We start from the raw sequence: 72,089 nt of genomic DNA on the forward strand, positions 1-72,089 counted from the left end.
ACCAGAGATACTCTCTCCACTGGATTTCCAGGGGACAGGAGCTACACAGCCACCGCTGGACTTTCTGAGGAAGAGCAGACCCCTTCTACTACAGGATCACCACTTCAGAGGACTGCAGCCACCATTCCACCAGACTGCTACCACTACCCTGCCTAATAGGGACTCAGGTTGTATCTTGACTCTGTCAGTGTTTTCTTTTACTTTCTTTTCCTTTTCTTTAATTTCCATTAAATTGTTATTCTGACTTGGTGCCTCCCACTGGTTTGTTTTCAAACTAGTACACCCATCCATGGAAACATCCAAGGTCAGATTGGACAAGGCTCTGAGGAAAATTATCCTGTAGAAGGTTTTGGGAGGCTTGGACTTAGAAGACCTTTAAAGGTTCCTTTCTCAAACTATTCTGTGATCCTATGATACATCTGACAGGTTTTTCTCATCATCCATGGTACCAGACACCTTCTCATTTCAACTATCATCTGTTAAACCTTATAGTAACCCATAAATCTCATGTATTTAGCAGTGCATCTCACCATGTGGATACCAGGACCCCCAACATTCACTTAGCAAGGATGAATTCTTGCCTTTTCCATGAATTTTTTCATCAGTGAGGAAAATTCTTGCTTGCTTCATTAACGTCATTTGGTGTGATCTGGAAGGGGCCAAAAGAGAAGAAATAAAAAGTTTATGACTGCAAAATGACTTTTTTTGCCACAAACACACAGCAAGGTTAATGTTGGTCAATACAATTTTATTATGATCTAGAAGAGAAAATGATCAAAGGAAAAAGATGACATTATTTCGTTAAATTGAACAGGGCTTTTTTTTTGTTTGGTTGTTTGTTTCGGTTTTGTTTTGTTTTTGGTTTTGTTTTTTGTTGTTTTGTTTTTGTTTGCTTTGTTTGGTTTTGTTTGGTTTGGTTCTGTTTGTGCTGGTTTTTCCCCCCTGAGACTTGATTTGGAATTGTATTTTAACTTCTGATGACCTTTTTTAAAAAAACCATCATGCTAAATAAAATACATGGTGACCAAGCAACAGGCCTGTAAACAAAAGTGGAAAATGGGGCTGCTTTGTCGTAGTGGGTGGATGAATCACAGGAAAAGGAAACTTTGTGTGTTTGTGAGGAGCAAAACTGGCCTGAAATATTGGCTACAAATATCTCTGCAGAACATTTTTCCATATAACTCCCAGTCCAAGAGTTCCTGTCCCTCCCAGTGAGGCACTGGGCAGAAGCTGAGGTTGATACTGGGTTCAATCCAGCACTGGATCCTCTGGGTCCTTATATCCAGAACAGTTATTTCACATTCCAGAAATGGTAATGACTATTGAAACAAATCTATTGACTTTTAATCAAGGCACAACCTGATGACAGTCCTGAATAATAATGCTTTAATTTTTTAAAAATGTGACTCAGAACCCAATGAGTGATTTCTCAACTCGAAGTGAAGCACTTATTCAATACGCTTCATTTAAAATTGGTCATGCAGGTTTTTGTTCTCCCCCAGCTGGATTTTGCCCTTTGACTGGGAGTACGAGCTGTGCTTTCTGCTTAAAAGTTGGTACATTTTGGCTGAGTGGGAGAGATTCTGCAATTCTGATAAACATTATGAGTCCCAAAGTGGCTCTGACAAGGTGCTCTTAATGCAGGGATCCAAGCTAATCTAAACTGAGCCTTTGACATTAACTCCAGTGGAGACTAACAGCTAGAAAAATAGTTTCTGCAAAATTAAATTTTAATTGGAAAATGCAGCAAATTAGATCAATCTGAGTGTTTCTATTCAAGGCAGACCAATGAATATGGGTAGTTTTGATGGTTCTCTCAGCCTTGACAACCCAGTATGGCAGTGTCGAGGTCTGAGGACCAGAAAGTGAAACTGGACACAAAACAAACCCAAAACTAACTAGATTGTGTCTTGTTTAAAACTCCAATATGGAAATGAGAAACTGGAGTAGGTGAAAAAGAATTAGAATTATCAAATTATTTGTTTTCCAACAGCTTCGGTATTTTAGTGCACTGCCTTGTTGGCCATGAAAACATACAGCTGTACATGTTGATGCAGAGCAGAGAGAAAAAACCTGTTCCAACCATTGAGTGAAGCCTGCTGGGTTTTGCTTCTCTGCTTATAGCAGCTCTCACCCTTCACAATTACAGACACATTTGTCTCCATCTTCCTCCCATCAGCTCAGGTTGTCAAAACTGCGTTTCAGGCTGTGGTGCTTGGCATTTCCTGTGCAAGCACACACATTCCACTGCTTTGTGCTTCCCTTCCTCTACCCCCTTCCACATTTATGTCAAGAACTCAAAAATCTGTCGCTGGAGTTGTCAGTCATTATGCTGAAAAAAACCCCAGCTTGTTTCTATATTTGTAGTGAGTTGCTGGGTAGAAAGGGCAAAAAGTTGTCACAGGAGCCCCTGCAGCAACAGCAACACTTCACCAGAAACTCTGTGCACTGTCAGAGCTCTGCAAAGAGTGCCCAAGCTGTGCTGAGCCCTGTCTTCCTGTGAGGGAGGCATCTGGTGACCTGGGAAATGCCTGTGAGTTCCTCTGACTGAGAAAAGACTCTCCTAAGATAATGTTTGCTGCCCAAGAGGTCTGACAAGATGCAGTGGCAGGTCTGTGCAGTTTGTCAGATAGCATTTCTGTGTCTTGCTTGCCTTTTACAAGGAATATTCTTATTCTTACAGCACAGACGTTCCCCCAGAATCCTCTTTGAGCTTCTGGGCTCTTTGCTGATAAGTGCAGCACAAAGGAGCAAAAAAAAAGAAAAAAAAAAGAAAAAAAAAGAAAAGATTGTCCCCAAAGCTGGTTCAATGCAAACAGACAGGCACAGATGGTGGATGAGACAAGGCTGACACCGTGGCTCAGCCCAGCTCACACAACTGAGCAGCAGCACAGCTGAAAACAGACCTGTGTTCAAAGCACCACTTCACCGTCCCACCCTGGGCACACCAGGGCATCTCCTTCACCTCCAGCCAGCCCCATCCCCTGATATCTCAGCCCTCCTGGTGGCCTCAGCCCAACTCCTGACACACCAGTTCTTCACTGGGTAGCAATAACTGATATTTTATTCATGTGAGGGTCAGTGGGGACTGTGCTGTCCTGCTGCATCTCAGCAGATGTCCCAAGGTGGTGTGAGCAGATGTCCCAAGTCATCAAGGGGCAGTTGTGCAATGTGTCATGCAAATAAATCATGGGCAAATAAAGACTCCTCCCTCTGCAGTTGCTTTGGTTTTAGTGCTTTTTTTGGGGGGGGGAAAAAAAAGAGTAAAGGAGGACACAGTAAATACCTGAGAGATTTGCTGCATTTCCAGCATCAGCACTGATATTCAGACAAGGTTTGCTAAAGCAGTCCTTGGTCAATATCCACAGGCACAAATGAACATTTATTTTCTAAGAGAAACCATAGATTTGGTGACTGACCGAATTTGTTTCATTTATTTTGGGTTTAGCAAGCAGCAGCAAGAAGAATGACACAGTGAAGTGAGTGGAGACTGCTCAGTTTTCTAATTCCCTCCTGGCTGAATGAGGGGAAGGGAAGGGAAGGGAAGGGAAGGGAAGGGAAGGGAAGGGAAGGGAAGGGAAGGGAAGGGAAGGGAAGGGAAGGGAAGGGAAGGGAAGGGAAGGGAAGGGAAGGGAAGGGAAGGGAAGGGAAGGGAAGGGAAGGGAAGGGAAGGGGAGAAAACCAATTCTTTCCCCAGACAGCTGGTTTCATTTTTAATAATATTCTTCCAGGCTGCCATTACCATCAGACTTTGGATAGGACTCTTCCTGAATTATTCAGGGCAATTTGTACTGTAATCATATGCTTGTTAATACAGCTGCTTGTGACTTTTATTCAAAAGAGTTTTTTTCTGTGCCCTGGAGCTGCTGCCATCAAGGTTAGAGATAGTCTCTGTTTAACAATCTGCTTCTCAGTGCTGTGCAGAAAACTTCAAGATGCTCTGGAACTTGCTATTCAGAAAAAGATCAATAAAACACCTAACAAGATATTGGCAAATGTCAAGAAGTTCCTTTCCCATGTTCAGGAAAGTTGGGGCGTTTGTCATATTGGATCACTATGAATTTCAGTTTTAATGGAAGACCCTTGGTTTGTAATCCAACAGAGGTAGAGTACAGCTTGATTTAATATGTCCCACACTGGCAAGGATGAAGTCTTGCTCAGTCACTGGAAATGTGACCCCTCTGTTATACCCTCACAAATTATTCTACACCTTTCCCCCTCTGTAGAGTCAAGCAGAAGTTGACCCAAGGCTGCCCAACACTTCATTCTGTCCTTGTCCCAATTGCTTGTCCATCTTCAGGGCAGGAACTGAGGGGAAACAGTTCCTAACTCAAAAGATTGATAATAAGCATTCCATTATTTAGGATTTGTTTACCAGTTACTTGAGAAGTCCTTTCTCTCCGTGGCAATAGATCTACATCCTCATCCTCACAAAACCCACAGGATATGTGAAGGAAACATCACAAAGATTTTCAGTGTTGGAAGAAAGGGTAATCTTTTTTTTTTTTCCTGATCAGAGGCATAAATTATAATTTAATTGTATTCACTTGAAGACTGATAAAATACAGAGCCCTACAGCAACCTTTAGCCATTCACTTTACCCCATATTTTCTGCTGCTGTAATCCACCAGTAGTTGACACAGCCAAGCTTATAAAGCCCTGCATGATATTTTGCAAATCTAAATTGTTGAGCCACACAGGGAGCAAAGCTCCCATTGAAATGTCAGCACACTGAAATTACAATTTAATGAGTAGCTTTCCAGCAGCAGCTCTCACATATCACTTGTGCCTCACAGCAATAACAGAGAGTGGGGGGAAAAAATATATTAAAAAATCTGTGTCTGTTTGAGATAAAGGTCAACTGCCAGGTGACACTGAGTGATGCCTCCTAATCAGGTTTGGTTCCCAGGCACTGTCGCTATTATTGTTCCTCTCACTATTTTACTGTTTCTGTTCCAGATGTAGTTAAAGATTCTGCTTGAGATTAGGGACCCATTTCTTCACGGGTTGGTACAAATTCTTAAAAAAATCAGCTCTGATCCCAAGAATTTACAATCTAAGGGCATTAACAAGCAGAAGCAGAGAAGGTGAAGCGTTATGTCCTAAAACTCTGCACAATTCCAAGATAAGAATTGTGTAACTAATGGAATATCTGGCTTGGTGGACAAAATGGAGAAAAACTCACCCAAACCCACCAACCCTCCATATTGTCCCAGTGCACACAAACCAAAATAAGTAATTTGGGGTCCAATTTTTTATGCTTGACACATATATTTCTTGATGAAACCAACTAACACAATGAAAAAAATTTTAAAATGTTTAAAAAAACCCAAAGAAGTCCATCACATTGGTTAGGCTATTTATTTATTTTTTAAAAAACTTAGTTTGTGCTCACTTTGAGAAGAAGAATCATTTCATAATGAAATGTTTTAAGTTTTTTACTGAAAAAACCCTCTTATTTTATTTCTCACTGTTTTTTTTCAAACACTCTTCCTTGTGTGACCCCCATAATTTCCACATTTTACAAACCACATATCTTGCGCCCTCTCAAATACAATTTTAGTACTCTATGATATCTTTGGAACTCTTATTACCTCTGATGAAAATGGTGATAGAAAACACTTTTAAGGTTTGACATATTTACTTCATGCCTAAGAAATCCCAAAGAGAGCCTTGCCTTTGCAAAACTTTCACAACAAGAATAGCAGATAAAGAAATTTGATGTTGTTTCAGGAGAGCAAAATCCTGTCCTGTGTTTGAATTTTATGTGATCATAAGTGTACAAGTAGATAAAAGAGGATTGAGCTGGGTCAGACTTACAGTCTCTAAATGCATTAGAAATATTGTAAGGGACTGTTCCATGTTTGAAGACACTCTGAGTTATCAAATTAACTGGTTTGTTGTCCCAACATCAGCAGATACTGCCGGATTATATTAAATATTGAAAGCTTCCTCATGGGTGATTACACTTTTTCTGGTTTTAAGGTGATTTATCAGCATGGGCAGAGTACAGAGGCCTGCTAAAATGTTTTTTTTTTTTTTTTTTTTTTTTTTTTTCTGTCTTTTGGTGTATATTTTGGTATAAATAGAATGGTTTGGGTTAAAGTGGCCTCAAAAATCATCTGTTCCATCCTCTGCCATGGACAGGGACACTTTCCACTATCCCAGGTTGCTCCAAGACCCATTCAACCTGACCTTGGACACTTCCAGGGATGGGGCAGCCACAGCTTCTCTGGGCAACCTGTGCCAGAGCCTCACCACCCTCACAGTAAAGAATTTCTTCCTAATTTTCTTCTTTCAATCTAAATCTACCCTCCTTCAGTTTAAATCCATATACATGGTATGTATTTTTCCTCTCCCTGTATCTTTCTCATGCTGCAGATTACATGCCCTGTTTTGTCCATGGCAGTCAAAAGACACAATAAATTACTGAATAAATGAACCAGTTTTCTTCCTTCTTGTGTATAATTTATACATAAGAGGGGGTCAAACCTCAAACTAGTGTAATAATGGATAAAGATATGTTTATTCTAGTTGATAAAATGAGGGGAGGGTGTATTTATATTTTCCTTGTGAAAAAGAAACAGGCAAATGAGCAAACCTAAAATTATCCCCTAGCTTCCCCCTCAGAAAGCAAGCAAACAAAAAAAAACCCAACCAAACAAAAAATAAAACCAAACTGAAAAAACACCTATGAAAGATCTGCAGATTTTTCCAGGAAAAAAAGCAAGCCAAACCAAAACAGGAAAGAAGGAACAAGAATCTGCTGCATTGTTCTTGGCAGGGGAAGAGCCTCTCTCTGTGTGCAGCAGTCACTTACAGGCTGAGACACTGGAGGAGACAGTGAGAGTCTGTTTAAAATGCCTGGTACGTAGGAGCTCCCACATCTGCACACACCTTTTGAATTTCCTGGGTCTGTTTCCTGAGAGAGGAGTAGCCAAGGTATTAAAACCTGCAGAGGCAGCAGCCATGGAGCACCAAGCATCTCTTGAAATTTTAGGGGACTTTAGCCCTCCCTTCAGTAACTGATCAAATAGCCAAAACAAATGCCACATCAGTCTGCTGAGGATGAACCAGGGTTTAGGATGTTCCAACTTCCTCCACAGTTCTAGGGTGAGCCATCCATCACTTTCTGGTCTTTACACTACCACAGAAAAGTCTCTGTGTTGCTTTAATTTTGTTGCTTGACACCCGTCCCCGGGTGCCTGGGTGCCATCCAGGGTACGAAGCAGAAGAGATGAGACTGGGGAAATTTCTGCTCTTTCTCTGCAAGTTCCTTGACTTTTCTTCTGTGCCATGAGAAGTCAAAACAGATGTTTGAAAAGCGTTCTGAAATCTTACGGCATCCTGTAAGAAGAAAAGCAGGATGTAGGAAAAATCCAACACTTGCATACAAGAAATTAAAGTTATAACTAAAGGAATAAGTTATATTGAAAGTAAGAAGCTGCTTTTCTGGAAGTGTTCAAGACCAGGCTGGGTGGGATTTTGAACAATTTGGTCTGAGGGAAGATTCCCTGCCCATGACAGGGGGATGGAATTAGAAGATGGGAATCCACAACTTCTCCAGACAATCTGTTCCCGGGCCTCACCAGCCTCACAGTAAAGAATTTCCTCCTAATATTTAATCTAAACCTACCCTTCTTCAGCTTAAGAAACCCACTCTCCAAATTTCCAACCCTTTTATTTTTCATTTATTTTTTTTCTTCCATTGAAATAATGTGACCAGAAATTAAATGAACAGGCTTTTGGGGGTGGTCAACATAGAAGGATCTTCAAAGGTGCAGAACCATACAAATGTTCAGTAAGTAATTTATAAATCTGATTGCTATTAAGTACCATTAATTTTAATGGCTTGTTCATTCATATAGGAATTGTCAGCTTAAATGTGCTTGAACGTCTCTGCTTTTGAACTTTGGCCCATGGGTCTTGTCTTACTTTAGGGAAGGATTGTCTGCTCCTGCCCTGGCAGAGCAAAGTCACCCAGGTCCTTTTTTCTGCTCTCCAAATCATGGTGTATAACAGGGATCTTTCACTGAAGGGCAGTGAGGACAAATGCACACAGACAGCAAAACATGTTTTATTCATGGCACTTCCCAACAGATAAGCTCCATTATTTGGCATTTTATCTTCCTCTTAAGGCATTCCTACAGGCAGCAGGGTGAATTGCATTTCCTCCAGCTCAGCCCATCAAAAGTAAAAGAGGAGAGGGAGTACATGGGACTTATCAGCAGGAATTCTTGGCTCAGGTGTCTCTCCTGGTGAGGCTTGTCTGTGTAGGAAGGTCGTGAAGCACCATCTGTGATGGGAGAATCTGATGAGGCTGCAGTGTTAGATCTTGGTGTCTGTTCTTACACATTTACTCTGGTTTAATGTCTGCTTGGCAGTTCATGGCTTTTACAGTTCAGTAGTTTCTTCTCCTCTTTAGCAAATCACAAAATCATCTTGCCCTGTGCTGCCATGTTATTCTTGTCAATCAGAGCTTTCTGAAGGCTGAAGTTTCCTCTTGCTGCCTGAAACTGAGTCTGCATTTAGCATGGGAATTACAGAATGATTTTCCAATTTTAGTGCCAGCCAAAATGTGAACTTAGGAATCAGGGTGTACTGGATACTGGAGCAAATGGTGCTGGAAAGACTTTGTAGCAGCCAAAGGTTGCATCCCACAGGTCATTTATGGCCTGCCAAATTTATCAGATCTGCTTCTGAGTCTTGCCATCGTAGTCTGTGACTGAAAGCACATTTTTTCCAAAGATATTGACTCCAAGTGAAGTGTTAACTTTGACAGAATGAGATGTTTTGGGCATCCTGTCTTGTTAGGGTTGTCTCAGGTCAGGTTACTGGAGCTCTGGAGGAACTACAAGCCCTTAGATTCAATGTCCCACTTGACTTTGTAAGATGAAGCAATTTCTACTCCAAGAAAAAGACTGGGGACTTGAACTTATTGCACCAATCAGGATTTATTTTTTTCCCCCAGGTGCAGCTGTGGTTTTGTTTTTCAGTGAAAAAAAACAGGAAAAGATTACGTTGGAAAGTGAGACCACTGCCCTTTGCCAGAAATGTGCCCACCCTCAGTGGCAGTTCAAATGACACAGTTTGGAGAGGTAGATGCTCAAAAACCCTCTCTGAATTCTCTGCATCATTCCTATGCTGATCTCCGTGTTCTTTGCAACCATTGGATGCAAGCTACAACTTTCGTTGGAAAACCTGTCACTAGCAATTAGGCATAAACATGTCTGATTGATTTATCAATTTACCTGATATTCTTAGTTGATTCTTCTTTCTCTTGCTCAGCCAAAGAGGCATCATAAGAAAATTTTAAATCCCAGGTCACTACTCAGTTATATCCTCAAATCTTTTATTTTGTGTTGATCTGCAATCTCTGTGTACATAAAAGCTCCATAAATTTCAAATTTCGAGGTCAACGTCCATGTATCCAAAGTGCTGAACATTTCAGTCAGGCTTATTGATGGATAGTTTTTCTTTTGTTCTGGACATGTACATCTATACTTACATCTGATACTCAGATAGGTGATCTTTTCTTCCACAAATAAATATACTGCCCTAGGCTCCCATTTGCAGTACTCTGGAGGGAGAAGAAAATTTTCCTGGGACACTGAACTGACAATGCTGCATGGTGTTATTTGAAATTGAGACATACTTGTCTGGAACCTAGCACTAAAGTACATCATAATATTTGCTTTTTGATTATACATTTTCTTCTCCCATGTCATGGTTTAGTCACTGTGGGAAGCTGAGCCACACACTCCCATCTTCCTGGGATGGGGCAGTGGAGAAAATGGGAAGGTAAAAAGCAATAAAACTTGTGGGTTGAGATGAAGACAGTTTAGTAGGGAAAAGAAAACCTGTGGACATGAACAAAGGAAAACAAGGAATTCATTCCCCACTTCCCAAGGGCAGGCAGGTGTTCAGCCACCCCCAGGGAAGCAGAGCTCCATGGTGTGTGACAGTGACTCGGTGAGACAAATGCCATCCCTGAGAACATCCCTCCCTTCCTTCCTCTTCCACCAGCTTTATATTCCAAGCATGTCATGGCATGCCTGGAATATCCCTTTGGTCAGTTGGGGTCAGCTGTTCTGGATGTGCCCAGTCAGATTTTTTTTGTGCCTTTCCAGTGAGAGGCAGAAGAGGCTTTGATGCTCTGAAAGCACCAACACAGCTTTCACCACAAATCCAAATTACAGCCCCATACCAGCTATTGTGAAGAAATTTAACTGTATCCCAGCAAAACCCAATGTATTCCATCATCATGCTTGATTAATGCCCAGATTAATCCAATAATTACTTCCTAATAAACACAGCAGAGAGGCCTATTTGCCTGCATAAAACATTGATGGTAAAAGCAGATGAGTTTCCCAGGATGGTGATTGATTTCCCAGGAAAAGCAGACTGCATTTTAAGAATTGGGTGTAATTAGTGCCGCCAAATACTCATCTGATTGGAGCAGAAGGGGTATTTGGGGACTGCAATGTGTGAAAAGCAAGGGTTTGAGTACTTGGAGATAGTTTTGTGCACGTCATCAACTTGCCACACAAAGAAGGCCAAGAGATTGCAGAGACAGAGGGGGAGAAAAGAGTCAAACATTGACACTTCCAGTGACAATAATTGATGTGGTTCTCTTCCAATTCATGGCACTTGAACTCCTGAAGGTTGAGCCTTTTTCCTGTGGAAGAAAGGCACAAGATTAGAAAGACAACAGCAGCGGTGGCAAATTAAAACCAGAAGACCCAAGGGTCAGAGAACAGGTTCTCTGCAAATAACTCAAGCCAAGGAAATGCCAAATGTAATTTAGGTGGATTTTATTGCTTTTTCCAGCACAATTCTTATCGCTGAGGTTTGTTTCCAGGCACTTTGGGCCTCTGTCTCCTCTCTCTGCTTTGGGTGTTACTTTTCAAAGATTCAAAAAAACCCCATTTCTCTCCACATGCTCACACATTTCTTAACAGAGATACAATGACAATGACAAACCACTTTTCTATGCTGAACAATTGCTGGAGATAAGTCAAAGCAGTTTGAGAGGCTGCTCAGTGGGACAGTCTTACCCAGGAATTTCTCCTGACTTGGCTTCTCTGCTGCTAAAGGACACAGAGTCCCTTTCTGAGGGCTGAGCCTGGTGTGACTGCACTGTCAGCTCCTGGTAAATTCATATATATTTAAGTGCATTAAACATCTGCTGAATTAGTTCTGGGAGGGCTGCTCTGTTAGAGGAGCCCTCCTGCCCTTGAGAAGCAAATCACGAGGCAGCACGCGCTGAGCGCTGACGTTGCGTGCGACCAGAGGCAGCATCGCCCTCCCGAGAAAGGATGGAGGAGACTCCATCCTCGGGTACAAATTGCTGACATTCCCTGTCCCAGGCAATATAATGAAGCCTTAACCTTGCAAAGCTTCTTCCCTTGTGATCAGAAATATATCCAATCCGACCCAGCTATGCACTCCCTTCTGGAAAAAATACTTCGGAGCTAAGCATTTCTCTTTCCCTAAATTCTAGGTGGAAGTGAGCTACAGAGGATAATGTTGGCAAGGTGTTTCACTGCCTGGGAGCACTTGAATGGCCCTGGAGATGCATTCAGTGCTCTAGGTTTGTTTAAACCTACAAGGCTGATATGTGAATTGCCAGGACACAGCCTGCTTGCGACTGGCTGAGAGAGTTGGGGCTGCTCAGCCTGGAGAAGGCTCCAGGGAGATCTTAGAGCCCCTTCCAGTTCCTAAAGGGGTTCCAAGAGAGCTGGAGAGAGACTTTGGACAAGGGCATGGAGGGACAGGATGAGGGGGAATGGCTTCAAACTGAAAAAGAGTAGATTTAGATTAAATATTAGAAAAAAATCTTCCCAGTGAGGGTGGTGAAGGCCCGACATAGAGAAGCTGTGGCTGCCCCATCTCAGAAAGTGTTCCAGGTCAGGTTGGATGCATCTTGGAGCAACCTGGGATAGTGAAAGGTGTCTCTGCCTATGGCAGGGGGATGGAACTGGATAATCCTTATGGTCCCTTCCAACCCAAACCATTCTGTGAATCTATGATTCCATGACACTGTTCTTGATTTCTGATTTGATAGTCCTCAAGAGTGATGCTGGATAGATATTTTCAGGATTTTCCATGTTTATTTCTGTGGTTCATGAGACACAAATGTTCTCCTGGAAGTGTCTATAGATGCACTGGAGCTGCAGCTGGCAGAGAAGTGGCACCAGTTAGAGACAGACCATGCAGGACAGGGGAGGGAAAATAGGTTGCACTGTCTTGTGAGTGGAACATGAAAATCCTAAAGAGTTATTTTGCATCTGTATCCTATCACAGCAAAAGTATGAGTTGTGCAGGATAAAAAAATTAACAGCTGGTTGAGATTTCTGTAAGCATGAGGGCTGTGGCTTGCCAGCTGTTTCCAACATCTGCACATTCTTTAACAGCTGCCAATTCAAAGCCTTTTTTTAAAACTTAGTATTTCCAAAAATAAATGGTAGAATTAGTGTTCTTTTTTCTTTTTTTTTTTTTTCCCTGTAGAAAAGCTAATTTTGGGCTCTATTCAGGACAGTCCATAAGTGTGTATGAATATTCCATTGGCAACTCCTTGCAAAATTCATCTTCACACCCAAAGAAGATGCGCAGAGGAGCAAATGAGGGTAAGTGACCCAAAAAGCCCCTGCCCTGGCTGCTCCCAGGTTTATTACAGGAAAATCTCAGAAGACAGAGGAGCCAAGAGGAAAATGGGCAGTGGGGGAGCCCTCAGTGATGGATCAGAGCCAGCCCCAGCCCCATGAGTGTGGGGGCACCTCCTCAGTGGTTCAGGGGGGAGGGTCCACTCACACACTGGGAGGGGCCACTTCCTTGGGGGAATGGGAAATGTCATGGGATGCAGGAAAAGAGTATTTTGTGATTCAACAAGGATTATTATTGGATGTGGAAGGGAAAAAGCAGTAGCAGGGAAAGGAATAGCTCTAAGTGATTCGAGAAGGAACATGAATTGTAAAGCAGAGGGATGGGGTGTTAGAAAGATGTGTCTGTGTTACCACACAGACACTCTGGGCGTGTTTTTGTTGTGTGAGACTGTGGCCTCAAGGGTTCATCTCTCCAGGTGCCAGAAACTGGGAAGGCCATGACCCAGGGGAATTGGATTTGCACTCTACATTTATATATGTACTTTATTTATATATATATATATATACATGTATAGGTGCATACACATTTATCTAATTAAATGAATAAATAAATATCCCTCCTATTAACAGACCCTCATCCTGAGCTGCCAAACAAGGGCAGCAGCACAAGGCTATGAGTGAGAATGTGTCTCTGTCTGGATCAGTGTGGCCACCATGTATATATGGATTTATGAGATGTCTGTGTGCCTGCTGGGAATATCTGCTCAGTTTCACTGCTGGCTGGGCATTTTTTGGACTACTGTATTTGCAAACCTCCTAAAAAGTACTTAGGCGGGCTCCCAAATTTCTCTGTGAATGGTTACATAATCCACACTAATGATCTGTCTCAAATTATTCAGTGCATTTTCCTTTCTTCATATCTTCTGTTTATTATTATCTGTCTGAAAAGAGAAAGCCCAGACTGGTTCAGTATTTAAGATAAATTTCAACAGTGCTTAACAAACCAGCAAGTCATTTTCAAGTTCTGGTCATTTTCACATATATCAATAATATGCTTGCCTTTTTTATTTTTTATGGCCAGAATGGGAAATATTTGTCTTGTATTTGGCCTGAGATCTACTATAATCCCTAGATCCTTTGCAGAAAAACTCCCATTTTTCCAAGTGTTCCTCAGCTTTCATTTTGGCAAGTAGTTTTACCAAAATTGAGGGTTTGTGCCAATCTAGAAAAATACGCAGCCACAATTTTCAGCCTATCTCTCACATTTGCCAACACTTACCACTGTGTTCCACAAAATATCAATAGAGCTCAAAAACTGGATATTAATAAACCTAATCCCATTTCTACCACTGCGGATATAAACTGAACTCTCCCCAGCAGAGATGTCTCAAAAACCTTATTTGCTACAACCCTTCACTTGTCAGCACAACTTTGTTATGTTCTCTGGACAGAAGTTATTGTCAGGTTTGCCTTCCCTCAGTAATTTTGTTTCGCTAATGTTTATCTTACTGATGGGATTGTCATGTCCTACAGTGACAGAGCTTCACTGCAGACAAGGATTGAAGGCTTTTCCCCCTTCACAATGCTCCACAATGTTTATTATCTTACCATACAAGGAAACCACATTGGGTTGTTCTTGACAAATCCACCCCCTTGGCATCCTGTTTGTTTAGACATTGTCTGCTCAGTGTTGTTCACTTAGACTTTTGCTAGAGACTGAATTTTTATGCTATTTTTTTTTTTTCTTTTCCATTATAAAGACAGCTTTTGTGTTTTTTTTTTCTTTTACAATCTTCTTTTCTTCCACAAGGTCTTGAAAATCTGAGATAACATTAGCCAATTAAATAAATTACCCGCGATGAAGTTAATTGGAAGAAGGTATATTTTAGTTGATGACTATTTAATGTTCATTTCCTATTATAATCTGTGAGTTTGGTTTGTCATATTGGTATTTATTGGACCAGTTATTTCTCATTGTAATCTTTTATGAACACTGGTAGCACATGAGGAGGCTCAGTCTAACTTTTCCAATAATTTTTCTGTGCCATAGAGTGATTTGAGCCCACTGAGTACTTCCCTTGTTCTTATTAATGTTGCACTTACATGGGGTTTCCTTTTTCCCCAGGCTGTTCTTTGGGAAATCAGCTCAATTTATCACTGGTCTTTCACATTTTACTCTCTATATACTCAAGTCACAAGGAGTCAGATTTCCAGAGTGGTGTCAATACTTTTTCTGTAATAGTTTTATTTCATTAATTTTCTCACAAAATTAGATTGTGACTTTACTATTCTTTCTGCTGTGCTTAGTAATATATCCATAAGCTCATCTGGGCCTCCCTCAGTGGCATCCTATCCCTTATAATTATTAGGTTATTCATCCAGGAAACGAACAGCAGAATTATTTGTGGCAATCTTTTACTGACACTTTCTATTTCTATAGTAGAGATAGAATATGATGATGCACAGGGATATAATATTTTGTGGTGATGATACTTTGCCTGAAAAATGGTCAGAGCTCCTTGCAAGGTGGGAAAAATTTAATACAAGAGTATTAAATTTGATCATCAGTGCTGTTGTCCTCATGGACCATGCAAGAGATTTGAGCCCATGGCCAGGGAGGAATATGCAAATATCTCTTTTACCTGTATTTGTGCTGGAATTAATTAAATTTATGGAGTGGCTTGGTAGAAAGGAAAGTCTCTTTGGGGCTGAGCTGATGGGAAGATGGGATATGATTCATCTAATCATGTCCTTGATGAATGAATTTCACTGAGGAGTGAATTCATTATCAAGCATCATCCCCAGAATATTGATGTTTTTATTATTTGAGAGACTTGATGCTCAAAACTCCAATTTTGAATCATGACATGACCCTCCAAGTACTGCCTGTCTCTGCCTTTGAATCCAGTTATAGGGATGGAAAACTGGTACTTGGGGGCTTGTAGTTTGGAAAGATCTTCCCAGGAAAGCACAATACTTGGGATGCCGTTCCTTTCAGTATTTATAATTCCTCCTGTAAAATCCTAGGTCATGGCCAGAGATTTGAGGTGTTATACCAAGAAAATAAAAATAGGGAAGCGAATTTACAATATGTAAGTTGGGTTGAAAACAATGAGACTTAAAAGTGTGAAGAACATAAAAACAGATTGATTGATGATAATAATGATCCAATGTGGATGCTTAGAGGATGCCAAGTATACCATGATATTTCCTCAAATACCTCTCTCAAACTACAGCAATTTGCAGCTCTTGGACTCCCTGAATCAGAGGTCATTTTTCTGTGTTTATTAGTCCTTGGTAAGTTATGATTCTATGAATAATTTGAGATATTAGTATTGCTCTGCATTGCTGTAGAGCAGCAATATTATTTATTAATAATAAATGTTTATTCTTCTTGACTCATCAACAGAGTTCCTGTAAAACTACACAAATTATGTCCATGTAATCATTTCCATCACATTTTGTTTCTTAGCAGGATTTGGACAAAGTCTCTATTCCATAGAGAGTTCAAAAAGAGAGAGCAATATGCTTCCAATGAGTGTTTTTAGCTTTTTCCTGTGGCATTCAGTACAGTAACATCCACTTAATATTTTGTGATACTCTTGTGCTTATAAATCATGGCCCACATCATTTTCCCTCCATCTTGCAAAGACCAATCTCAAAAGTAGATCCAAAAGCCATCTTTATTTCCCTCCACCCTGTAATCATTTGACAAAAGAGAACATTTCATATTGATTCAAAATTGTCCTTAGAAACTCTGTTTTGTCTGAGGAGACTCTGATGCATTTTCACATAAAATTGATTCTCTCCCTAAGAAAAATGAAAACTCAATCACTGTTCTTGCAAAAAGAGTTGACTATTTTCAGCTCTTCCATAAATGCCTCAGTTTATCTGGGAAGGGAAAGGATGTTCATGTCATCCATTTCCTTTTTCTGGCATTGCACAGGGTCTGAAGAACCTAAACCTTCATGTCCTTCCCCGGGACACATTGCAAGGCTGGAAGGGATGAGTCAACCCCAGACATGCAAGACATAACACAGGCTCAATGTGAATAGTGTGTGCAGTGGGCATAGCAAAAGGATTAATTTGGTTTTAGCAGAACTACCCACCATCAAATAGGGCTAAAAGTCCAAGGAAAGCTCTCCTGAACCCCACTAGCAATTAAACATAGAAAATCCCTGGAAGTGTTCCAGGCCAGACTGGATGGGGCTCTGAGCAACCTGGTCTAGTGGAAGGTGTCCCTGCCCATGGCAGGGGGTGGGAACCAGATGATCTCTAAGGTCCCTTCCAATCCAAACCATTCTATAATTCTATGGTTCTATGTAAATTCCGTGGCTGATTTATCTCCAATATTGTCACACAATTCCAGCTCATCCTGCCATATTTAACCTCCCTGGCTAAGACTTTTTTAATTTCACACTCACTGTTTTGTAGGACAGAAGGACTGGGTTTTAGTTTGATGTTTTACTCTAGTTCAGACCTCTGGATGTTCTTTAGTTTTGAAGTATTTCATAGACATCGCACTCTAGTAGCTGATCCCAAAGGAATGTATTCCTGATGCATTTTTGAACAGCTGATGCACTTCACAGCAAGTCAGTGAGAGCATGGCTTTAAAAGTCTCTCAGACTTTTGTTTCTTCTGCTTAATTTTTTCCCCTTTCCCTCAGTTCATATTAAAATGAGTTGTTATTTTCAACAGTGAGCAGACAAGCAAGAGTAAAAGAGGACTGAAAGCAGAAAGCTGAGGATGATCAGAAAGGGAAGGAATTAAATAGGACTTGGTGACAGGCAGTAAGTGAGCATCAGACAGGAGTCACCCAAGAGGAAGAACTCATTTTGGAGTTTGCACCTTGTCTTCTTAGATGAGGGGCTGTCATTCCTCCTTCACAGAAAAGGTTGAAGACACCCACTACACAAAATTCTTTTAAGCCCTAAAATCAGAAGAATAACTAGAAGATTGTGTGTGTGTGCTTCCACCATCCCACCAGCTTAGCACCATTCAGTTTCTTGGGAATGTCCTCTCTCCCATGTGGTGCTTCTGCTTCATTCTGACTTTGTAAGGCTGGGAAAGCAAAACCACTGCATGGTACTATGAGGAGTGAGGAAAAAGTGTGAGGAAGAACACCAAAGCCAGAGGAGGAGGAGGAGCAGGTTTAACCCACCTTAGCCATGGGCAGCTGCCAGCCCTGCACCTCACCGTTCTCTCACTCCCACTCAACAGGTGAGGGGGAAAATGAGATGGGAAAAGGTTGAGATAAAGGCTGAAACCTGGGCCTGACACACGGGAAACCCAGTTTCTTTTCCCTGGTTACCCTGCAGCCCCCACTGCCAACACTTGGCACAGACAGTCAGTGTGAGTCACCAAAACATGGAATTCACAGGTCTTGCAGTGCAAGAAGCCAAAGTGGTCTCTGAGTGACATTTCAGTGGGAGAGCACTGGGCTAGGAAAGGCCAGAACCTGAATTTCCCCTACAACTCCCTACAACTGAATTGATTCTGGTGTCTGCCCAGAAGTAACTACATTAACTTTCAAGGCAAGCCAAAGTCAAAAGGCAGGCTTAATTAAGTAAAATGTGGTAAACACTCAGCTACAGTTATCTGTGCTGAGAATACTGAAAGCAGAAGATACTCTAGTCTAGATATGTCTAGAACAGAGGCTGAGCTGTTGTAAAATGTGTCTGAAGAACAAGTCTGGATTTACATTGCACAGATTTGTCCAGGTACATTCCCTGATCAAGTGTTTTGTGGGGGCAGCATCTTCCAAACTAAAAAAGCCTCACCCGTACTGGTGTTGCAGTCAGATTACCTGAGTAGGGCAGAGGTACTGCACTGGTTCAAAGCACAGTTTGTTTGCACAGCTGCATCCTGCTCTCAGAGCTCTTTGTGAGTCCATCACACTCTTAAATATTCCCTTAAGTGCTGACATTATCACAGAGATGTAGTTTGGGAGAAGGGAGAATTCACTCTTAGTTGGAGTTGCATCTTGGCCTGACCTCCTCTCCTCCCTCCTGAGGCAACTCATACCCTCCCCAGTCTCTGTGCTTCAGGAGAGCACCCAATTAATGATTCATTGAGAGCTGAGGCCTTTAAACTCCATTGATTTCTTGCGTCTGGCTCTTGATTGCATCTGGTAAATTCATTTTTGTTTGATGGTATTAAGTATTTTGAATAATTAATATGGTAATTTGTCCAAGGCTGAGGAGTAAATGTTACCTTCTGCTGGGAGGAGTGCTGGGAGGGGAATACTCTTTAGGGCACTTTTCCCAATCCCTTTAATGTCAACATGGTACTTAATGTAAGTGCCTGCCTGACAGCTATTGCTGCTCTGAGACTCCAGGGCAAGCATGACGAGAACAAACACTCCATGCACAAGCATCCAGTCTTGGAGTTTGCCTTTAATTGTCTGAAAAACAATCAAAATTATTATGTGGCATCAAACAGAAGTGGGGGGGGGAAATCTCTGCTCCATCATGTTCTTCTCAAATCAATGGAATTTTTTGTTGTGAGGTCTTCAGGAGTTGAACTGGACAGCCAGGATCCAAACTATGCTCTTTTACAGAACACTCTTGGAAACTTAACCCATTCTGGAGTTAGCAGATCTAGTAATGACTTCTGGACCTTCCCATCCAATCCACATTAAAGTAATCCCTTCCTTAATGGAAATCAGCATCGGGACATAATTGACTTTTCTCATTATTTCCATTATAATGCATCTAATAATAAGAACCATTCATTACTTATGGGTTTACTTTCTATCCCATTGATTTCTTTTCTAGACTGGTATTTATATCCTTCAGGTACTCATATAATAATTCCCACACCCTGAAGTCATCAGTAAACCAACTGTTACCCAAATCAATCAAATGCTTTAGGTTAAAATAACTCTTCCTTTGATTTGCCTCTGATGTGAAGTCATGCAGTACTAAGCATTCAGACAGTGGAAAAAAAAAATCGTAAAGTCAAACTGCTAAGTCACTTTTCATTAGAAAGATGTTTCAGAATTAGGATTCCCCCTAAACAACAAACTGAAATAGCCAATGGTGGTTATATACAAGACAAGCTTAAGTCCTCAAAATGTTTTCCATTGTTTCATGACTTCCTTTGAGGGTTTGACTTCTGCCAGAGAGTGGTTGGTTTGGGGTTTGTTTCTTTTTTTTTATTTTTTTTTCCGAAGCTTATATTGTCTTCTCACATATTTTTACTGGCACTTGAGTCTATTTCTGATCTGTTTTCTCCAGGACTGGAGAAAACTGTTTACAGTATTTGAGGGCAGAAATAAGAAGTGAAGAGACAATTGATTTTTGCAAAACTATAGAGATGAAGGTAATTTATTTCTCTCTACTTATTGGATATGTTCATCCAGAGAGGATTTCAGCCATATTATTTCTTATATTAGACAGCAGTACCTTATGACCAGCTACAGAACGCTGATATCTGAAACTGCCTAGACAGTAATCTCAGATCAGATTGTGGATTAGAGGTTACAGATCTAATTTGTGTTTCTTTTGTCCTTGTTGGACTGTTAAAACCTTGATATTTTCCTGCTCATGCAAACTGCATTCTGTTCCTACCCTTACCCTCTCCAGGAGCAGAGAGTTTCTACCAGTGACTGAAATATGTAGCACATTTGGGCACATCTGAAGCAATCTGTGCTTCTACATGTCTTTTAGCCCTGTTTCTCCACTACAGAGTGCCCATTTCTTTCCCAGAATGCCCATTTTTAGCTTCAGAGATGGGTTCCGTTGTATGAACAGTTGATCTGCGAGAACATAGTCATTTATTAGCTAAAATGTCCTGGGGCTCCTATTAGAAGAGGAAAAAAATCTGAAAGACATCTATTTGGCTGTTTGCTCCCAATTCAAAGCATTTAATATCTAGTGCTATCTTAAATAATTCATTACTGCTCAATATGCCTAATACCTCTGCTGAGAGTGCCAATAAATGAGGTTAAATGGAATTCCCGGTGATTTCTTCTCCTTCTGTTAGTTTAAACATTGATAAATATATGTTTTACCAGTCTTGATAATAACACCACAGAACAAATGCTTTTCAGTCAGGGAAATGAGTCAGAGGCATTTTCCTCCCTCTGTGACAGCAAAGATAGTATTTCCTCTTTAACCTTACAAGTTTCTTTGAATTACAGCTGGTGAATTTGTATGAGGAACTGGTCCTTAAGGATCAAGCTGTGAGGATCAGCTCAATAGCTTCAAAATTCAGATTAAAAGACTTTCAGTGGTATATGAATCTCTGTGTACATATTTGTCTGTGTGGTGCTAAGCAGCTAAAGAAAACAAACAAATTATAAGAAAAAAAATTAGATAAAACAAATTTCAAAGATATCTGCCTAGTCTCAATATAAGAGCATGTGTCTCACTGGGAACTTAGGATATGCATAAATGAATATCCAAACATTAACCATGAATCTTGCAAATATTTCAACCTGTCATTTGTAGCTGTTCAGGAGCGTAATAACTTTGCCGAAAATGACAGTGTAAAATGTTTCCTCTCTCTTAACCTATGCCCCTCCTCGGTGTTCTTAGAGCTTTTCTAATAGGCAACATGATTCCTGCACAGGAAATTTATTAGCCCAGCCTATTGTTTCTGACTTGCCACCTTTTGCTTGTAATTAAATCCAACTGCAGATGGAAAGACAACAAATCCTTGGCAAGGTTCACTAGGAAGACTGAGAAGCATGACATATGAGATAATAAAGAATAACAGATAGTGGAAAAGACCTCTGATCTGAGGTTTTCTGATCCAAAATCATACTGAAAGCTAAATTACAGTCTGCCCACCTGCTCCTATAGATCCTTCACTTGGCAACTCAATGTTTAAACTGGGGTGCATCTCTCACATGTGAAACCACCACAGCCTCCGATGCCAAATCTCCCTGCAGTGAGACTTGGGAAATTGCATCCTCCATCCAGAACTTTGCCTGAAGCCAGGGAGGAGATTTCTAGGAAGAGGATGATGCCTAAAGATTTTTACCTTTTTATATATTTTCCATATAGTTGTATCTTTGTAGACTGTTAATACACAGTTATAAATTCTAGTACTTTTCCTGCCTTCTCCCATAGTTTACCAGATCCTTACTGTTGGGGTTTTAGTTTTGTCCTAGTTTTTTTCTGTTAGAGGAATTTTCTCCCATATGCATGTTGCTAGGGGACAAATGACTATACTTAAGAAAGACAAAGCAGCCCGTTTTGGGGGGTGGGGTGGGCCTGGCTACTCTTTGTTTCACCTGGGCGTGTTGGGAGTTCGCTCTCAGCGTCTGGAGAGAGAAGCCTCGGAGAGAAGAGCTGCTGGTTCCCGTTTTCGGCGTCTTTCCTTTCTGCTGGAAACAACACCGGGATCCCAAAGCTGCTTTCCCTGCCCTGCTGGAGGCTGGGGCTGGGGCCGCCCTGCGCCGCTGCTGTTTTGAGCCTTCGCTACGCTGTAGCCGTGCTCACCCTGCCTGCCTGGAGCCCCGGGGGGTTCCCCTTTTGGATACATCTCGTCTGCCACCCGGGATTTGTGTTTGTGCCTGCCGCTCCAGCCTGCCATTCCAGCCTGCGGTTCCGGGAGTCCAGGACCGGCTGCCCAGCCGGGATTTGTGAAGGTTTTTTTTTGTTCCATCCTTCCCCGGGATCCCAGGGCACCAGAGCCGCGTGTTCCCTGAGCTCGCTCCGGAGCGCCCCCTGCAGCCGCGGGGGAACCATCGCACCTGCCCTGCTCACCGGGAGCCGCCAGCGATCCCTGTCGGCTGCGAGCGGAACTGCACCCGAGGGGAAAGGGCCTGACAGCCGAGAAGGCTGGGACTGGGTTTGTGTTTGCTGTTATTGTCATAGTTGTTGTTGTTTTGTCCGACTGGTTATATATCTATCTATCTATCTATCTATCTAGTAAAGAACTGTTATTCCTACTTCCCACATCTTTGCCTAAAGACCCTTGATTTCAAAATCATAATAACTCAGAGGGAAAGGGGTTACATCTGCCACTTCAAGGGGGGCTTCTGCCTTCCTTAGCAGACACCTGTCTTTCAAACTGAGACACTTACTAATACAATCTTGAAATTCTGTTTAGTCTTGCCTTTAGTCTAGCAAGGACACTTTGTTTTGCACCATGCATTGTAGCCACAATAAAGTGTAGGGCTAAAAGTTGGGGGCAGGGGCTCCAATGGGGCAGAATTCAGGGGGGAAATTGCCTCACCAACTGCTCTTCTAATTGGACAATATTTGATAGATATACTAACCAACTAACCTTATAAAAATTGCAGAAATACTGTATCACGTGTGAATATTGCCATACTGTGCACCTCAAAAGCTTTCAATTACAGACTTTCTTTTCTATTATCATTTTTACACTGTTTGGAAAGGTTTTGCATTTTATTCCGGGCAACAGGGACACCGGAGCAGCAGTTCCATCTAGTACCAGAGACTATGTCTGTGCAGACTCCTTCAATCCCACCCTGTTTTAAAAGCAATTCAATGTTCACCCCATCCCTGAGAGCCAAAGTTCCCGTTAACCTGTCCTGAGAGCTGTGCTAGATGTGCTTCCCAGTAACACCTGGGTAAGAGCCCTGATACTGCCTGAGGAGGAATCATCTCAAGCTAAAAAGGCTGGACATTCCTTAATCAGAAAATTTTTGAGCAGGGAACAGTTTTGGAACATTGGACTCTATAAGCAACCCTATACATTGTAATTTAACATTATCTGGTGGAAGGAAATGATTGCTGTGTTACCTGCTGAAGTTCTTCTTGGCTGGTCTTGCTCATCATACTCTTTTTTTTTACAAGATGCAGAACACAAACTATAAGAACAGCTTCTGTGTCATCAGCTATAGAAAGAAAATCTGCTTTGTAACTCTCCATAAAACAGGACTTAAAGATACCTGAACAGTTCGGAAGCATGAATGAGGAACCACATAGAAGACCGACAGTGTGGTACCTTCTTTGTGGCACTAAATATTATTCTATTCAAATTGCAATATTGTTTTTAATGATTCTCCTATTGAAAGTCCAGTAGAGAGACTGTAAGCTTCAGAATTTCAACTATTAGGAACTCTGTTATAGATTGTTCTGGAAAAGAAAGTTGCACTGTGAAAACACTTCTTTTACAGACAAGCTGTCATAGTTTCACTGCATATTTCCATCATACTTTAGTTCATAACTGAATTATAAATATTTAAATATGTGTAACTGTGGCAATTTAGGGGATCTGTCTGTATATTTTAAAGGATTAATAACTGTATGACACAAGAAAGCATCATAGAAATATGGAAAAGAAATATTTCCTGCGAGGGTGGTGAGACCCTGGCACAGCTTGCCCAGGGAAGCCGTGGGCTGCCCTATCCCTGGAAGTGTCCAAGGCCAGGTTGTCTGGGACTTGGAGCAGCCTGGGATAGTGGAAGGTGTTCCTGCCCATGGCAGGGGGTGGAATGAGATGATCTTTAGGGTCCGTTCCAACCCAAACCATTCTGTGACTTTGTGATACAGTATTCAGAAATTATGGGCATTCTAGTATTTCTTTATTTATCATTCTTATAAATATATAAATGGCATCCATGCTTCTTTTCCATAATCTGGGAGTTGCGAGAGTGGTTCGTTGAGTTTTGGTAATTCCCCAGATTAGAATGGTGATGAGACAGCTGGAGCATAAGAAAAACAGTTTGGGCAAGTTTCTTATGGTCATCTTTAAAGTGGAACAACTTTTGAGAAGACAAGCAGAAAACATGGGAGATACCATGTGTCATCAAGTGAAAAAAAACATTCAGCAAACATAAATTCTGTTTTTCTAAAGTGATTATATTCTGAACAGAGGAGTCAAAAAAAGGGAAACATGCTGTGACTGTACTACACCTCATAGCATTCTTGAACTAAATATGCAATATGTCATTCCAGTTCTATAGTAAAACAGGGAAAATGCTTCCAGGTCTCTGAGACCGAAATGAATTCAACATCCAAGAACTGAAACATGGAAAAGAGACAAGCATTCATGTATTCCAACATTTAAAAATTGATAAAGAAAATAAAATTTTTCTTGATTTTGTTGCAAGTGCAAAGTTTATTTGGCACTTGCAGTAATCCAATGAGGTGATTATTTTTTGGTCATAGAAAGGCTTTTCCTATCCAAACAGAAGTCCCATTTCCTGAGCTATGACTACAGTACTTCAAGTAAAACATGCCAAGAACAAGGATTGCATAAAATAAATAACTTCTTTCTCATTTTACAGCTGATAAAACTGACAATATGAGAGACTGAGTAATTTATACATCACATTGAAAATTTAAGATGGGCTTGAACTAACTCATGTCTTGAATTCTCATTCACTGCATCACTGGTTAAAAGACAAATAAATAAATGAATAAATAAATTAATTAATAAAATCTCTTTCAGGAAGTCATTTTGTTGAAAGTTGCTTAGCGCTGAGAGTAACAAAATTATTTTATTTTTAAATGCGATTAAGAACGATTGAAATCTCAGTCATTCATTTAAGTGTTTTAAACATCACTTTATAAGAATACTTTTAAAATGTACAATTTCTTTTACTAGCATCTAACCATGCAGCATTTTCATGTCTCATAAAAAATAATTTTATTCAAAAATATGTGTAGCATTTAAATGAGATGCAAACCAGCTTTTATGACCCCATCCAAGTACAGTGAAATCCTCAGTCCGTTTGCTGCTGCACTGGAACAAACAGGCAAATTCATAGCCCTTGAAAAAGCAATTTTTTAGCAAAATGCTGATCCTGACGCTCCACTCCCAGAAACTTGACTGTTTATCTGCCTCGCCCACAGACGCCATACGGAGCATATGTAGGACACATTGAGTGGCTGGAATTAGCAGAGTCATTTATGAGCTGCATATAAATGCATCATTTGCACATAATTCTCAGTGATAATAGCCAAATTAGGGAAGGTGATAGCACCATCATTTTTATTTTTTTTTTCAACTTAGCATTTATGGAAATGATGTCTTTATCCAGCTCGTGTCCTTCTCAGAGCCGAAGTCAAATCAGAAACAAGATGTCTTAGGATGTATTAGAAATAAATTGTCAAAACTTTCTATTTCACTGTATATTGGAATTATGAGAAGTTTCTTTTTTTTTCATGAGGACCAGAGGGGCATTTTTCTCACACTGACTCCAGTTTAAAACCCTGATTAAGCACTTCCTTAACCTCATATGGATGCCAGTGGATCTAAGTGTTTGCTGAACTGTTACCACAGCAACTCTTCCATACCCTCAAATGCATCGATGTGGCTTTGGTGCAAGCTGAAAATCCCTTCCTTGCTTTTGAACTCTGGGGTCTGAATGCAACCAGAACCCGGCCCAGGGAGACCAGATAGACCCAGTGCAGGGAAATGAGCTGGATAAAACCTTGACATGCCAGCTCAAAAAACATCTGTTCCTGCGTTTCAGAGAGAATTGAGCAATTTAAAGGCAGTGAAGCCCTTTGTCAGACTTCCTGCTTAGTCCATAATTGATCTGTAAAGGTTTTTCAAAGTGTCATCAGGGGGAAGAGAGAAACAGGTTTAGAATTTTTAAGGTGCTCTGGCTCTTCTGTTAAAATTTGGCTGAACCTTTTTTAGAAACAGAAACAGCTGCACTCCAAGATTGGTGTTTTTCAAATTAAGATGAAAATATGGCACTGCCTTTCCTTCTTCATCCCACATCGTAACCCATGACCAAGGTGTTCAAAGAGAGTCTAAAGCATCACACACAGCAGTCAACAACTTCTCAGTTTCTCCAGGGACCAGATGTAAGAAAGGAGCAAGTGTAGGCTTGTGATTATTGCCTACCCAATTTTATGCCACTTTAACTTTCTGGAAGCAGCTCAGTTCCTTGTGGGAGGGAATGAGTGTCAATACTTGCTGAAATCAGTTATAATTTCTCCTCATCCTGAGTCTTGAAGAAACCAAGCTGCTTCTGAGAATAATGCTCCACAGACACAGATGAACGAAAGAGGCTCCTACTTCCAAAATTTTGAGAAGCACTGGCATAGCATTAATCACTGTCATTTGCCAGTAGAAACACTCATGGAGTGCAATCACTTCTTGATTGCTAAAGAAATTTTCCTTTGCCTAGAGTACTAAGGTTTGATTTTCTTTGTTTTTCAGCAGAAATATCTGTTGCAGCTGCTACTGAAAACCACAACTGACAGCAGAAGATATTTGTGATATTTGGTGTTTCTGTTTACAAACAGAAGCTCAGAAAGCCAGTATGTACACATATATAAGAATGAATATTTCATAGATGTGATGGAGATTGTCATACCCATGAGTATTTCTTCTCTCCTTGAACCCATAGCCCATGAGAACACCAGCTACCAGTCACAAAAGTCCTGTCTTCATCTCACCCAAGGAATGCAGCATTATAGCTTCCAACTTTTCACAGGATATCTGGAGCAGAGGTAGGAGTGCAACTGGGATAAGCATCCTCTGAAATGAGACTTCCACTCTCTGCTATATTTCACTCTGTCACGGCTGCTAAAAGAATTCTGCACTGCGGACAAATAATGCCTTCATGTGATGCTTTATGTAATGTCTTTATGTGATGTTTTATCCTGAGTTTTCACCAGGCAACAATTAATCTTAAATCATACTTTTATCAAGTATTTATTCTTTTATTCCCTTTGGGTTTTGTGATATCAATGTCATGCCTGTCACAAACAATGACAAACTGCATTGCTGAAAATAAAGATGCGTGAGAGGATGTAACTTGGTAGGAATTCAAAGAGATAACACTTGATCAGGGAATAAGAGTGAAAATGTCCAGGAAAAAGGCATTAAATCACCAAATCCACGTATATGTCTCTGTGGCAAAGAAGAGCAGAGCAAATAGGTTTTGTTGCCCTGAAAGTGGCAGGTGCCCCATCCCTGAAAATATTCAGTCAAGTAGGAGGGAGCTCTGAGCAAGCTGATCTAGTTGAAGATGTCCCTGATCATTTCGGTCAGACCAGATGACCTCTAAAAGTCCCTTTAAACCCTGAGCACTCCAGTGGTCTATTTTAGACTTTTGAGGACTAGCGAAACATATATGAAATTATTTAATCTCTGAGACATTTGCATCTCAGATGCAGGAAGTCATCACGAGCACCTGAGAGTCAATAACTTACAACTGAGGGACTCACTTCTTCCAGACCTTGCCAGTATTTTCATCTCCATTTTAAGGAATTAACTTCCTGCAGAGACAGTAATTACAAGAACATGAAGCTTGATCTGGTTGTCAGTGAGTCCCACAAATGACCCACAAATTTAGGAGTCCTTCTGCTTCCTGTATCTGAGATGCAAAGCCAATAATTGGGATAATAGGTGGAATGGAAATAGGCTTATTCCTCATGAGTTTTCTGTTATATTGGTCAAACCACAGTGTTCAGGATGGTCTATTTTCCTTACCAGAAGTTTAACCTGGTGTACATCCTGAGAAATAGATCATTTATTGTGGAAGAAATTAAATTAATCTGCTGTTCTATTGGTTAAAGAAAAAAACAACAACTTAATGCACAGACTCATCTCTCAAGTTAAGAAAGTGGAAGGGACTACAGCCTAAACAGAGAACAGATATAATTGAATATCAATAATCCAGTGGCAATGGCCATTAGTCTCTATGGGAACTTGTAATCACATAACAACAATTAAAGAAGCTCAATGGGTGATAACAAGATAGAGAAATGCTGGCAGTGTCAGTGGCCATGAATACAGGACTTAGGAGTTATACAGGAGAATACAGAGCTGGGCAGAGAGAAACCTAGTGAGGTTCAACAAGGGCAAGTGTAGGGTCCTGTGTCTGGGGAGGAATAATCCCTAATACCAGCAAAAGTTGGGGGCTGACCTACTGGAGAGCAGCTCTGCTGAGAATGACCTGGGTGTCTTGGTGGGTGACAAGTCATCCATGAGCCAGCAGTGTTCCCTGGGGGCCAGGAGGGCCAATAGGTTCCTGGGGTTCATAGGGAAAAGTGTGGCCAACAGGTTGAGGGAGATGATCCTCCTCCTCTGCCCTGGTGTTTTTTTTGGTCTCCACAAAGATAAGGAGCTACTGGAAAGGGTCCAGTAGAGGCCACGAAGATGATGAAGAGTTTGGAACATCTCTGTTGTGAGGAGAGACTGCAGGAGCTGGGCCTGCTTAGTCTGGAGAAGACATGACTGAGACGGGATCTCATCAATACATACAAATATCTCAAATATTTTATATCTCAAACGTTGGTGTCAAGAGGATGGTGCCAGAGTCTTTTCAATAGGGAGACATCTGGAATATCTTAAATTTTGTCATTAAATCGATATAAAAAATAGATAGATAAGGGAACTGAGGACTAAGGGAACTGAAGTGCCTCACAGAGGGGAAACATCACAATGCGACCATACACCTTCTGGAGGACCAGAAAACTCATATGAACATTTCTATAGGTGGTAATATTATTATTTGGAATATAAATTGTTACAATTCATGTAATCATAGGATGGTTTGGATTGGAATGGACCTCCAAAGGACCTCTAGTTCAACCCTGCTACAATGAGCAGGGGCATCTTCAACCAGACCACCTTGCTCAGAGCGCAAACCCATAGGAAAGAAGCTCCTGTGTTTACAGAGTAATTTGTACCCCTGTTTGTTCAAGCAAGACATTAAAAGAAGCATCTCTTCCTACCTCTTTCTTTCAAAGGTCACCTCACCTCTCCTAGACCTCCCTCCTCTTCTGAGCTTTCTTGATTAATCAAAGATAATATTTTCAATCTGCTCTTAGTTTTCTCAGGCCTGAGTCCTAATTCCTGGTCTTAAACACCAAGATTTAGTGCCCCTTCCCTTACACTTGAATTCTAACTAGGGAAATTACTTACGAAAAATAAATGAGAGCAAAAATTAAAAATTCCACAAAAGCCTTGCGTTCAAATGCAGCATGCAGCAAATGGAAGATGGATGGCATTCCTGATCACATCCATTATATTTTCATTATGATGACAACACATGAAATTCTGACAGTTCTGAAGTTCCTACATTAATCAAATGCTGTCTTCATTGTTTTTCTGGCACTTCCTCATTAAAATGGTTGCAGCTGAGCTATAGTCCTGTAAGTTATTCCTAAACTGACTCCTTTTCAAGTACAAATGCGATCTAACCCTGGGATATATGTGCATTTCCAGGCATGGAGATTTCAAAGCACAGCAGGGGGGAGATAAAAGTAGTTATAGCTTTGTTTTAAGGGAAAGACTGACAGAGGATGATACGGAATGTGTCTGACAGTTGCTTACTGTAATTTCTCTAATGTATGTGTAAGCACTCTCTTATCATTATCTCACATACCTTTATAAGTTCACCCTCACAAGAGAACAGATTTTACAGAAGTGATGAACACTTTTCCTGAAGCAGAACCAAGGTGAGACAAGAAGAGAAACACATCTGGGGTTGAATCTAACTCTTATGTATCAAATTATTCCTTTAAAGAATGAGGAAACTTTTTCCCCAAAGTCTAACAAAGCATTCAAGAAACATCCTAGATCTAATAATATTGCCATGTTCACTGACAGTAACAAAAAATCCCAACTTTTGCACCAATATTTATCGATTCAAATTTTCTATACCTGAAGAGACCTGCTGTGGTCAGGCCAGCACTCATTTCCTGGAGTAATCTGCGTTTAGGTTTGGAAATAGATGGACAGTGACAGGCAAGTGGAAATGGCCTCAAGCTTTGCCCAGGGAGGTTCACGTTGGGCACCAGGAAGAATTTTGTCACTGAAATGGGTAAAAAGCTAGTCAGGCATTGGAAGGGGCTGCCCAGAGAGGTGGTGGAGTCCCCATCCCTGGAGCTGTTCAAGGAGCAACGGGAAGTGGCACTCAGTGCTCTGGTCCGGGTGACAAGGTAGTGTTTGGTCAAAGGTTGGGCTTGGTGGTCTCGGAGGTCTTTCTTAAACTTTATGATTCTATGGGTCTAAGGCCAGGATATCATACAGGATTGGAATAATACTACACAAAGTAGGGCCAAGTTCTGTGCTAGATCAGGTCTTCCACCCAAAAATGGAGGTTGTTCAGCACCTCTGGAAAACCTCTTCTAGTGCTTTATTCCAACTTCGTTTTCTTTCTACCCAATAGGAGCACACCTTGTTGTGCAATGAGTGTCACCTCATGTGGTCACACAAGGACTAAGCATCCTCTTAAATCCCACAGACCACTCTCAGCCGCAACACTGACCAGGATATTTCCGCAGGGTTTGCTGAAGACACAGGAACTTTTCAGCGGACTTCTCCGATGCTTGTCCTCAAAATTTTATGAATTTTTTAGGTCCTCTCAGTGTCTGTGGTAGACACTGAGCATCCACTCCAGCCTCTGGTGGAGTAGAATGGGGTGTTCTTTGTCATCCTCTACTGCTGACTACAGTATTTAATTATTTTAAAAATTGTTGTTTACTTTTACCATCAATTTTCCCACTTTAATTCATAAAGGGTCCAGTAACACCACTTACCTTTATTTTGTTTTTTGGTATATGCAAGATTGGCTCACACCTAACCTATAGTTCTTCTAATCAAATGTTTCTTTGTGTGTTTTGTTTCCCTTACCAGTCATCCATTTTCTCACTTCTTAATTATATTTATTGCTACAATTCTTTCCTCCTTCCATTTGTTTATACATATATATTTCCATGTCTACCTAGAAATTGTCATCCTTTTATATCTTACTTTCATTTTCCTGTCAGCCCAGGCTGGCTTACAATCAGTGTGGCCTTTCTTGAACTGCAGTTTCTGGAGTGTCTAACAAAATACAGTTATAGCTTTTTATTTTTCATTTTACCTGTGTTTTGTTTTCCATATTTCTAAAGCTGATTGAAGCAAAAGAGACATTGATCACCTCCTTCTGTTCAACAGGTCAAGTCATATGTCTAGAATAAATACAGACACACTGATCTCCAACACCATATTTTTCCCTTCATGTATTGAAATTATTTTGTAACAATCAGCTGCCTCTCTTCAACTTTGGTTGGAATATTTCTGGAATACTCCACACCTACACATGCAGCTGTTCCTTGGACACAGAATTGGACTCTTCTCTGCCTTCCAAGAGAGCAAATAGTGAACTAAATATCCTACTGACTTTGCAGGGTCTTTTTATAGATCCTAATATTAGCTATTGCAGGTGTTCAGTGGCACAAGTTTTATTTTCAGCTCAGTTTTATTAACAGCATTCTTTGCGCCTGTGATGCAAGAGCTCCTAAGTGCAGGAGACACACAATCTTCTATCTGTCAGGTTTAACTTGTTTTGAGCTAATAATATGACAAAAAAGAGAAAAAAAAATTGTTGCTTTAGTAGGAGATACACCCCTACCACCCTGAGTGAGCTCACTTTGCATTTAATTCAATAAAACTGTGAAAGAAGTTTTGTTAGACTTCCCATTTAACACAGCAGTATAATAATTGGCCATCCCAAGGACCAGGGGCTACTTCCATCTGGTGACATGTGAATTAAAAGAAATGTGGCAAAGACTTCTCAGATCCTTTGGAAGAACCTCAAAAGCATCACTTAATCTGTGTCTATATTACAGCAACTCTGTGGGGTAAAACAGTGATGATAATTTGGGATGTTTGTTTAAGGTTCAATCCTGCTGATCCCAAATTTTGTTACAGGAATTTGTTTTACTCTAGGGAGCTCTTTATGCTTTTGGTGAGCATGGGACACCTAGCCCATCAGAAAGTGGAAAATTCCCTGCTGAAGGCACAGAGAGAGTATTTCCTTACAGCTCAAAAATATCCATGTCTTCTTTGTCAAATGAAATGCTCTTAACCACCAAGAAAATATGTAACAAATCATTAAAATTATAAGGAAATAATTCTATATGTAGATGACATCTCTCCAAATTTGCAGGAGTGAAAGCACAGCTTTGCAGAATTTATATCAGCAGGACCACAGTGTCTTGGATATTTCAATCTTTGCCTCCCAGGATGTTACAAACACCAGCTGTTGTTCAGGCCATTGTATCTCCTTCACTGGGATAGGTTTTTTTCGGCCTGTGGTGTGGATAAAATCTGGTTTGCATCAGTAGTCCTCATTCCTAAAACTGGATTATCACCTTATAGCTTCCTGAAGGGACCAAAGTAAATGGATGTGCAAAGAAGGGCAGTGAAGCTGGTGATCAGTCTGGAGTAAAAGTCCTGGGAGGAGCAGCTGGGGGAACTGGGATTGTTTAGCCTTGAAAAAAAGAGGCTCAGTAGGGGAATTTCTCGCTCTCTACAACTCCCTGAAAGGGGGCTGCAGCTAGGTAGGGCTCAGGCTCCTCTGCCAGGTAACAAGTGCTGGGATGAGAGGAAGTGGATATCAGGAAAAATCTCCTACCTAAAGGACTGTCAGGCATCCAAACAGGCTGCCCAGAGAAGTGGTGGAGTCACCATTCCCGGAGGTATTTAAAAGATGTGGCACTTGGGGACATGGTTTAATGCTGGACTTGGCAGTGCTGGGTTAACGTTTGGACTCAGTGATCTCAGAGGTGCTCTCCAACACAAACCTTCCCCTGATTCTCTGAAAATATTTAGGATAAACTCAGAAAGGATGGGGAGCTACAGGCAGAGATCTGAGACATAAACCCTGCTTTGGACCCCCTTTTATCCCCAAACCCAAGAGCTCTCTGTTCCCCGACTGTTTTTGAAGCAGACCCCAGCATTGCACCAGTAGCATCCTACCTCTCCTTGATCTCTCTCACTGGGGATTTCCCAAGACCATTCCCTGTACCTGAAATTGTTCAGTATTCCAAGAAATACCCGGTTCAGTTTTCCATAAGTAAAAGATATTTTCCATTATAAAGACTTTCAGGCAAATATACTTGGTCTTACCTGCCCCAGGTCTGGACTTAGCACAACAGGAGCCCAGCTCAGCCTCTGAGAGATGAGAGACTCCTCAGAAATGACTGTGAAACCTTGCTTTTTATTTTACCTGCCAGGACATTTTCTCCTGTAAAACTTCTTTAGTCTTACTGTCTCCTTTCCCCGCAGCTTTGGGGACTCCCTGCCTTATTTGTTCCCACTTAGCAGAAAACTGCAAATGGCCAATAATTTTTCATGTAATAGAGGCTGGTTTCCTTAAATCTTCCTTCAATTTAGTGACTTCACTCTCTGGGTAAGGAGGCTGAGCCAAGTGTACCTGCAAAGAAATATTTTTTCTGCCTTTTTTCTAAAGGAAATGCATTCACTCAGATGTGTTGTCTGTCTGTCTGTGCTAATTAGGCTTTACTCTTATTCATCACAAAGATACGGTTCATGAAGGTAAAAAGTAAAACATTTTCATGAAAATGGATTATTGAACTCACTGAGAGATTCAGTTTACTAAGTTCTCAACGTCCTGTGAGATCAATCATCTCAACAGACATTGGAGAATCCACATGGCAGAGCTAAAAACAATCAGACCTCATCGTTCCTCTGAACATATACAACACATTTTAAATTTCACTTTAATTTCATGAGAGTGGATCCCTTTAAGAAGAAAGACTAGTTAGGCATGAGTATGTTTAGGCTGCTTTTTCATTTATTTGGGTGCTATTAAAGTTCTTTATTCTCTGATGTGTTAAAGTGGTTGTTCACTGAGCAAACAGACATAGCAAGTTTTATTCTGATATTGATTGGGACATTATTTGCACTGATAACTCTCTTTATCTTCTCAGTTATCTCCACACTGCTGGGATCTTTTTTCTCAGACAGAATGGAATTGCACTTAACATTCCAGTTTGGGATGGTCGGTAATTAAGGATCTCATGAAATTACTCTCCTGCTTTCCTCAACATTTCTGAGCAGGAAGTAACATTAATCCCACAATAGCCCTGTCTGTCTTTGTAAAATATTTACAAAATTACTCATTATTATTATCATTATCATTATCATTATTATTATAATTATTATCATGATTATAGAAGTAGTTTCATGCATAGGAAGTTTATAGTGGGACAGCTCAATTCTGTGAAGAGAAAAAGTGATTTAATTTAATGTTTGTATTAATAAAATCAGTGATTGAAAGACTGTTGTATATTCTTTTAAACATTGAATTCCTCATCCCAGTCCTTGCAGAAAACATGGAGAAATATATTTGCACAGGAAAGCAGATATATTGAAGAAACAGCAGTATCCCACAAACAACCAGTAGACCAAAAAGTAATTATTGATAAAAGCGTTTTTCTTCCCAGTATTAATTTGAGAGAATCTCTGAGTTTGATTTTGAAATATGCATTATATAGGAAAAAAATAATGTTGTTCAGAAACACAGCAAATGAGGTACTGAAGTAGAACATCGCCTGCTTTACTGCTTAAACTGGCTGGCATCTTGTATCCAGAGGGCTAAAAAAAACCCCATTACAATATTGATTGTGCTTTGTTATTCTGCTTTAGTGATTAAATACATCAGCCACACCATCACAGCATTAAGTCTTGATTAATCATTCTCAGAACCCCAGGCGTAATATACAGAATATTTATTTAAAGTGTAGGTAGAGAGATTCACGTATGATTTATTCTTAGGTCAGCTGGAAGTTTTCCTTTGACTTTTCTTGGGCTTCAATTCATTTTGTTCCTATTTCTTCCAATTCCTTACAGTTCAAAGAATCACAGGATATCCCAAGCCAGAAGGGACCCACAAGAAGTCCAACTCCTGGCCCTGCAAAGGAATTCCACCCTGTGCCTGAGAGGTAACATCCCACTCCCTAAGGAGCTGACTGAGAGTTGGCCTACATTAAAAATCTACTATTGATATTAATATTATAATTCTTTATGTTTTTTGTTTAAAAAAATAAAATATTTTGTACATGAAGCAGAAAACATCCAGGTATTATCTAAAATGACAAAGCAAAAAAAAAGTAATTAAAATAGAAAACTAGAATAATTCATACATGATTTAAAAAAAAAAAAAAAAAGTTCTGAGCTGCCTTTTTTTCTATCCTCCAGGCCATTAAGATATGACCAATCTCCAAGCTGCTAAAAGATGAATATCATAGGGCAGTACTGAAACTGGTAAATCCAGACTCCCAATAGGATTTATAACCTCCAGTCCATTGTTTCATTACTGTAAATACAAGCTCAATATCTAAGTGTGGTCTAGGCTCCTGTGATCAGAGGAAAAAGTTCTGGCTTTTCTTACAAGAAAACCTGTAAACATCCAGTAACAAAGAGGGGGAAAAATCATATTTATTTAAGTAGAAAGTATACAGAAAAAAAAAAAAATGTTGCATTAGGAATTTTTTGGCTCAGCTTGCTATTTTTAAACCTAATTTCTTAACCCTTGGCAAAAAAAATAATGAACAAAGTAGAAATCCAAAATGATATTCCTTATCAGTGTAGGATTAAATTTCAACAAGGGGGAAGAAATATTTGTCTCTGCCTAGAAAAATTACAGAAGAACAAACAGCCTCAGTTTTCACTCCTGCCTCTGAGAAAAGTCTTTGTCTGATGGGATGGTCTTCAATTCAGAAAAAATGTCCACAATCCAAGCTGTAAAAGACAAAAAGTTTCAAGCAGATTTTCCAGACAAGTGAAGCTTAAGAAATCCAGAACCACTAAGGACTTCTTGTTTGTCATTTTTCCACACAGTCTGGCATTTTCACTGTGATACCTGCAGAACACGATCTACAGAGTTCATATTTTCATGTTTTCAGAGGATCCTAGAATGGGCTGAGTTGGAAGAGACCCTAAAGATCATCTCATTCCAACTGTGGGCAGGGACACCTTCCACTAGATCAGGTTGTTCAAAGCCCCAACCAGACTGGCCTTCTTCTCCCTTGTTCTTTTGTTACGTGTTTTTAAAAAAAAAAATAAACAAACCGTGAGTTACTCTAGGCTTGCTATTCAAGATAATTGCACGACTGAATTTTAAAATTGCTTTTAAAGACTTACCAGACTATTTCTGTACCACACAAGGGAATCATTCATGTTACAAACCACATATTCCTGTGACTCTGCAGTTTACTCGTGGAATCCTAGAACATCCTGAGTTGGAGGGGACTCATCAGGGTGAGCGAATCCAACTCCTGGCCCTGCACAGGACACCTCAAGAATTCCACCGCGTGCCTGAGAGAGTTGTCCAAACACTTCTCGAGCTCTGTCAGCCTTGGTGTTCTGACTACTTCCCTGGGGAGCTGTTCCAGTTCCCAGCCACCCTCTGGGTGAAGAATTTTTCCTAATATCTGACCCAAACCTCCCCTGGCACAGCTCTAGCCATTCCTTCAGGTCCTGTAACTGGTCACCAGTGAGCAGAGATCTTCCTTGCGAAGAAGATGCAGGGCAGCTGCAGACCTCCAAGGAAAGGACTGGTGTTCACACACAGCTGTATCTCGATAGGAAGGTGGATTTGTTGAACATCTCACACCAATATCTGCACTCAGCTCTTCACCCTGCATTACACAAGGATCTGTTCCAGTGAAAAGCGAATAAAAAGGACAGCACCAGAAGTAGAAATGAGATGCTGGGTATTATGTTTTCCACCTCCCAGTACAAGCTTGTTTCTTGTGTCACCTGCTACCTGTTGTTAATACTCCCCTTGAATATCTCTTACTTCAGCGCTGAGCCGAGTCCCAATCCATCCTGGGGTTAGGAATTGTTCTTGTGACACATTTTGCTCTGAAAATCTTTGTTATCGTCACCATAGAAATGTCTGCTTAGTTATAACATTTACTTGCAATAAGAAAATGAAGTGTCATATTCCTGAAAATATGTACAAGGGCTACAGGAGACCCAGTTATTCAATTCCTGTAATTTGTATTTTTAAAGGTATAGCTCAGGTAGCTGCCAGTTTTCCATGCTGCCTTCTTCTTGTATGATTTCAGGGCTCTAAATACACCTCTGTGGCATGGGGGAGCCTCAGTAACCAGTCTGAAATGATGACTTTCTCTAGGGAGGTAGGTGTGTGCCCTATTTCTGTATATTTTGCCCTTAATATCTGTATATTATGTACAAAAAATTGAAATAAATAACTTATTTCTATTTTAGCCCTTAAATTGATTAAATCTAGAGTCTGAAACAGGTAGAGATTATCAGACCTTGAACAGGTTTTATTTCAAATAAACTAAGAGGAAATAAATATTTTTTAACACCTGATAGCCAATTATTTGATAATTCTACACTTAAATGGAATCTCAACAGAAATATAAATAACATCCCTGTGAACAGCAGATGGTTTTCCACGATGGAAGCCATTAAAATGAATGATAGGAACACTTCTTCAAACAAATAGACATTAATTAAATCTGTTATCTGTATTAAAATATGGGTATGTAGAAAAACATATTACAGATGTCTGATGTGTTAAAAGTGTTTTTCTTCCCAATTAATACAGTATTAAATATTATTTTATTTATTTATGATTTCTTGAGTGCAACTAACTTAGAAAAATAATCTCCTGAGTTTAGATCATTTCTTTATTAGCGTCTGGAGAAAATTACTCTCTCCCTGGGGAAGAGTAATCTATATTACTTCCATTCTTCTTTAACTAGATTTTGTTTGCAAATACAATTGCATTAATATGACTCCCACTTTCTCAGAGTCTTACATAATTTTAAATAGAGTGTTTTGGTAGTGCTCTCATGGTGAATGTATCCATTGCTACAGGCACTCCAAGACCAATTTTTCAGAGCTATCTACACAGTTATTCAGGGAAAATGTGTTCACTGTGTCCTGGGAGAGTTTAATGCATAATGACTGCCTTTCTTATTTCAAAATAGGTAAATACCCAACCAGAGCAAGTTAGAACTGCAGGTAACTATTTCTGTAAGCAACGTTTTCCCGTGTTTACCCTGAAATAATTGTGTGTATAACCCAGAGGTGTCGTTACACTTCTATTGCTTGAGCAACTGCATCAGTCCTCACAACATATGGAATAAAATCCTATTTTCCTTCAGTATTTTGATCCATTAGGCTAAGCATGGAGCATTGCATTGCTGCTGAGGCCACTTATCCATGTACTCTGGAGGCTTTTGTCCCAAAGGATCACGTGCTGTATCAAATGCTTGACAGCAGCAGTAAAATACCCTGGGACAAGGGAGTAAGTCTGAAAAAGAGTTTCTTCAGTTATCAGTGGTGTTCCAGGGATCATTAAGCACTGGAAAAGGCTCCCCCAGAGAAGTCAGGGAGTCACCATCCCCAGAAGTGTTCAAAAAACAAGTAGATGTGGCACATTAATGGGCGTGGTGGTATTTGGTTGAAGCTTTGACTTGATGATCTTGTCATCTTTTTCCAACCTCAGTGATTCCATGATCCTATGATTTCGTGTGACAATAGCTTCCAGAAGAATCAAACTTTTAAAAGTGGGAAAAGGAATGTTTAGAGCCCCAAGTTTTTGTTGTAAGCTTGAGGCCTATGTATTAAGGGGTTCCATTTTATTTTAGGTCTGGTGAAAGGAGTTACAGAGTGACCAAAGCAGAGCAAATGGGAACAGAATATATAAAATTGCATGTGACCAATTTAGGAAGCAACTTTGATTCGAATTTTAATTTCTTTCTGTGTGGCATTTGACTAAGGAAAGAAAAATAAATTAAGACCAAGTGAGATGGTTATTAGCTCATTTCTCCTACAGTAACTGTCTGTACCATGCCTTTGCATTTTATGGCAAAGCATTTCATCCTTAATCTGAGGAGGCTCTTGATTTATCCAGGTTCTTCTTTAACCTTGAATGAAAGGGAAATATTTACAGGATTAGCCGACAAAACTGCAAAATCATTCAAGTACTCGCTGCTATTGAGTTCCCTAAGCACCCTAAGCATCTACAGCACAAAACTTTGATCTTCCCTTTCTCCCTGATATGTTTAGCAAAATATGCCTAACTGACTAGGTCGGGAGCCAGGACCACATCCTTTCATTCCCAGAATGAAGTTTTTAAAATGGGAAATATACACTTTCCTTGTAACTACTGCAAAATGACCATGCAGCTGGCTGTAAGGATGTTGAAGAATTTAGGGGAAAAATCAAGTAGCAACTGCTTCTGGATTTTATCTATTCAGTATTTTCACTAGAAATGCAGAGGATGCTATAGGAAAAGCACTCCAGGCATTAAAAAGAAAGAGGTAATTAAAGGATTTAAAAGGATAGGATTAACATTCAAAACGATCTTGAGAAATTAACATGTGGGGCTGCGATTGATACAGCAGGACTCTTAAAGCAAAATTAAACTCATTCTCCTGCAGAAGATGCAATCCAACATAGAAGTTTAGCATTCAAGAAAATGGCAAAGCAGCACAACAGGGGAGAAAGATGATCAAAGGGCTGGAGAACCTGTCCCGTGAGGAAAGAGTGAAGGAATGATGTCTCCTCTCTTCATGAGGAGCCACCTGCTGAAGACAAGGGACAATGGGCACAAGCTGCACTGGGAGAGGTCTCACCTTGTATAAGGCAGAAAATTTTTGTAGTGAGAACAATCAACCAACAAAACAACCTCACAAGGGATTCTCAGAATGGGATGGGACAGGGTGCTGGATGACCTCATCCAGGCCCCCTTTCCCATGAAAACTTGGACCAGATGGTCTTTTGATGTCCCTTCCAACCTAGGCTCTTCTGTGAGTATATGAATTAATATCTGTTCTACACTATTTTTTCTTCTACCCACTCATATCCAGAGTGAGATCTGGGAGCAGGATGGCCCATATGCTTCTGTGAAGGTTTTTTTTCTCCTCAGTGTGCCTGTTTCTATATATTTCTGTTAGCAAAGACAGGTTCTGTGTGTATGTGTCACACAGAAATTAAATTTGCTCTGACCCTTTATACACTAAGCTATCTGTCTCACAACTAAGTTCCCATCCTGCTGTTGTCAGTTTTTCTCCGAATATCCATAGCAACAGGATTGTCTTGTCAATCAAATATCTCACAAGTTTTGAGGCCTGAAAGGATTATTAAAACATCTTCTACAGCTTTCTGAAGAAAAAAAATCCAATAATCTTTTTCCCGTTTCTCCTGTGATTAATCCAAAATGCATATTTGTGAAAAATGCCTTCCAGAAAACAATCCACCTGCATATTTCCTGTAAAGCCCAGGAAGATGGAGCATTCACCAAGACCATTGAGAGTTTTAGTCTATGTTATTGTTTTTCATATGTTTTAGAATTCATGCCTTGTTTCTAATTTGAATTTATATGTTTCTCGCTTCTGGGCTCTGTTTCTTGTTATGTCTTTCTCTACTAAATTAAAGATCTCTTTACTACCTAGTATTTCTCCCTGTGGAGATATTTAAACCATAATAGAGTCACCTTTTGGTTGTCCTTTTTAAAGACAAACAGCCCGAGTTCTTTACGTGTGATTAAATAAGTCTTTGAGCACATGAAAAACGTAGTAACTGGAAACAAAAAAAAATTCTTCCTCTGTCTTCCTCAAACATCCAAAGAAATTACATGGCTGCTCAAAAGGGAGCACTTACAAGAAAATATAATAATCTATACAACACTAACGAGTTAGACTACAACTGCTGAAGTTATCCCAATACGGTGGTTCTTTAGAAGAGAGCTGAGAGGGGAGATATGAAACAAAGATGAAAATTTTGGATATAGACTTTTGGTAATTAAAAATAGGTTGAGCAGTCTCTGTTCAGAGAAAAGGATGCAGCCACTGCTTAAAGAGTTGGTGTAGAAGGGCTCAAGCATCTCTTAGAGTCAAGTGCAGCCCATAAACAGAACAAAGCAGGGTATGCAAAACTGGGGGGACTTCACTAACGAGGACTTGAAAGTAACATGAAAAGAAGTATCATAACTAAACAATCATTCTGGGATTAGAAGTAATTGTCAATGAAAATTGTGGAATTGTCATCAGAGGAGTTATTCCAGCCTTGTTATGAGCTATGGAGATAAAAGAGTGTGCTAGAAAAATAAAGGGAATGATTGAGAAACCTACAAGGTCCCTTTTGAAGCCAGAAATCCATAATTAGATATTTTAGGCCCCACCAAAGAAGCTTCCTTCATTTGGATATAAATAGAGGGAGGGTGTTGAAACATCTAATGAGTGTCATTAAACCACACTAAAAGTCAGTGTTCCAGATGATCTGAAATAACTTTTTTCATCTTTAATTAAAGCCCAGCAAATCAGCATCATTTGGAGGAAACTTCAGGCCCATCTTCCCATTGGAAACTGGACATATTGGGTTGAATCAGAAAATATCACTGACCATGGCCCAAAAGTGAGAGAGCATCAACTGCCTTTTCCCTGGGCATTGCATCACTGATAGCTGTAAATCAGTGGAACTCAATCAATCAATCAATCAATCAATCAGCTACTGGAGATCAGTAGGGGAATTCTAAATCTGTGGTGCTGTAAAACAAGAGGCTGACCCTGAATGATAGGAAAGGGGATATTGATGGTTGGAAACCCTGCTTCGTTGTGAAGAGAGAAAAGGCACCTCTTGCTCTGAGGATGGGAGTCTCAAGGCTGATGCCTCGCTGTCCTTATCAACTAGGTCACCAACTCAAGCACTTAGCAGTTTTTTTTTCTCCATGCTGAACATGTAACTAGCCCACCTGGTGTGTGATCCAGTGCAGAATACCCCTGAGAGTGGAATTTCTGAGACAGAAATGTGCTGGGCTGTCTGTGGGTATTACGACCAGAAGAGCACTGACAACTGAGAATTAAGTTGAAATTCCAGATTGCCACTCTGCAGTTCTGTATTCAGTGTTTAACAACCTTTCTGTCTTTGTTTATCCTTCAGGAAGATGATACAAGATTAAGGGGTAATTTATCTTTCCTTTGAATCAGGGCTTTGTTCAGTCTCTTGCCATCTATGACTACAATACTGGGAACTCTGGTCAAATCACAACCAATTAACAAAACAATAGAAACACAAACCTAGAACGATTTATCTAAAGACTTAAAATGGGACATGGCTTCCTGAATGTGTGATTAAGGTTTTTCAAAACTGAAGCCACCTATGGTCATTTCTAGTAGGTATAGGCAGTAAACAATAAGTACAGGTGAGATCTAAAAGGAAAGAAATTATAGGATGTAGGATATGAATGCTGGATGTTCTTGCAACATGTCTAAGGATGTCTTCCAACATCATGTTACATTAATATATTTGGGATTTTAATCTAGTTGATAATGGTGTAAAAAATGGGGAATTCATGTGCCCATTCAAGATACACGTGAAAGGAATTCTAAAAAAAGCCTAAAATTTATATTTCTTGTGTAATACATCCCTTTCAGCAGGGGATCACAGCACAATGGTCTCTCACAGTGCAGATTTGAGCATCTGTAGGTCTCCTATCACTTTCCTGGATCAAGAGAAGGCACAGCAGGATGGGGACTATTTTCCTTTTAGTGGATAAGTTTCTATTTGGATAATTTAGGGTCAAATATTTATCTGGTTATTCATGTCTTAGTTACCAAAAAAGGAGCAATTAATCTTCTTGTAACAGGCAAGGGATTCTGCAACTTAGAGAGGAATATTTTATTTAACATAATTAAGTCCTTTACAACACCATGTATCATTTTTGAAGACCTGAGGACAAGATGGACAGATAAACACCTCTAAATTTATTTTCTCTCTCAAAACTTAATTCACCATTAATTTACTATATCTGCCATACCTGGTCAATCCCCGTCAGCCACACTTCACTCCAAAGGATGCAGCCACAGCAAAGGATGTTATTTTAAAGACTACCTGAACATTTCTGCTTTTTTATCCCTGACACTTAAAAATACTCACTTCTTTATCAAATCTTGCATCTACATCAAATTTATAACAGAGAATTAAAATGAAATTACTATTGCTATTAATTATAGGTTTTTTTGCTTTTGCTGTAGCAAAAACATTTTCAGAAGAACCAGACGAAACCTAAAGTCAACAGTGCTTCTAATCTCACCAATGCTCCTGTCCAAGATGAAATAACTTGCCTGAAAACAGAAGGAATAAACCAGTCTAAAATTACAGAAAATGTTGGTTTCAAGTGCTTCAAGAGCAGGTTCTATGTCTTTGATTTTTATACCACAACAAAACCCAAAATGAATGACTCTAGCCATCTCTTTATCATTACAAAACTCCTTCCACATTCTGCATTCCAGAAATTTATCATGTTTGGTGATAAACTTGCTCTCCTCCTTAGGCAACATCAGGAAATAATGTGGATGCATGTATACTAGGGTCGTGAAGAAAGGGGAATGTGACAAAATCTAATATCCCTGAAACAAATTAGAACTTCTTTTTTGTTATTTTTTAGGTAATTAATAGGTCTCAGTTGTCTGCAGCTGTAGTTATGGCAATTAGTTCAGCTTAGCACAAGTCTCTAATTTCCTACATCAATAAATGTTACATCAGGGCAGGATCACTATCAAGCGTAGTCATTGTTTACAGCATATTCATCTTCATAAGTGCCTGACTATAAACAGAACATCTTTCCATTGAGGTTTGCCTTAAAATATCCATCAGCATGCCTTAGAAATGCTGGGAAATACTGGAGTGAGGGAGAAAATGCAATAGATCTTTTGCAAAATTAAAAGCCAAATGTCAGTGTAAGGAAGACATTTATTTTCCTCTACTGCTTAAGTACCTACACGAAGTAGAAATTCTATGGTCTTGTCCAAGCTGAGTGAGAAATGCTTTTGCCCCAAATAAGCTGCTGTTGATGAGGGGTCAGGAGTTAGATTTTGATGACCCTTGTGGGTCCCTTCCAACTCAGGATATTTCCTGATTTTCTATGATTTGCTAAGGCTACAAAGTGGGGTTAAATGTGGGAGATGTGTGAAGACTTGGGAGGGAATGAGAGAAACAAGGACTTCACAGGATTTTTGGGGTGAAGACAAGATTGAAAATTGGCTGTTCAACTACAAACTGCAAAGGGACAAAACAATCTGGTCTCCATTCTTTGAGGAGAGCTGTGAGAGAGGAAGAAATCTGAGGGAATTGTCCCTTTGGCTTCCTAAAGAAAGACCCTGTGCTATCCATTCCTCTACTGTAACAAGATACTGACTCTACCACTACTCCCCAGGAAGGAATAGTGAGGATGAATCAACTCCAGCATGAGCAAACTTCGTATTGAGGGCAATGAAACACCAAATGCAATTATTTCAGTCATGAGGTTTGTGCTCCTCGATAGTGGCAGCACTAACGAAGCAAACCCAAGGAAGAACCTCGTGCATCATTCCATGGGATTACTGCCACAGGCTACACTGGTACTTTGTATTTATTTTTAATTACACTACCTGGATTAAAAGTAAATTTTAAAATGTGCAGGGAGAACTTAGATATTTGTTTTTATGGGACAGGAAGAATATCCAGTGTTTAAGGAGGCAGCGGTTAATAATAAATAAGACTCAGAGTCCATTTCTTTCAGTGGCTGGTGTAGCAGACCTGGGACACCATAGACTGGTTCTGACTCCCACAGTTTTGCTGTTTCCTGCTAAGGGAGGAGTTCTGCTTTAGTCAACCATTTTTTGATACACCTAAAAAAACCTTAAAAATGTGTGAGGCACATTTGAAGACCATCGTCATCTCTCTCCCTTAATTAGATTTGGGCAACCAAACACGTTGGACGTTTCAACAGGTTCTTACTCCATATATCTGTATTAGGAAAGCTACTAATTACCAGAAGAGTCTCCAGAAAAGAGGAAACAAAAACCACTTATGAACATACAGTTTCCTCTTTCTCCTCCCCAAATGAGCAAAAAATCTCTTAAACTGACATTTTCAGTAATGTATTATGGCAGGTAAATTAAGCAAAGAGTTAATTAAAATCTGAGAGTTAATTAATGAGATCCACTGCACATTAAAGATCATTACTCCATCTGAAAAGAGTAATTAGAGAGCAGTTGCTGGTGTGTTTTATTCTCCCGGGTGTTTTGCTGACATGCCACATAAGTCATTCGATGTTGAGAAAATAATCTGCTGATCTCCATATTTACTGTGATTATTAGATAATTGTGGCAAGTTAAGCTGTAGCAGAGAGAATTCTCTTTCTACCAGATTTCCTCTGAACTACTTATTCATCTGTCTATTTATCTGGCCTCTTATGTCCCTTAATTAAGTAATTTGTGATAATAATAATTTCCAATCTCCATTTTAACTGGTAGCTTTCACCTAAAAAGCTCCTTTTCTTTAAATCACTTCAGATGATAGAGCTGGAAGTTCAAGAAATCTGCTCTGTTGTGTTGCTGTCACTGCTGCGTTCTGTGGCCATGGGCAAACTTGGTTCACTTGAATTCCCAAGCAGTTGTCAAATGAGACTATGAACCTGTGTGACAAGACCTCTCTGACGGCTGAGATGTCAGTCAGGAGCTGTGGTAATCAGCCACAGCGATAACTCTGAGCAAACAGTACTTGGTGGATAATGCTTCTTGCCATTTTCTAAGAAGCAGATCCTTGGAAATTTCCAGACTCCTATCACCACTGATTGCAGTTGTTGCTGCTGAAAAATGCACAGTGGGTTGACATTGCTCTCTCTGGTTGCTTTAATTCACCCTGGAATCATAGAATCATGGAATGGTTTGGGTTGGAAGGGGCCTTAAGGATCACCAAGTTCCAGTTCCAAGTGCCATGTGAAGGGAACCTTCCACTATCCCAGGTCTCTCAGAGCCCCATCCAGCCTTGCCTTGAACACTTCCAGGGATGGGGAATTCACAGCTTCTCTTGCACAACCCGTGCCAGTGCCTGACCACCCTCACAGTAAACAATTTCTTTCTAATACCCAGTCTAAGTCTAGCCTCTTTCAGCTAAAAGCCATTTCACCTTGTCCTGTCACTGCAGAGATGTTTTCAGGGAAGTCTTTGAGAAATCAGTTTGTGTTTGTCTTCACACACTGGCACAGCAGCTCACTTTCAGATCCATTAGTTTTCGCCTGACTGTTTTTTGTGCTGCCTTTATTCATAAATGCCCTGGAAGAACATTGCTTGCTTCAGTTTAAGCTTGATTTTTCATCCCCTGCCATCACCATCCAAGAGAACTGTTCTTCTTTCCCTATACAATCCCTTCATCAGCCCAAATTTCAAAACCACATTTTTCTATATCTCTCCTCCACCTCTTTAACCCATCTCTCTTCCCAGCCTTGCTCTCTCCTTCACCTGCTGCCCTTGCAAGCTGTTACCTTTCTAAATCTGTCCTGCACTTCCAAATTTGCCAGATGTTTTCCATCCAGCAGTACCCCGGGTCAGGATCTATTGGCTGCAGGACTCTGAAATTGCTCATTTCACGTTTAGCTTCATTAGATAATCTCAAGGTTTCTGCTATGAAGGAAGTGGGTACCTTGCACAAGTCTTTTTTTTCTTAAACTAGACATCTCTTCAGAAATCAAATTAAGAATCTAGAGAGACCAGACCTATGAGATATCTTACAATATGTTTGAAGCGAAGAGAAGTTGATGAAAAAAAATCAAGATGTGTATTTTGGAGCAAACTCCAGAACACTCTCTTCTCTCTTTCACTTTCAATAAACGTTTTTTATTTTCTCTCATACAGGACCTAATAGTTTAAAATGATTGCTGTCTTCTCTGTAGACCAGTGATTTCTTAATTTTTTTAAAATGGTTGACCCCCTTTAAACTTTCAGCTGGCAATACAGTGTTCAGAACAGCCAATGGAAGTGTGTTGTCAGCTTCTGTGTTTCTTCTGTGGCTTTACAAGGACTTTTGAGACAGTTTACAAGATGTTCCCCCATGCAGCCCTTATATCTCCCAGAAATCACTGTCTGTAATTTCAAACCCTTTCCTGTGTGCTGCACCCATAGTGACAGAAAGCCTTTTCCCACATATGGTGAAGATGCCAGTATTCTTCACCTGTATCCTGGTTTGATACAAATTTGGAGGAACGTCCAAAATGAAGGTCCTCTGACAGAGGGCAGGTTTCAGCCACCCCTCCGCCACCAGGTTTGGGAAAAAATTCTTCGGAGGAAAGTGAAAGAAAAAAATATTTATTTAACAGACACAATGCACAATGGGAAAAGAATAATGCTAAATAATAAAACCTCTCACTGTGGAGAGTAACCTGGGAAGATTTCAGTCCTTTCTGTGGGGGTGGTCTCCCTCTCTCTCTCCTCTGGATCGGTGTAGGACCCCCTCCAGGCCAACGGTGTAGGGTCTTCCGGTGTGTTCTGAACAGTTCCAGAAGAGAAGAAGTCAAAATACCGGGAACAAAAGTTTAACTCCCTGTCTCTCTCCAGAGAAACAGAACAGAAAGCTGGCTAAAAAGCAGCAAAAAGGGTGCATCCTCTGCACTTGATGCTGCAGAAGCACGCAGAGGAATAGAGTGGCCTTGGAGCACAAGCTGCTTTGAAAAGTTTGTCTGGCTTTTTCCCCTTCCTCTCTCACCCAGTTCTAAAGGCACAGAGAGGTACAGGAATCATGTCTGGGCATAGAGCGGCGACAGGGGATACACATCATAAAGTCACTCCAAGACAACCTGTCATTCAAAAATCATTATTTAACTCATGGAAACAAAATGGAATACATTCTCAGGTATAACACTAAACTCTGATGGCTTTTGTCTTGAAATTTTTGTCTGACAAACTTTTCCTATGTCTCAGAATTGGGTTTCCATTTTTCCAAAGGAAGTTCAGATTTTATTCTTGTTCTGCTTCAGGAAGCTGAGAGTTTGATTTATTTCAGGAAAGAGAAGATGTAATAAAACATACTAGAAGGGCAGAAACAGTAATTACTGATTAGTAAACATGGGCAGGTCTCAGTGTAGCTGATGGCTCCACTGAACTAGAATCCTCCTTTCATCCCTCATGGTCTGCCTACCTCCTCCCTGGATACATGTGATGATAACTCTTTATTAAAATGCCAGGCCATTCTGGGAATTAATTAATAAAAAAAGAACTCTGGAATTGGCACAACACTGTATGTTAGAAATTCTTATTAATCCACAAACTACATCCACACAGCAGGATGACAGCTCTTCCCAAATGCATTAAGCAGAGACATGACACAGACAAATGATTTGGAGAATCAGAGAATGCTTTGGGTTAGAAGGGACCTTTCAAGATCACCTGGTCCTGCCATCCTGCCATTGCCCAGGACGTCTGCCATTAGATCAGGTTACTCACAGCCCCTTTCAACCTCATCTTGAACACTGTAATATCCCAAGATTTTTCCCAGTGTCAGTGTCCCTGCCTAGGCAATCTTTTCCCATGTTTCATTATGATCAGGAAGTCCTTACCCAGCCATGCTGGTCTCCTTCTTCCATGCCCAATTTCTTGCACATTGGAATCAAGAGATCTTTCTCACTAAGAAAAATTCATTGAGTTGCTGCCAATTCTCTTCTGCCCCTTTACCCCTGGGGTTACTTCCCCAGTTCAACTCACATCTTGTCCCAGGATAGGTGAGAAGCAGCCGGGACTGGTATTCAATCCCAGAAAAGCAGATTTTCCCAGTTTTCCCACAGGGAACAGACAGACTCCTTAAAGTAAAAAGGTTTATTGTTCAAGTGATTTAGTACTTCAGGTTGTTCAAAGGATTTAATGCTTCTTGAAGGTTGATTTACAATCAATTAGAGCTAAGAAATGAAGAAACTGTTCCCAAACACAATTATCTAATTCTATATTATTATTCTATGTTATACAATTTTCATGTATGCAATTAGATTCCAGTGAATATAGATGATCACCTTTCAGCTTGAACTATCAGCCTAATCCCTAAGCTATGTGTTTTTCTATCACATCATTAAAAAAAAAAAACAAAAAACCAAAAAAAATTTGAGTGAGTTTCAACATCACTATTAGATCAGTTATGCTTCTGATTATATAATGAGCTACTATTAAAGAGCACTTAAAATCATGATTCCGTTGTGTTGCTGAAGGGTATTGGAGACAATGATGACACCTCTGGATTTGGAAGTTCCTTCATAGCAAGTCAACACCTGCTGAAATATTATCCTAGAGGAGTACGGCTCAATTCTTACTCTTACCTTGTAATTCCAAGGGGTTGTCCCCCCACTGTCCTCTTCCCAAGGTCCAGCCACCTGATTTAAGGACTCTCTGATATATCATATGCCTAAGTTAAGTAAAAAAACTTGTTGTGTTAACAATAGCAGATTTAATTCAGTCCATGTGGTCCAGATTCTGATTTATCATAGAAATTATCCTTAAAAAGTAGGGCAGTGCAAAGTCCTGCAAAGACTTCTTCTTTTTCTCTTTTTCTTTCATTTTTTTTTTTGTATTTATTTGATTTATTTGATTTTTAGCCTTTCAACCTTCAGCGTGGCAATTTTTTATTGATCCAATGAACCTCATAAATCATCAATTGCTTTCAACCCATCTCTTTAAAAACTCCAGATTCTTTGTTTTCAAAGTAGACTATTTACCTTCCAAATGCAGCTGTTTCTCTTTTTGCATCTCTTTTCCCATCTTACTTCTTTCTTTCTTAACTCACAAATGGCTCAAGGCATGAATTAGTTATAATTTTCTCATCTCTTGCATCTTTATTTATCAAATGGAGGCACAGATCTTCCCAAGTGCAGTGGTTTGTAAACAGTGCCAATTAGACTCCTGTTCTGCTCCAAGCCTGGGACAGAGCAGAGAGAGGCAGAGGGATGTGCTGCATTACAAATGGGACTTAATGAGTTATGCACGCCAAGGTTCTATAAAAGCCTTATCAAAAAAAGTCAGTGAGGGGAAAAAAGCAGAAAGCTAATTATCAGGCAGCACTAGTAAATCTAAAACTGTATTTAAAATTCAGATAATTAAGCCTTGGTCTAGGAACAGGGGGATTCCTGCCTTCAAGTTCAAGACTTTTAAAACCTGAGTTTGAAGGCAAAAAGTAGTGCTATGTGAGTTACTTTTATTATTTTGCCCTCTGGTGAAGAAAAAGAAATCACAGCAAAATTTCTTGATTGTTCCATGAGAGGGAATCAAACAGATAACAAAAGGAAACCTGCCATGTTGATTGTCTGACAACTTTTTAATGAGTGGTTCTGGCAAACATGTTGAGAGAATTAAACAAAATGTTTTCTTCTGTGTGATATTTCAGAGCCATCTGGATGGAATCCTGTGCAATGTGTTCTAGGGTGACCCTGCTTGAGCAGAGAGGTTGGATCAGATGAGCCACTGTGGTCCCTTCCAACCTGAACCATTCTGTGACTCTATGTGGGTCTTTGGTCTGAGAAAATATCAGCTTTAAACCGAGAATAGGTTTAAATTAATCAGGAAAAAATTCTTCCCTGTGAGGGTGGTGAGGCCCTGGCATGGATTGCCCAGAGAAGCTGTGGCTGCTGAATCCCTGGAAGTCTTCAAGGCCAGGTTGGATGGGGCTTGGAGCAAACTGGTCTAGTGGAAGATTCCTGGCCTGTGGCAGGGGATTGGAACATAATGATCTTTAAGAATGATCCTCCAGCCAAAACCATTTCATGTTTCTATGATTTCTGATGCAGGGGACTTCAGAAAGCCCCAGTTTGCATATCAAGGTAAATATGTTCCTAAATCACTTAAACATGTTTAAATATTCCTAAGAACGACTAGCTGTGAGAAGCGATATGTGAATGTAGATAGTTTCATTCCACCCCTTCTCTCTGGATGGTCATGGGAGACCATGGGGGACCCCCAGCTGCTTGTGGGGGATGGGAAATGTTCACAAAAGAGAGATTGAACAATATTTGTAGGGAATATTCTTTCTTTCCAATTTATCAAAGCTATCCATTCCCTTAGTCTGGATATGCAAGAATATATTGGACCTCTGCATCCACCGCACAGCCCAACTGAACACACACAGTAAAGCCATTGTGTTCATAATAATAATAACTGTGCCATAAATCTGATATATTTTGGTAGCAATGGTCAATTTTCTCATGTATTTCTTATTTCTTGTCCAGGAGATTGTGCTACTGTCATGGAAAGACTTTGGGATGCTGGAGCGTGTCCAGAGAAGGGAATGGAGTTGGGGAAGGGAGTGGGGCACAAGTCTGGTGAGGAGAAGCTGAGGAAGCGGGGGGGGCTCAGCCTGGACAAAAGGAGGCTCAGGGAGGACTTTCTCCCTTTCTACAACTCCCTGACAGGAAGGTGCAGCTAGGTGGAGTTTGGTCTCTTTTCCCAGGAAACAAGAGCAGATGGCCTCAAGCTGTGCCAGGAGAGGTTCAGGTTGGACATCAGGAAGAATTTCTTCACTGAAGGGGTTTTCAGACATTGGAAGGGGCTGCCCAGGGAGGTGGTGGAGTCCCTATCCCTGGAAGAGTTTAAGGAACAACTGGACGTGGCACTCAGGGCTCTGGTTTGGTTGACAAGGTAGTGTTTAGTCAAAGGTTGTACTCAGTGACCTTGAGGTCTTTTCCAAACTTAATGGTTCTATGAGTCTAACCTAAGTCTAAAAAAGACCTATTCACTGAATATCCTGTAGATTTAAAGTCTAGAGTGTTGTGACAAATAATTGGAGAGAAGCATCTCTCCACCCTTTTATCTAAAATACTACATATTTTCTTTTTTTTTATTCCTCCGCCATGAGTTTCTGCACTTTCTGAGACACCAAGTCCAGCCTCTCCATATCTGACTTGACTCAGGATAAAAAACGTCAGGTGTGGAGAGTGATGAAGCTCCTGAAAGCTGTGTGTGGCAACACAAACACATTTTCACAAGCAAAGGCTAAGTGTGTGCTGCTTTCAGCACTGGTTTACAGCATTTTCAAAGGACATTTTATAAGCAGCTTTCCTACATTAAAAAAAAAGAAAATTGGCAAGAGACATACAAGTGATTCGATATTGGTTAGAGAATCTCTGGGGCTCTGTTGAGATAGCAGTTTAGCAGTTTAGTTTTATTTTTGCCTTTTGTATGGTATGCTCATGCTTAGCTGAGAATATTCAGCAATAGAAATGTTTTCACATTGTAATATATGGAATAAAACAAGTCACAACTCCATTAGAGTTGTGACACAGAATCATATTAAGGAATTCCGAAAGGATACTGAAGGTGGAAGATAACCTGTGCTGTGTGCAAGAATGCAGATTCTACTTTATTTTCACAGTAACCACACAAGGTCTTGAGATATGCTAAAAATGAGAATCAGACATAAAGGTGATTTTAACATCAGCTTTGTATGAAAAGGAGATTTTCTGATAGACCTTGTAACCTCAAGAAAACAGTGTAAAGTGAAGGTGGCTGGGAATTTTCTGTCACTGGGGTGGAGGATTGCTTATGGTAGGAGAAGTCTTCATTGCTCATTACACACAGATTAATAATGATATTAAAATAGTTTTAGATTTTTGTGATAATTAAATTTCATCCTCATGCATGCTAGCATCAGGATGTCACTTCATAAGTCAAAAGAAATATACTAGAAAAACTTAAATAATAAAAAAAATTTGAATCTACCTGTGGTCTTGTTAGAGTCCAATTCTCAGCAAGGATAATTTTTTCCAGCTAAATCTTCCTCATACCCTGTTGAGATATGTGAAGAATTAAATGTAGCATTTTAATTCTATCCATTCTCTGTCACTGATTTATTGGCAGCTCTATGGAAAAGCCCTTCACTGCAGGAAAGGCAAAGAGGGGAGATGGCCAGGAGAAGTTCCAGTCTAGCAAGGCAAAACTGGCTTCAAGCAGACCTTGGACAAGAGCAGGCAGAACCACAGAATCACAGAACAGTTTGGGCTGGAAGGGATTTTAAAGATCCAGTTCCAACTCCCTGTCATGGGCAGGGACATCTTCTACTAGACCAGGTTGCTCCAAGCCTCATCCAACCTGGCCTTGGACACTTCCAGGGAGGGGGCAGCCACAGCTTCTCTGGGCAACCTGCACCAGGGCCTCACCACCCTCACAGGGAAGAATTTCTTCTTAATATCCAATCTAAATCTACCCTCTTTCAGTTTAAAGCCATTATCCCTTGTTCTGTCCCTACATGTCCTTGCAAAAAGTCCCTCTCCAGCTCTCTTGGAGCACTTTAGGCCCTGGAAGGTGTTCCAAGATCCCTCTCTACACCTTCTCTACTCCAGGCTGAAAAACCTCATTTTTCCCAGTCTGTCTCCACAGCAGACGTGCTCCAGCCGTTGTGATCAGCTTAGAGACCTCCTCTGGACTTTTTCCAATGGGTCCACGTGCTTCTTGTGTTGGGAGGCCCAGTGCTGAATGCAGCACTGCAGGTGGGATCTCACCAGAGCAGATCAGAGGGGCAGAATCCCCTCCCTCACCTGCTGCCCACCCTGCTCTGGATGCATTCCAGGATAGGATTGGCTTTCTGGGCTGCCAGAGCACAGTCGCTGGGTCACGTTGAGCTTCTCATGCACCAACGACCCCAAGTCCTTCTCCTCAGGGCTGCTCTCAATCCATTCTCTGCCCAGCCTGTGCTTGTGTTTGGGATTGCCCAGATCCAGGGGCAGGAACTTGCACTTAGCCTTGTTGAAGTTGGAAACAGCTTCTGGCACAACAGGCCTGTCCAGAGTGAGGATGGTCTCTCTTATATTTGGCATTAGAATTTGTTACCTCTTTGAGGTCAAAGAGAGAATCTTATCAATACTGAAAGAATGACAAAATGGAGGATCCGTGACTAATGTTCAACCACCATCACAATACATTTTTCTTATGTTTAAATGAAAATTTCTGTATTTCAGCTTGTGCCCACAACCTCTTTACCCATCATTTCCAGTAAAATTTGAAGAATGAATTTTCAGATTTATCCCCTCATGCAAAATATGAGCAGTATTCTAAAGTGAAGAATGCAATGAATTTCTGTCAGTCTGGACTACCACTTTGATGAAGATTCTTTTATCACACTTTCTTTCACTTTCTGAGGTTGTTTTTCTCCTTTTTATTCTTTTTTTTTTTTCATTCGCAGATAGGAAAGTAAAAGGACGAGCTTAGCTCTGATCCCTCTCTTTATTTCCTCAAGTAAAAACCCTGAAAATATCCTGAGTTCTAAGGAACTAAATAGTCTTAAACGGAAAACATCCTACTGCTGCCAAGACAATTTTGACTACAGATAAAAGTTCTTTAACTGACAAGACAAATATAGACTAAGGCAAGTAGAGTTCGATGGAAAGAGAATGAGGTTGTAAAACATTACAGGGAGTGGTTCCAGTGAATTTTAGTTTTTTGTCTGACTTCACTTTATTTCACACTCCTGGATTTGGCTTTGCCCCAAAAGCAAGTTTGCGGTTGTGTCTATACCTCTGTGAAATTCATGCTCCCTGTCCAAGTTCGAAACGTCAAGCCTTGTATCCAGATTTCCAATAATGAAACAATTTTTATGGCACAAGAACTTCTGGTTCTAATAATCTGTATCTTCCTCCTCTGTTCTTCTCCTCCCTTCCCATCCTAACTCCACTTCAAGCTGCTGCTGATTCTCCATTTCAATCTTTTAAAGGTGCTGCTGCTGAACTTTACACTGATAAACCACAAATTTTTAAGGAGGAAAAGAGAAGTGAGGGGGTGGGGGAAGAAACAAAGAGAACCCGCAGGTTTACTGCTAAACATGGCTTAAATTCTGTGAAATTGCTATTTTAATCACATTTTGTGTCTATCTGTACTACAATGACAGCTTGTTAAGGAAAGGAGGGAAGAAAAAAGACAATTTATACTTTCACTATTCAGACTTTAGTTCATGAAGGGCAGATAGAAGGCAGGAATTTAGTTGCCCATTGAATCAATGGTTTCCCTAAATTTCCCCAAAGGAAATACACAGCAGAAATTTTAGTTTGCAGCACTGCTGCCGAGCACATACTAAGTTTTCATAAAACAGTGCTCTGTACATACAATTTCGTTCACTGGTTATTAGGAAAAAACAAACACAAAGAAGCTGAAAAACTCTTAAAACACAGCAAAAGTTACTTGCCTGATTGTTTTTCAGCTCAATACAGGCAGAAAATGAGAAATTTCTGCTCACACATTGTTATCTTGGCTGTTTTCAGCACTGCTTCAAGTGGCTCATGTTGGTCTCAAATGCTGGCCCCAAATTCCTGGAGGGTGAGATCTCATACGTCAGGTTAAAGTTTAAGCAATCTGGAAACCAAGTGTTAAGCACTTTTTAAAGTTCAAGAATGGGTTGAGTACCTGTATAGTCATAATCCCAGAGAAAATCCTTCTGCTGGAAATGATCTCTATCACTGCTCCAGCTAAAGCACAAAGGTTTTGCCACAGCAAACTCTTATCAGCTTTGAGAGGAACTCAGCTCCTCTTCTTTGTGTACACTCAGCATCTTCCCAGAGGAACTCACAGTTTAAAAAAGTCACCACTAAGGTGAACTCTTTTATACTCCGTGATAACACATTATATATGAGATGGAGCCACCAGCTAGACTGAGGCGTCCAAATCTCTGTTTCAAAGAGTAAATAAAAATTCAGTGCTACAAGGAACAAAAGAGCTATGAGTGGGAAAACAGTATTCAAAGTGCCAGCATAAAAATAATGAACCCAGGGAAAATGAAATTAGAAGATGAAGCAAAACCAGAGGGAAATATAGCAGGTAACTATAAAAGGGATGGGAGATCGCAGTTAAAATAAAATAGACAGCAATTTAAAAATAGTTTAAAGCTCCTAGAAAGTTGTGAGAGAAAAACATAATGATGCTAGAAAAAAAAGAGAAGTGATAGCACAATGTAGGATCTGTGCACATAAAATTAATGTATTAAAAGTAACGATATGCTTACATTCTGCAGAGAAAGAAGGCCCATTTCACAAGTGAAAACACACACTCAGAGAATCTTCCCCATCTCTGTCAAGGTCATGGACCCAAAACTGCATTCTACATGTAATTGTAAGTGGGATAATGAAGGTGCAAGGCAGGGTTTAAAATTCCTTCTTCCCCCCTCTATGAAGGTGTCCTAGACCACATTGTTTATCCCACTTCCCAGCAGAACTGTCAGTGGTTAATAATGATTGATTTGGTGGAAATAAAAGGAAAGTGCAAATCTGAGCAAACAAGTGGATGCAGAGCTCATCTGGCATGAGGAATTCCTGGCAGCTACCCTGAAACAACCAGCTGTGCATGTACATGTAAATGGTCAGTGGGATAATTATCATGCTCCTTGCCTGCAGCATTATTGTCATTATTTTTTCCACTGGACAAATTGTAAAAGTCAAACCAGCCATGTTGTGATACTGTTTGTGCCATGGCAGTTCTCCTGGTACCACTGAGTAACACACATGAGTAGCAGAGAGATGAAGAATTGAAAACACACATCTGTGCTTTGCTTTCCCTCTTTTCTATCTTCCTCCTAGCAGATGTTCCTTTTTGCGTCCCATGTTTGCATGTTTATCCAGGAGAGCTAAGATGGCTCCCACTGGATTTGCTCTTTGCAGAGCTGAGAAACACTCCTTCCAGCTGGATGGAAAGTACTTTGGCAAGAGGCTGCTCCTCAAGAGACAAATCTGAAAACTTTTTCTGTCCACTTAGTACTTATGAAGCTTTAAGTAGTAAATACTAAGTCCTTAGTACTTATAAGTGTAAGACTCATCATTGAGTATCTCTGGAAGGCAGGAACTTGAGTGCTGAATTCAAATTTCAAGAGAGCCTAACACTCTCCTGCATGTTGTCAATCTATTTTCGTGCACCTTTCTGAGCTCAGGAGAAGGTAAAATTTATGTGGTAATGACCATAGTAGATGTCTTGACATTTTTTGCACTTTTGGAAAGCTTCACTCAAAGTGAGACGGTAAAATATCATAAATTGATTTTGTAAGATAACTGACATGCAGTAACAGGGCTGTTGCTGTAAACAGCATGGAAGAAATCTGGGAAGACGACTGTGTCAATTGAGCACTTTTCCATTAGGAATGTTGCAGAGTCAAACAATGAAAAGGATAGGGGAATATATAATTTATGTCATAGATTAATGGTGGCCTTTCTTGTCATAAACAACCACTTAAATAAAGTTTATCATCACAGTCTTCCAAGTTCATTATTTTAGTAGATACCCCTGGCAATCAACAACTAAAAATGTAATGACTGAGAACTGGCTAGAGAAGAAGAGCATGTGGGAAATCTAATCTGCTTAAAAATGGCAAGTCAGACTGGTAAGAATGAATCAGAATCTTGTCAAAGATATCAAAGCCAAATTCAAAATATTAAAATGAATCTTTACCATGGTAGTCTCTGTGACCATGACTCACTGGTTTAGGAGCCATGCTGCTTTCAACATTATCTGTGTCTTCTTTGCATTTGTCATTTTGACAATGATTTAAATTAGATTAAATGTGAACTAATATACAAGAAGTTCAGGAAATCATTAGGTACGAAGTGTTTCTGGTGTACAGGAATAATTTAAAGAGCTGCAGTGTATGTGCCAACATAATTAACAAAGTAGTGCCGTAATGCTGTAATACCAGTTAGTGCTTTCCTCGAGTGAGAATTTTATGCTGCTGCATTTCAGTGTAGAAAAAACTAATTTACTGCATGTCTGCAACAAGCAACAATAAAGCTCTTGCTTGTTTACAAATAAATCTTCCAAGGAAATGAAATGCTTGGGAAATTACAGGTAATGCACTTCCATTTTTGACTGCACAATGAGGGCTGTGATTTCGAGATTTTCACAGCCTTACAAAAATAGCACTTGTAGTGGAGCAAGAGTTAATCAACTACAACAAAAACTGAGGCATTGACTCTGCAGGACTTGGGACAGCAGGAGATTGTTAGATTGGCCAATGCTCTGTAGGAATCAGAGGTGGTGGTCCGTGACAGGGTTCAGGAGGTAATGCTGGAAATGTAAAGCATGATTGAATGCACTTCTGGGAAAATGTGTATTTATCACCTAGAAAAACACACTTGGCAAAAATCCTCCCTAAATAAGAGGATAGATGCCTTCCAAATACAGAACAGCAGAGGGAACCTGCTGTCCCTGAAGTTTGATGGTCCCTTCCCTTCCCTTCCCTTCCCTTCCCTTCCCTTCCCTTCCCTTCCCTTCCCTTCCCTTCCCTTCCCTTCCCTTCCCTTCCCTTCCCTTCCCTTCCCTTCCCTTCCCTTCCCTTCCCTTCCCTTCCCTTCCCTTCCCTTCCCTTCCCTTCCCTTCCCTTCCCTTCCCTTCCCTTCCCTTCCCTTCCCTTCCCTTCCCTTCCCTTCCCTTCCCTTCCCTTCCCTTCCCTTCCCTTCCCTTCCCTTCCCTTCCCTTCCCTTCCCTTCCCTTCCCTTCCCTTCCCTTCCCTTCCCTTCCCTTCCCCCCAGACTCTTTTCCATACTCTCAATTCCTGTAATTTTGCACTATTAATCCACAGGATGTCTGGAGCTACCACAAGCTTAAAAAGCAATGGAGGTTTTTTAGGCTGCTTGAGCATTTTTTGTGCAACAGTTTTATTACAGTTGTCAAAAGCTATGTCACCCTTACTAAGGCAATGCTTGTTTTGGGTTTGGTTTTGTTTTGTTTTGTTTTGTTTTGTTTTGTTTTGTTTTAAATGAAGACCTGAATGGAAACATTTGCTTCCAGTTGGTGCAGGCCTGCTAAAACTGCAGTTAAAGTGAACAGTGAATTTTTACTGGAACTTGGGTTGGCTTGGCCAAGAGATATTTCAAGCCTCTGTCATCACAACGTCTGATCACTGCAATATTTTTAATGTCTTTAATCTCACAGCGGCCATATGAAGCAGAACATTTATATCCCTATTTGATCCTTAAAATTTCACTTTTCGTGCATCCGAGGGTAACACAGAAACCGTAATGAGGAGACCTACACAACAGGCATGGAATTGTTAAGGCTGGAAAAGACCTCTAAGTTCATCAAGTTCTACCATTAACCAGCTCCATAATGTTCACCAATAAATCACGTCCCCAGGTGCCACATCCACAGACCTTTTGAACACTTCCAGGGATGGTGACTCTACCACTTCCCTGGGCACCCTGTTCCAGTGCCTGAATGTTAAAGTTTGAACTCGCCTGAATGACTTTCCCAAGGACACAGAATTTTGTAATGCAGGAAAATTCCTGCACTCCATTCCCTGGAGCACATATGTGCCATTTTAACCACTGAGCCAGCCTTCCTATAGCCTTTAGAAGGGTGTTGAATTAGCACATGGAATGATTCAATAAAAAAATCGCTTCTTTACAAGGAGACTCTGAACTCCCCCTTGCAGCAAGTTGGCATCCACTCAGCATCACCTATCTCCTGCTCTCCTGGGGCTCAAATGATTGTGCTATTCCCACAAATGATGTCTTCACAGGTTCATATCCTGCAGAGTATTGAAGACTCTTGTGGAACAGCTCTCTTCATTATTATTTGCATCAGTTCTAAGCATTTAGGAGAAAGCTAATAGATGTTTGTAGTATATGTGTGACAACTGAGACTTTGGTGATTTCCATTGTGGCTCAGGGAAGTTTCTTTACCTGTATATTGCATTTAATGCAGAAATCACAATTGTAGTAGCCTCATGGTCACAGTGACAACATCTTTTGGGGTTCCTCCCCCCTGGCATGGGGTTGGGGGTGGGGGACCCTGGAGTAGAGGCATAGGTCCTACATGGGTCTCCCTGCTCCCTGGTCACACGTACCCTAATCCTGTTCCCCACTGGTTGTTTTGTGTTCCCCTGCCCGGGAAGGACCCTGCTGGCCCTGTGATTAAGAGTTCTTGGGCTGGACCCCGGCCATGCAGCTGGAGACTAAAGATCTCTGAAAAACATCTATCAAGAATTGGTCCCTATCTCTTTTCCACAGGCCTCACTGTCTATACATGTTGCAGAAATCCCCACTGCAACAAACATCTATGGAGCTTTCTTAAGGGAGCATTAAAAAATTCCACTCAAGTCCTTTGAAAAACAGACAATCCTACTTAATATGCCCAGAGACAGCAGAGCTCTGCCTGCAGTTAAATCTAAGGCTGTGACTACACTTGCTGGTTTTCCCTTTATTTTTCCAAAACACACTGCTAAATCCAGAGAGGAAAAGTCTCACAATACTTACATCTATGACCACAAGAAAGAAGAATCCCATTTATTATGGAAATATATCTCATTTGATGCACTTGGAATTTCTTGCCAATGTTTCAAATCAGGTAGATTAGGAAGCATTAAAAAAAAAAGCAACAAGAGGAAGGAAAAAAGGAAAGTCAAAGAAGAAAGGCTCTGGAAAGGAAATTACACTGAACATTGCCTTTTAAACGTTGCTGGTTTTGCTGTACAAAGCTAAAATGCATCTAACATATACTACCTTAGGAACTCTGCATCTCATCAACACATTTATCACTAGATCCCTCTGGCAGTATCTGTGTTCCCTTTCCCTCCTTTCAGTAGTCGTTGTCCTGAATCCCAGCTAAAGGGAGGGAAAAAATGCTATTTTCTGTCTCTTTCACAAAATCTGAGTAGGATTGTGCTGTCTAGAGTTGATTAGGAGGCAGATGAGGAAGCAGGTGCAGGTCCAGGTTGCACACACCATCCGCTGAGGGGTGATTGCAGATCACCTGAGATTTGTTGTATCAAATCAACCACAAATCTCCTTTATTTGTATTAAAACAGCTGGATTTACCTCAGACAGACTTCCTACTTTCATGAATGGCCTCCAAGACACCTATAGAGACAGAGTGCCCCTAAGAACATGGCCTATCCATGAGCACCTAAGGGCAAGAGTGATCCTAATTTTCTTCTAGCTTTCCCTAGAGGTTGTTACACTTGATAAGCCCCTGTACCAGCACAGGCTAGTGGCTGGCCAGCTGGAGAGCAGCTCTGCAGAGAAGGACCTGGGGGTCCTGGTAACAACAAACTGTCCCTGAGCCAGCAGTGTCCTTGTGGCCAAGGCCAATCAGATCCTGGGAAGCATCAGGAAGAACATGGCTAGCAGGTCAAGGCAGGTGGTTCTGCCCTGGTGAGATACATCTGGAGTGCTGTGTCCAGTTCTGGGCTCCTCAGGACAAGAGGGACATGGAGCTCCCGGAGTGGGTCCAGTGAGGGGTTACGAAGATGATTTGAGGACAAGAGCATCTCTCTTATGAGGAATGGCTGAGGGAGCTGGGGCTGTTCAGCCTCAAGAAGAGCCTGAGAGGGGACCTCATTCCTGTCGGTGTCTGCAGGGAAGGCTGGGAGCAGGGACCAGGCTCTGCTCTGTGGGTCCCAGCAACGGAACAAGAGGAACAGGCAGAAACTGATGCCCAGGAAGTTCCACCTGGACATGAGGAAGAACTTCTTTAGCATGCATTGAACAGATTGTCCAGGGAGGGTGTGGAGTCTCCCTCCCTGGAGGTATTCCAGAGCCATCTGGACACAATCCTGTTCCATGTGCTCTGGGATGGCCCTGCTGGAGCAGGGAGGTGGGACCAGCTGACCCCACTGTGGTCCCTTCCAGCCTGACCCATTCTGTGATTCTGTGAGTCTGTAAGAAGAATTTTTGTTCACAGTATGGAAGAAAATCATGCTGAGGTTTCAGGCACAATTTAAAAGTGATGGATACAAAGGAAACTACAAAAAGCTGACCTAATTGCAGAAAAATTCAGACACAACCACTTTTGTTGTGGTCAAGTAAAATGTCCTTGCACTGGGTATCAACAGATGAAGCTGAACACTTTCCTAACATGAGGCAAATAGAACTGAAGAGCTCTTAGCAGAGTTGGACAGAAGTTTTTAAATTATTACAATATCTGAAGCAACCTTTTTAGAAGAGCAGATCTATATTTTTATACCCATCAGTGCAAGAATGTCTTTTTTTGCTTAGCATGTACATAACTCTTCAATGTTACCCTGTACAATGGTAATTTCTTTTCTTGATGGTACAGACATAGGATATTTGAAGATGAGAACAGTATTTTAATCAGAATAACATTCTTGCCCATCAGATTCTGGTCTTACATAAACATAATTTTCTTGGATAAGTTTCTGAAGTGAGTAGGAACTGTTAATACCAGAAAATTGAATGTGAGTCCTTGCAGTTAGATCAATTACTTACAATTCTTAATTACTGTTATTACAACCTTTATTTCTTGTTATAGCACCACAGGTGTACACAGCACACACAAAAAATCAGTTTCAAGCTTTTTCTAAGAAGTTGGTGATGTAAAGCACTATGTTGTCTTCTCAGATGTTGGTCAGGTTAATTCTTGTTTTTCCTCACTACATTGCTGCAAAACCTGGCACTGCCTCTCCCCTTAGGAACGTTGCCATGAAGAAAGAGAATTAAGGAGTCCTTAGGAATTAAGAATAGACTTTAGCATATGCATGGAATCAATAGCACTCTATAAATTCACCCAAGGAAATAATTTCATGCTCTGCACTTATTACTGTTGCAGAAACTGTGCACTGAGTATTGCTTTAAGCCCATCTGTAATGCTCAAAAGGCAAAGCTCACAAGGCTCTGATTGTGCTGAATCTGTATGAGCAGTGATGGTTGGTGAAATCAGGGCTCAGATGGTGTGTGCCTCAAATGGACCAGCTCACGGAGCCATTTCTGCTTGCAGTGGATAAATTCTGCCTTTTACAGAAGATACCTGGGGAAATTTAGCTGTTCCTGCAAAAGGAGCTCATGAAACATCCCTGCTCCAACCTGCTCCTTGCAGGTAGTTCATCTCATTGCCTGAAACCCTTGGAGGCACTTTATTGCTTGCAGACTCCATTTCTTAATTTATCTTCAATACTTCCTAAATCGATACTGATGAGCTAAAGAAGTTGTCAGGGAAAGAAACAAGCAAACTCTGTGTCTCTGCATCAGCGCCAAGATAAGATGGTGATGTGGATGTTAAGAAAAACAGATCTAGGTAGATATATAGAAGGAATTAAATACATAATTTAAGAGGAAACATTCTTGGAGGAAAAAAATCATTGAGACCTACTCCTCATTATTTCTAGTTCATTAAAAAGTAATTGCTACATTATACTCTTCTTATGGCTGAAGATTTTAAAGCACTTTACAAGCATTAGCAAACCAACTTTTCCAGCATCCCAAGCAGAAAGTTGAGGCTTACTTTTTGCACTATGTGCATGGAGAAAGACTCTAGACTCTTCCTAGAAGTTTTATTTGTATAAACAGCTCCATATATATACATGGAAACCATTATATACAGAATCATAGACTCCTTTAGGTTGGAAAAGACTCTGAAAATCATTGGGTCCAACCATTAACCCAACTCTAGGTAGTGCTGTATTTCCCCACTGCTTTTCTTATTAAACTGTCTGCCTCCCACATTGTCCCCCCCTTCCCCTGCCCCTAGTCCTGGCCACACCCTCAGGTTCTCCCTATTGGTTCCAGTGCCCCAACTCTGCCCATGTACCTCCCCTGCGATCTGACAAAACCCCCAGCTCCCTGACCACCTGGTCTCTCTCTGCCTCTGGGAGCCAGCTTGTCCTCTGAGGTCACTATGCAGGGACCCTTCTGCCTCCTTTATCGTCACTGTTGTTCCAGTTTGGCCAAATTTAGAAATATATCCTCTGAGAGAAGGCACAACCACCCCTCCCTCACCAGGTTCGGGAAAAAATAAATTTTCCTTGAGGGAAAGTGAAGGAGATACAAACTATTTATTTAACAAACACACGGGAAAAGGAAAATAATGATAAATAATAAAACCTTTCGCTGTGGAGGAAAAACCTGGGAAAGTGTCAGAGTCCTCCCTTTGGTCTCCTCGGAGCTGGGGCTTGGGCCAGGGCCAGGCCCTCTGTGCCCGGTGGAAAGTCCTCCCGATGTGTTCTGATGTTACAGCAATCAAGCAGTCCAGTAGAAAAGGGAGAAAATCTGAAATTCCAGGGAAGGAAGAATTCAGCTCTCAGTCTCTCTCCGGAGAACAAAGCAGCTGAGCCACTGGCCAAAAAAAAACTGTCCTGGGCGCAGCCATCGGGGTGCTTCCTCCCTCCCCTGCCACAACTGGGAAACAAATTGCTATCTGTGTGTGACCTTGAACAAGCTGTAAACTGCTTTGCAAAAGTTTTGCTCAGTTTTTTTCCTTCCCCCTCTCAGGCTCAGTTTAGAGGCATAGAAAGGCACAAAAATTAATTTCTGGGCATAGGCAGCGATTTGGGATACACATCATAAGGTCACCCCAAGACATCCAGGCTGTGGAGCCAACAGCTAGCCAGCCAGAGCAGGAGCATGGGCCCACCCAAAAGGGCTACAGGAGAGTGGAACAGCCTCTCCAAAGCAGCCCCGCTGCGCTCTCTGGGAAGGCTGTGGCTTGCTAAACCAATGCAAGAACTAACCCACCACAACAACTCTACCAAGTGCCCTGCTGAGCAATGTCCCCAGGCACCACATCCACACCTCCAGGGATAGTGACTCAACCACCAGCCTGAGCCAGGGCTTGACAACCCTTTCTGTAAGAACATTTTTCTTAATATCCAATCTAAACCTCCCCTGGGAACCAAAACCATCTTTTAGCTCTTATTTTACTTCCCTAGAAGTAGAATTTATATGTAGGATAATTCTTTGCCATTTTTTTTTCTGGAAAATTTTGACTTAGACAAATAATTCAGAGCTATTGGCCACTCCTGCCAGAAACTGCAGAATAATTAAATAATTTTTTCCTTGGAGATTTTCAGGATTTGACAACAAGATATTGCAAACTTACAAAAATTCAAATTGACATGCATCAGTATTTTATTGAGAATTTCTGTCTAAGTTAAGACATAAAATAGTTACTTCTGTGGAGGACCTAGGTCAGCCTTGACACAGGTTTTGCACAATCAGCAGCAAGACCATGAGTAGTGGTTACACTGCAGAGACCAGAAACTTCTTTACCCTTGTAATACTGTACTTTAAAACACAAAATCAAACTTCCACATGTTGAAGCAAAGATAATCTGAAAAAAAAAATTTTTTTTACTTCTATCCTCCAGTTAAGAGCATCAGGGGAGAATTATTCTCATCTTCAGCATCCCTTTAAGTATTAAAATAGAAATGCAATAAATAAGATACTCTATGAGGGTATCCTGAGAAATTTTTTTATGATAGTTATTATTAACCAAACAAATCTGTGATTGAGGAAGATATTATCTATGAATAATGAAAGGTTTCCTTTTGTATTCAATTTCTAGATGCCTTGTGATTAAATGGATGTTGTTTGTGAAATAATAATAAAAACAAGCTGACACTGTAAATCAACCCAAACCAATCTTCTACTTTCCCAGGCATTACTGTAAGAAAATTAATTCTCTGCACCCAGGAACAAGCCCTGTATCTCAAAGTAAATTGATTAACTGTGTTTCAGTTTCTGTGTAATTAGGAATAATGGTTCCCATTCTTTTGGGTGAGTGGCAGAAGTAGGACTGATGAGTTTGCAATGTCTGTTGGCAAGATATTGTTGAGGCCTTGTTGCCCCATTGGCCTGTACTTCTTTGTCGTATGAAATCTCATAAAGTAAAGCTGCATCTCTTTGTCTGGGATTTTCTGGAAGTGCCTGACCTTCATCAGCCCCTGCGTTTCCCTTGGCTGTGATGTGCACAGAAGGGGCATGGACCTGTTAAATTGAGCCCAGAGGAGATCACCAAGAGAATCAGAGGGAGTGAGCACCTCTGCTATGAGGAAAGACTGGGAGAATTGGGATTGCTGAGCCTGGGGAAGAGAATGCTTTAGGGTAACACAATTGTGGCCTTCCAGTGCCTGAAGGGACCCTACCAGAAAAATTGAGAGAGACTATTTAAGAAGCCTGGAGTTTCAGGGAAGTGGAAATGGCTTCAAACTGAAAGAGAGTAGGTTTAGATTGGATATTAGGAAGAAATTCATTACTGTGAGGGTGGTGAAGCCCTGGCACAAATTTTCCAGAGAAGTTGTGGATGGCCAATCCCTGGAAGTGTTCAAGCCCAGGCTGGATGGGCTTTGGAACAACCTGGTCTAGTGGAAGGTGTTCCTGCCCACAGCAGGAGGGTTGGGACTGGATGATCTTTAAGGTCCCTTCCAACCCAAACCATTCTGTGATTCTGTGATCATGTGCCATAGAAGAGATTTTCTGTCTTGGTCATCAAGGCATGGTTTGAAGGCATGACCCCAAAGAAACAGCACCGAGTTTCTTCCTCCTTCCAACTCAATGCCACACAACTCTCATACAAATATGCAATGGATGGGGAAATCCAAGCAGCTGCTGACCTTATCCCTACATTCATGGGGCAGGAGAAGCAATATGGCACCATGCTGACAGTGCATGAATTCTGGCTGATCTAAGGTAGAAAATAAGTGCTATGTTCTCTTTGGCAGTGTCAGAAATTTATGCTGATTTCTGGCATTTGGATACCTGAATATGAGGCAGATGCTGAGGGATCACATTTACCTGAATCTTCTTTCCAGCTTTATCTCCACCCCAGTGTTTACACTTGATACCACGTGGGGCACTGACCAAACAAACTAGGCTGATTCTTCAGGTGAAGTTTCATGAGCCCCGGTGGCACGTGCTCGCTTCATCCTTTCCACCTAAGTATTTAGGAAAAGTAAACAAATTTTGCCCACCATAATTATTGTTTTACGAATGCGGGCAGCTTTCCCTCTCTACATCTGTTTTTGAGCAATACAAAATAGACAGCTTCCATCATTCTAGAAATGAAAGCGTAGCATCTGAGGAACACAGAGCAACAAAATCTATGGGAAACACATGAATTCCAGATAATATTGAAATCGTAAATCTTCACTAAACCACTCACTTAGCTAGTAAATTCCAGCATGAGCACAGGGAGTTTGGACTGGGTCTTTACATTTTAGTTTCTTTGTAATGTGGTAAAGTACATTTGTGGGATTTCTTAAATTCACAAAGGCCGTCTATGTAGTAATGGAGTTGGTACATAGGAAAGGCATATTTCCTATGCACTGTTTTTCAACCCATTTTGTTTTGAGGATCCCTGAGTGTTTTCCACTGAAGATTGTATGCCTCTAAGGATATCTTAAATACAGATCATCACATGGCAAAATACAAACTGAAACGCAAAATACCCTATGCTTTTTAATGTTATCCCCAGTAGTCATCCTTAGACATGGACTCTTAGAATCCATGAGCCAAAATCTGCAAAAAGGGCTTGAAAGCCACAGCTAATTGATTGATTTTTCATTGAAAGCAACTTGATATTCATGGTTTTACTCTCATTCTTATAAGTGATTTAAAAAGAAAAAAGTAATTTTTTTTGCGAGTTTACTAAAGGCTAGTTATTATAGCAGCAATAAAAAAATAAAAAATAACCTGAGGGGTGAACTCATTGCTGTGTAGAACTTTCTTATAAGAGTCAGGAGAGGGAAAGGTGCTGATCTCTTCAGTGATAGAATGTGAGAGAATGGTTAAAAGATGTGTCAGGGGAAGTTCAGATTTAATGTTAGGATAAAAGTCTTCATTGAGAGCTCGGTCAAGCACTGGAACAAGCTCCATAGGAATGTGGTCATGACTTACAGTCTGTCAGTGTTTGGGCAGCAGTCTTAGATACAGCATTTAACTTTCCATCTGTGTGGTGCCGGGAGTTAGACTCATTGATCCTTATGAGTCCCTTACAATTCAGGATATTCTATGAACAATTGTACTATATCTTCATCCTGTGTGTGACTGGATGTGTTTCTGTTGTGAAACTACAATTCTATTATGTCCTTTGAAACCTTTGGCATTTTGTCACTTACCAGTTAGACTGAGCTCTCCTGCAAATCAGCAATCAGCAGGTCTGCACAACAATTCCTTCCCAAAGCCTTCTCTTCACTCATGAAACTGCTGTAGGATGGGAGCTGTAATTATGCCCAATGCTGACGTCCAAACAAGCAAAGCCAGCAGCAGGTCAGAGATGAGAGATAACTGAGAGCAGCTTTTTAGATACATCTGTGCTGTAATTTGTCTCACTTTCCATCTGAAGTCAAATCAGCCCTGTCTCTGACCTGAGCACCTCCATCTGGGGATTTAGATAACAGAGAGATGAAAAGCAGAGAGCTTGGGTCCTAACAGCTTGAACAGAAAATGAGAATGAAATTAGACCTGGGAAAATGAGACTGGAGTCAGATCTGGGTTTTATACACAACACACCTCAAAACACAGCAACTGAGGCCAACAATCCAGCAATTCTGTCAGGCTGCTGGGAACCAAACACTTCTGAAAAATGCCACTAACATTTGGGATGTGACTCTCACTTATAGTCCAAGCAGCAAAGATATTCAGTAGTGGAATAAAACAAAATTCCTGAGATTTAATGGTTTGAGTTGAAAAAATTTTCTATGGAGATTTCTTAGGCTGTGATGAACAAAAGACCATTAGGTTTCTCGTGGTGTCTAGGAGAGACTGACTGATGTTGTGCAGCGTAATGGAAAGCTGGCTAATCAATACTGGGCTATTTTTCAGTTTAACTATATTTATTGTGCATACTGTGTTCATTTGTGTCTGAAAGAGAAATAAACAGGTGTGAACATCGATTCCTGCTAAATAACAACATTATGAAAGAACATTATTTAGGCATGTCTCAGTTCTTTGCCATTGTTCTAGAGAGGCAGAATTATGTAGAGGCCTCTTCTGCTCATTATCCATGACAATGAAGACTCACTAACCATGACATCCATCATGTTCTAATACCATGGAAGTATTTCCATGTATCCATGATGTCGGAGTGATTGAGACAGGTAGCAGGGTGGAAAATTAGGCATACCTCAGTGGGCAGTCATTGGTTCTTGGCTGTAGGCAGAGAGAAACTGTTCCCCCCTTCCAATCCATGGAAAATGAGTCCAGCACCTTAAAGTGATGATCTCCTTTTCTCCAGAAAGCAGAGTGATTGAGTGGAGAGAGCAGCACCTGCTCAGAGATTCCTTCCAGCCCTTTCTTAGTGGTTGCTGAGGAATGTGCAGAAAGTCATCATTTGCAAACATCTCTCTCCTCTCCCCCTGCCCAAATCCATTATATCCAAGCCAGAGACAAAAGTAGGTGCCACAACTCATACCCATGCCTCGAGTTACAGCCAGAGAAAACTCCTGAAAATAAGCTTTTGACCAGTGATGTTTGGCAGGTGAAATTCCATGCTTTCCATGAGGAATTTGTGCACCTGAACCCCACATCAACCACTGATAGGAGATGAGCTTTTGCAGCACTATAACCCCTCTGACAGTTGCTCCATCACAAGACATCTCCAGCCTGCTGCCACCTCCCTGTGCACCAGATGGGTCCCCATCATTATCCCCAGTCTGGCAGTGCCTCTCTATCAGTCAAAGATACACAACAGATCCATTATATCATGGCTTTTTAGGATGTGAAGTAATTAGGTGTCTTGAAAATACCATCTAAGCTTCTTCATATTTCCATCTTGCTTCCTTGGGGGTGTAATGTATGTCCAAATTAATTTATGTAAGGAGGATTCATAATGTCTGAGGAAACAACTCTGATAATAAATAATAGTAATAAGAGTAAATTGCAAACTGATAACAAAAAATTGATACTAAATGTCTAAAAAGGTAGATGTTTATCTTATGTGCATTGCCTTTATTATCTTGACTTCAGTTGAGGTGCACTGCTTTTCACTGCTGGGAATTCAGCCCACAGATCGTATAAAAGGTGGTAGAAATGCAAAGTAACATTATAAGATGACAATAGCAAAGCAGAGATGCAAGACAGGGGGCACCTTTTGCAAAACAGAACCCTGGTGCCTTCAAAAGCTGTGGTGGGGATCCTTGACCTAGTGGTACATCAAACCTGCTTCAAACACTTTCTCATATATTTTGTTGCAAAAATAAAAATAAACAGAATCAGTTTGTGGATCCATTTGCTTCATGCAGACATCCTGTGGGGAAGAGGAAATGTTGTAGATACCGAACAGGAATAAGAAATGGCCATGATTTCAACATGCCAGAGACCAAAACAGAGAAGGCAAAGGGATAAAGACACAGACCAGGACATGATGGAGCTGAGGCACAGGGTGGCTGAACTGCCTTGTGTCCAACAGACAGCCCAGTCTGCTGAACTGCAGTTGAGTGTTCTGTGCACTCTGGGATTTTGCAGACTTGTGCCCAAGCCTTGGCCGTGGCTGTGGCACTGCAGCAGGGGCCAAAGAAAGCCACAGACTGCACTCGAGGCATCAAAGACCTAAAACAATGCTCTGGGAGTGGGTTTGCTGACAGGCTTCTCAGAAACAGTTTTCAGGCTCCCTTCAGGCACTGAGCAACTTTTTCAGAAAGGAAAATACTGAAATTTTCCCACAAGTTAGCATAATTCCCTTACATTCTGCCAGCTTTCCCTGCTGTGACATTAACCCAGAGAGCCACATCCTGCACTTCTCTCACCTTTTATACACTTATAATTTATGCACCATCTTGCTGTAGGACCAGTTGTTGCTGTAGGACCCCAGGATGTTTCAGGTGGGTTGGGAAGGTTCAATATTTTGCTATCCCTGCCAGCAATTCTAGGTCCTGCTATTCAAAGCCTCTTGTGACTGACAGTATTCAGACCAACAGAAGAACTAATTAGTCTGAGGTAGCTTGGGAGTCTTTCTGCTGAATTCAGAAGGCTTTGGGATCAATCAGCTGGGCTTTGTGCTGCCAGGAACTTGCCCTGGGCTGCTGTGACAGACTATTTCAGCTCCATGTATGAGTCATAGCATTGACTTTGCTCTCTTTTTAATGACACACAAGTTCATTTGACAGCCATTTCTCATTGTTTTTCTGCTAAAAATGCTTTGGCAGGCTCTTTTGAAAAGACAGGTGTCCAAAATACATATTTTAAAACAAAGCTCTATGAAATCCTCATATCAACTGCTGGCTACCACTTGAAAAATTAAGCTCTCATTTCCTGGGGCCTCTCAAACTATGTAGTCATGAACCAGCACTCTTCTTCTTCCCTCTCAGAGGGCAGTTTCAAGTCACATTCATTAATTAATTTTCTGGTTGTCCCAGGAGAGAAAGAGGTCATAGATTATTATTATCATCCCTAAATTTAAAATGTGTAAACCAAGGCATAGCAACATCAAGTGAACTGCTTAGCAAGGTCAAGATTAAAAAATTAGTGGCTAAGCCACCATCTCTTCAAAGAAAAGAGGTAAAATCAATGATTGCAGGTAAAAATCAGTAATCCAACACTTCAGACCCTGTGCAGGATGAGATGGGAGCCCACTCAACAAATTGTTTACAAAAGCCTTTTGGTTGTTTATTCCTAGAAGGAGAATATGAGAAGTCAGTTGTCCCAGGCACTGTATGAAATCGATCTCTAGAGAAACTGTGATCAAAACTGAAAAGGGGAGATCATGGCAACTTGAGAAGAAAATGGGAGAAGCCAGGAGCAATCCCAGGGATTTTTAACCTTCCCCTAAGCATAAAGGATTGCCTGAAGCATGCAATCTCTCCTTCTAAAATTAAGATAATAGTAATCTATAGTAGTAATTAAATTGCTATTTCTTCACTGGTGTCATCTTCAAGAGCAGCGCTACCTTGGGAGTGCTGGAGTCAAGGATAATTGTCTAAAAGTGATGTTTACCTTAATCACAACTACTGAGTCTAAATTCTGTGATCTGTGAGTTTTTGTTATGGCTTGTCCAGAGAGCCTTTTCTCTTGATCTCCAGGTCAGCTCATCTCTTGCCCAGGTACGGGGGTTTCTAGACTGTCGGGGTCCTTGTTTGATACATCATATTGCAGTATCCCCACTGTAACACTAGACCACCTAAAGGAAGGTTTAGGTGAGATGGGACTGGTGGGCCCTGTTTCTAAACTCCACACAATTGGGCTACAGCCAAAACACAGACACAGGAGCTTGGGAGCACTACTAAGCCACTTCTGATGTTGAGTAGGGATCAGTGCATTGCCTTTGATGAGTTATATTTAAAGCCTGAGGTACTCTGAGAAACTCAGCCAGCTTCTTACTAGTCAGCCTTTTC

The sequence above is a fragment of the Aphelocoma coerulescens genome, chromosome 2 (genome assembly GCF_041296385.1).
Source record: "Aphelocoma coerulescens isolate FSJ_1873_10779 chromosome 2, UR_Acoe_1.0, whole genome shotgun sequence".
NCBI lineage: Eukaryota > Metazoa > Chordata > Aves > Passeriformes > Corvidae > Aphelocoma > Aphelocoma coerulescens.